We start from the raw sequence: 65,669 nt of genomic DNA, 5'->3' as shown, positions 1-65,669 counted from the left end.
ATGCCAGATGTAGGTGATGGGGAGGAAGGCAGCAAATCACACTGCCATGTGTGTTCCTATGCAACAATTTTGCATGTTCTTCACATGTACCCCAAAACGTAAAATGCAATAAAATAAATAAATGGGAAAAAAAAAAAAAAAAAAGAAACTCACTTGACAGATTAAGTGCAGCAATGTGTCCATGATCATGGAATTCCCTAGTTTTACCATGCTGCCCATCACCTCAAAGAAACTGGCTTTGAAAATTTAATTACAATCCAAATAGATGGCAATGACTTCAATAGCTGGGGAAAAGCTCCCAGGAAAGCTATATATACTTTGAATTAGTCTGCAGTATATTGTGTTGTTTTTGCCAAAGTCTGGATTTAGGAGTTTAGGAATGAAGAGATGGAAATGGGAGTGATACCACTCACTGTTAACCCTAGTGACCGACTCTCAAAATTTCTTCTTCCTGCTTCATTGCCTTTAAGCTTTGCTGGTCCATAGGTCTTAGTCACAGAAGAATAAATGCTTCCACCTAGAGATACAGCAATAATTCTATTGAATTGGAAGTTAAGACTTTCACCCAGCCATTTTCAGCTACTAATGCTACTGAATCATTAGACAAAGCAGGAAGTCGTCATAACTGATCTTGACTTTCCAGGGTAAATAGGGCTATTCCTTCACAATTCAAGGGAGAATAAGTCTGGAATATGGGACATCTCTTAGGGTATCTCCTATGCATGGAAAACTGTAATAGCCCAAACTAGCCAGAATGGCTAATGGCCCAAACTCTTCAGGAATCAAGGTTTGGGTCACTTCACAAGGAACAAAAACATGGTCAGCTAAGGTGCTTGCTAAAGACAAAGGGAATACATTATGGATAGAAGACAGTTATGAATACAAGCTATAATCATGTGGTCAGTTACAGAAATGAGGCCTGTAATTTTAATGAGAATTCCATAAAAATATGTGTATTTATTAAGTGAAGATCCTTTATTCCCTCTTTTATTCACTTATTATATCAATAAGATATACGGACTTTACATCAATGTTTAAATATCGTCAGTTTTACATTATAGAATTTTAGTCTGAGAAAATCAGGAGAAGAGTCAATATAACTCAGAGAGTATATTTCCTTTTTGGAATAAGGGATTAGTGAGTTTTAATTTAAATGCAGAATAGTTGTGTCATGTAAAGCACAACTATGACCTTGTTATTGTCTCTGTTTAGAGACTAAGTATGGTTTAACTACATGCTTATGCTTGCCAAGTTGACAAGGGGTGGAGAAATGATAGTTAAGGTGTTGATTTAACTGGGCTGTATGATGCCCTGATAGCTGATAAACATTATATCTGGATGTGGCGTCCCTGTGAGGATGTTCCTGAAAGAGGCTAGAATTGGTAGGCAGAGTAATGATCATCCTCATCAATATAGATGGGGATCAATGCAATCAACTGAGGCCTTGAATACAAAAAAGAACAGAGCAAGAGTGAGTTCGCTCCCTGCTTAAGCTAGGACCTCCTTCGTATCCTGCCATCAGACATTAACATCCAAGATTTTAGAGCCTTTGAATTCAGACCATCACCTACACCCTTGGCTCCCCAATATTTCAAGTTTTAACTGAATCTATATCACATGCTTTCTTGGAACTTGCAGACAGAAAACCACAGGAATCCTGTCTACTTAACTGCGTAAAGAAATTCCTCATAATAAATCTCTATCATCTACCTATCTATCTATCTATCTATCATCTGTCTATCTATCTGTCATCTAAATAGCTCCTCTTGTCTGTTTTTCTGGAGAACTCTGATACACTAGTGAATACAAATTGTCTTCTACAACTAATGGGCAGCCTGGAAACATTTTGTTCTGCTCTCACATGCTTTAGGGATTATCAACAAATTGCCTTCTGTCTCCTCAGGGAGAGTCTCAAAAGATTAAAAAAATTGATAAATTGTTCTCATTGCGCCATGTTAGAGACACATGAAAGAGTCAAGACAGAGGCTTAATTACAGGTAAAAACAAGTAAGAATGTTTCCTGTGGTGCCATATGTTACAGATGTCCACAATGCTTCAGTGACAATGGCAAACTGCCACTTTAATTTGATGACATAACAATAGTAAAGTATGACAATCTCTGATTCATTTCTCTAAGATTTCTTTTACTCAATATGCCTGAGTTGAAATAACAGTGATCCATTTATTCATATAATTTTGTAAGTATTTTACATGGTTTAACAGGCTGAATTCTCATAAGCATCTTTGAAGCACCATCATGTTGTTTCTAAATTATTCATTTTACATAAATTATTTTTCTCTAATTGAGGTAAAAGCTTGGAGAAAGTAAAGAACAACTACAATGAGATAAATATATTTTTAATCAAAGAATGAAGAAGCTGCAACTATTTAGTCACTCTTGTTCATGTCCTTCCAAATACTTGTTATTCAGATGCTATAGGCTCTTCGATCCCTTAACAATAATTTAACACTTGATGATTATTTAAATAAATGTGTAAATATTATTCTTTTCTCACTTCTTGATGAGACAAAAAGGGGGTTTCTACCTTACATTCAAATGTGAAAAGTATTATCAAAATTATTATGAGGCTCTTTGGGTAAGCAAAGGCATAGAAAAAATTATTTTAAAATATAAGAAAATAAAGTTAGGAGACTTTAAGTAACCAGTTTTATGGCACAATACAATTTTCAGAATGTACTTCAATTTCCACTGAGTTGAAAAAAGCAGGTAGGATTTTCTCAAAGATTGTAGCTTTAAAAATTATAACTGATATTCAAGAAAGATAGCAATATGTGAAAAAAAAAGCAATCTGGTTCTTTCCACAGAACTTCAAAGCTGGTGAGAGGAAGCTCATTTATATTTTCTTGACTAATAAGAAAATAGGTATTTATCAATGATGATATTTCTTTTTTGCCTTTCTAAATTGCCAAGCTGTACAAACCTAGCAAAAAAAATACAAGATTTATGTTACTTATCATTGTATTTGCTAAAGATATTTGTCTAACATTTCTATCTACTGGCACACATTACCAAATATCTAATATAAGAAAGATGTGTTCATTGAGTCAGGGTAAGATAGGAGGAGGCCATAATTCTTTTAAAAAATTAAATGATTTAAGTTCAAATAAAATGTAATCATCTTTATATTTAATGTGACAAAATGCATGTCTTTGTTTTTCATAGCTCACTCTGAGATTGCTGTTGCTATAATCTTCATTGTAAACACTATTTTCTTTCTTTATTGTTTTTTCAAGAAACATTGAGGCTTACAGTTTTTTTAACCAATAATAATTATCTTATATTATCATGCCCTCTATCTCCTACTGTAGTATATTTTAAATCTGTGAGTGTGTGTATGTATATGTAAATTTGGTACAGCACATAATGTAAATAAGCATATGTATAATCAAATAAATATGTATCTAAATATCACCAATAAAATTTTATTGGTGATATTTAGATACATATTTATTTGATTATACATATGCTTATTTACATTATGTGCTGTACCAAATTTCCCAGTTTCTGTGGTCTGCAAGTCCAGAAGGATTTTAAAACACACCAGAAATCCATGTATATCTCCTGTTTAATGTATTGATCGTCTCTATGTTATTGTACTACCAAGTAATTTTAATCATTTATTTTCTCTAATAAAATATATCCTTTAATTATAAGAAACCAATATGAAGAAAAACATTTTCTCCCAGTTTGTTCAGATTTCATCAACTCCCCTAAGATTTTGTATGATAAAATTAACATTCATGTTCACGTATTTCTCAATTATAAAGGTAATAAAACTATGGGAAGATTAATGTTTTAATAAAGTTTATGTCAAAATACTTTATTTGAAATGTTATTAAAATAGTGGTAAAAATTAGATAAGCAATCCAAAACAATAGCATACTGATTGCCTGTGTTTAGTCCCAAATTGAGGGAGAGAAGAAGAACTGGCTTAAGTTGCAAGTATTACATCCTACTTGACCTGTAACTCACATCATTATGGGCATCATATAGGCATCATTATGGTCCTAGCAAAGAAGTTAAGTCAGAATAATTTACATGTACATATGTAAAAAAAGCTTTTTCAAGTAAGGCACTCTCACAACTAAAACAAATAACAAGAAGAAGAAATCTCACAACGAACTTGATATTTTAGAATGACTTCTAGGAAGCACAGACACATTGAATCATTTAAACTTCACTCATCTTTTCCAACAGTTCTGCAATGACACGTTGGTTTTGGATATAAGGACAAATAGTTTTAGATAATTTAACACTATTTGCCTAAAACAAAGTTTCAAATATGTCATAAATTGAGATATAGCGTAGCATATATCTATATCCATATATTTCATGATTTTTTTGCTGTGTAAATACAAATATTGCCACTGTCATCTGTATGCTGCTCTTATTCATATGCCTAATATCTGTTAACTATGTTAAAATCTCAGCTGTACCATTGAAAGGGTTAAGGGTTTTCATGGGATGATATTTTGAAGCAGGTGGTTTTATGCATTTTTGGAATTTGTGACAGAAATTTTTTATATAACTAAAATTGTATTATGTCATGATAGTAACTGTAATCTATAAATATAACCAAACTCTAACAACATAGTACAATAATTGTTCATATATCAAATATCCACAATATTAACAATGCTTTTAACTTAAAAATTTTTCTTTATATATCTATACAGATATGAATATCTATATCTCTTTATCTCTCTCATATAAATCTATCTGTTCATTATCTATTTATCTATCCATCTCTATCATCTATCTATTCATGTATCTCATCAGAGTTTCTCAACCTCAACACTATTGATATTTGGGGCTGATTATTGGGATGGGCTCAATATTGATTATAGTAGAATGTTTATCAGCATACTGGCTTGTAACAGTAAGATGCAACAGTAGCCCACCTCCAAATTGTGATAAAGAAATTGTCTCTACACATTGGAAAATGTTGTTGATTGAGTAAAATCAAAACCAACTGAAGACTACTGATCTCTCTTATCTCTATCTTGAATTATATTTAAACATGTTTTTATTTGTGAGAGATATGTTTGTTTTTAAATGTCGAAAATTGTGACATTTAGATATATCTTACTTACATTAGCTTTACATACTAAAACATTTCTTAGGTGATAATAGAGAAAAGCTGCTGACTATGTTGATGTCTCTATCCAGAATAGGTTTTCTGCTGAACCTGGATGGAAAACCACAGTCTAACAGTGGTAAATGAATTCATTCTCATGGGAATCACAGATATTCCTGAGCTGCAGACACCATTATTTGCATTGTTCCTCATGATCTATGTGATCTCAGTGACGGGCAATTTGGGCATGATCATCCTCACCAAGTTGGACTCCAGGCTGCAAACCCCTATGTACTTTTTCCTCAGGCACCTGGCTGTCATGGATCTTGGTTATTCAACAACTGTGGGACCCAAAATGTTAGTAAATTTTATTGTGGATAAGAATACAATATCCTATTATTTTTGTGCAACACAGCTGGCTTTCTTTATTGTGTTCATTAGTAGTGAACTTTTTATTCTCTCAGTGATGTCCTATGACCGCTATGTGGCCGTCTGTAACCCTCTGCTATACATGGTAATCATGTCAAAAAGGGTATGTCAGGTGCTGGTGGCAATCTGCTATCTCTACTGCACATTCATTTCTCTCTTAGTCACCATAAAGCTTTTTACTCTATCCTTCTGTGGCTACAATGTCATTAGTCATTTCTACTGTGACGGTCTCCCTTTATTACCTTTACTTTGCTCAAATACTCATGAAATTGAATTGATAATTCTGATCTTCGCAGCTTTTGATTTGATTTCATCTCTTCTGATGGTTCTTGTGTCTTACCTGCTCATCCTTGTAGCCATTCTCAGGATGAATTCTGCTGAGGGCAGACACAAGGCTTTTTCCACCTGTGGAGCCCACCTGACGGTGGTCCTAGTGTTCTACGGGACTTTGCTTTTCATGTATGTGCAGCCCAAGTCTAGTCAATCCTCTGACATTGATAAAGTGGCTTCCATATTTTACACCCTGGTTATCCCCATGTTGAATCCCTTGATCTATAGTTTAAGGAACAAAGATGCAAAATATGCCATACAAAGGACATGGAATAACTTATGTAATATTATTATTTAAACTTTGTAAAATATGACGCCTATAAATAAGGTTATCAGCATCAATTTTTGCTCTGTATACTTCTAGAAAACATAATAAGCATAACTGATTCAACATATATTTATATATGTCTTAAACATGATAGTCTCTTCTAATTGCTATACATAGATTAATAAACAAAACAGTAGAAATATTTGACTTCCTTGATGATAGGTGAATTATATTCACAGTAAGCCCATCTTATATAACAGTAGAATGTGCAAGATGGATATAGACAAAGAAGACAGGGAGACAAGGAAAGCTATTATGCTTGGTTTGAGTAGGGAACAGTGGTAATTACAGGAGGGAGGGGCAAGGATACTAGTGTTTTTATCAGCTATTGTAATACATTTGCAGTGTGTGTGTTTCTGTATGTTTCTGTTTTGTGTGTTTGCATACATTAGCACTTTCCTTCTGTTTTAGTCTTCATATTTTTATTTGTATATTTTGACATCGCATTTAATACTGGTTTTTTACGTGATATGTATGTGATGATTTTAAGTCTTATGAATGTGCTTGTATAATAACTATTCCAAATATTAGGATCCCACTCATTCTTTATCAGTGCCTTTATTTACACATGGAAGTCTGTTAGTTGAACATCCTTTGTAACTCAATAATCTGTAAATTCTGATTAGCACCTCATTTTGTTTCAGTCAGTCCATTCTGTTTACATAACTAGATATATCAATTATGATTACATTTAGAAGACACTGATAGAAACTGTCAGGTTTATATCTTTCCTCTAGTTGCCCTTGTTTAATAAATGCCATTTTCATGAATTTTATCTTATTTATGTAAAAATGTAACAACCTGTGGTTAAAATTTGTTTTCAGGTTGTTTTCACGTCTTTGAATAAGAGCACTATTCTATGATGAATTAACTTTGTAGTCTCTTTCTCACTGAGTTGACAATTCATAACTTTTATCTATATGTACTATATCGAATGCAGTATATTTTCATTGATTTCACTGTTTGATCGCATCAGTTGATTGTTCTACTTGTACAAAGCAAACAAAAGTAATAAAACACACTGTACTATACTGTAGTTATCTGCTGGCTGTTACGGATGTCCTCTGACAATTATAGACCTTCACCATGCAAGTGAGGCCTGACCTGCATGCAATGATATCATTACCTTGCCTTTTGCACATGGTTGCTTTCCTTAACTTTCTTATGTATTTTGATTTCCTTTATTCTTTTTAATACACCTAAGATTTTATTGAAAGTATCAAAGTCTACAATATTGCCTTAGTTCACCATCATAAAGTAAACTCCCATGTGCAGCCAAAGAAACTTGAATGAATATATTTCATTGGAATACTTTAAACATTGCATAGTACATTGTCATGTGAGGTTAAATATTACTACTGTTGTTGATGTGCTAAAAATGAATCTTTAGGATGGTCATAGAAACTACCAGGCAATAATAATACCTCGCACTTACTGAGTACTATATTTTATGCAAATCAATAGTACAACTCATTCTGTGGATACTAGTCAGCCTTTTCCCTCAGGCACCCTGTCATTTCCCAATGGGCTCACAAAAAAGTGTACATGGTGGCAGGGACATAGGCTATGTGTGGTCTCACAGCAACATAGACTTCTGCTCATGAGGGCCATCTTGGCCATAGTCACTGCTGAGTGTCCAATCTGCCAGCAGCAGAGAAAAATGCATATTCACTAATGTGGCACCATTACCCAGTGGTAGCAGCAATCTACCTAGCAGGTGTTTAGTTACATTGGACTCTTTCCATCATTTAAGAGCAGCATTTTGTTCTTACTGCAATATATACTTATTCTGTATACAAATTGTCATTCTCTGCAAGCAATTCTTCCATAACTACTTTCCAAATTATAGAATGCCTTATGTGCCATCATGATATTCCACACAGCATTACATATAATCGAGAAACTCACTTCACAGATAAAGAAGTATAGCAATGCGTTTATGATCATGGAATTCACTAGTCTTGCCATGCTGCCCATCATCCCAAAGAAACTGGTTTTGAAAATTTAATTACAATCCAAATAGATGGCAATAACTTGAAAAGCTGGGAAAAGTTCCCAACAAAGGTATATATACTTCGAATTGCTCTCCAGTATATTGTTGTATTTTTGCCATAGTCTGAATTTAGGAGTCTAGGAATGAAGAGATGGAAATGGGAGTGACATCACTCACTGTTAACCCTAGTGACCCACTCTCAAAATTTCTGCTTCCGGCTCCATTGACTTTAAGCTTTGCAGCCTACAGGTCTTAGTCACAGAGGAATGAATGCTTCCAACTAGAGACGTAGTAATAATTCTATAGAATTGGAAGTTTAGACTTTTACCCAGCCATTTTGAGCTCCTCATGCTACTGAATCAATAGACAAAGCAGGAATTTATCATAATTGATCCTGAATTTCCAGGGAAAATTGGGTGATGACTTCACAATACAAGGAAGAATAAGTCTGGAATATGAGATGTCCCTTAGGGAATTTCTTATTAATGGAAAACAGTAATAGCCCAAACTAGCCAGAACTGCTAATTGCCTAAACTCTTCAGGAATAAATGTTTGGGTCACTTCACAAGGAAGAAACCCATGAGCAGCTAAGATGCTTGCTAAAGACAAAGGGAAAACAGTACGGATAGAAGATAGTTATAAATAGCAGTTATAATCATGTGGCCAGTTACAGAAATGAGGCCTGCGATTGTAATGAGAATTTCAACCTTATTTTTATTATAAATATGTGCACATATTTATTAAGTAAAGATACTTTATTCTCTCTTTTATTCCCTTACTATATAAATAGAATATGTGAACTTTATATCAATATTTAAATGTTGTTAATTTTACATTACAAAATTTTACTCTAAGAACATCAGGAGAAGAGTCAATATCACTTAAAAAATATATTTCCTCTTTGGAATAAGGGATTAGTGAGTTATTATTTACATGCAGGATAGTTGTGTCATGTAAAGCACAACTATGACCTTGTTATTGTCTATGTTTAGAGACTATGTGTGATTTAAGTACATGTTTATGTTTGCCAAGTTGACAAAGGATAGAGTATTGATGGTTAAGGTGCTGACTTAACTAGGCTATATGATGTCCTGATAGCTGGTAAACATTATTTCTGGGTGTCCCTGTGAGGATGCTCCTGGAAGAGGAAGAATTGGCAGGCAAAATAATGATCATCCTCACCAATATAGGTGGGCATCACTGCAGTCAATTGAGGCCTTGAATAGAACAAAAAGAGAAATGGTGAGTTCACTCCCTGCTTAAGCTAGGACATCCTTCCTTTCCTGCCATCAGACATTGACATCCCAGATTCTAGAGCCTTCTAAATCAGACTGTGATCTACACCCTTGGCTCCCCTAGCTCCCAATATTTCAAATTTTAACTGAAACGACACAACCAGCTTTCCTGGAGCTTAAAGACAGCAAATTACAGAAATCATCAGCCTACATAATTGCATAAAACCATTTCTCATAATAAATCTCTATCCATGTATCTATCTATCAATTATCTAAACAGCTCCTCTTCATTCTGTTTTTCTGGAGAACTCTGATATACTAGTGAATACAAATTGTCTTCTACAGCAAATGCACAGCCTCAAAACATTTTGCTATGCTCTTACATGCTTTAGAGATTATCAACAAATTGCCTTCCATCTCCTCAGGGAGAGTCTCAAAAGATTAAAAAATTGATAAATTGTTCTCACTGTGCCATGTTAGAGACACATGGAGGAGTCAAGAGAGAGGCTTCATTACAGGTAAAAAAAAAAAAAAAGTAAGAATGTTTCTTGTGGTGCCATATATTACAGATATATACAATGCTTTAGTGATATTGGCAAACTGCCACTTTAATTTGATGACATAACCATAGTAAAGTGTGACAATCTCTGATTCATTGCTCTAGGATTTCTTTTACTCAATAATGCCTGAGCTGAAATAACAGTGCTCCGTTTTTTCATATAATTTTGTAGGTATTTTACATGGTTTAACAGGCTGAATGCTCATAAGCATCTTTAAAGCACCATCATGATATTGTTTGTAAAGTATTTATTTTGCATAAAATATTTTTCTCTAATTGAGGCCAAAACTTGGAGGAAACAAAGCACAACTACAAGGAGATAAATATATTTTTAGTGAAAGAATGAAGAAACTGCAACTATTTAGTCACTCACGTTCATGTCCTTCCAAATATTTGTTATTCACATGCTCTAGGCTCTTAGATACCTTAACAGTAATTTAACACTCACTGATTATTTAAATACATGTGTAGATATGATTCATCACTTCTTGATGAGACAAAAAGGGGGTTTCTACCTTACATTAGAATATGAAAATAATTGTTAAACTTATGAGGCTTTTTGAGTAAATGTATGCACAGAAAAAAACATTCAAAACTGTAGAAAATAAAATTAGGAGACTGTTAAGTACCCAGTTTTATGGCACAATACAATTTTCAGAATGTACTTCAATTTCCACTAAGAGTTGACAAAAGCAGATATTATTTTCTCAAAGATTGTAGTTTTAAAAAATATAATAGAAGATCAAACACCGCATGTTCTCACTCATAGGCGGGTGTTGAACGATGAGAGCACATGGACACAGGGAGGGGAGCACTACACACTGGGGTCAGTTGGGGGGAAATAGGGGAGGGATGGTGGGGGGTGGGAAGCTGGGGAGAGATAGCAAGGGGAGAAATGCCAGATGTAGGTGATGGGGAGGAAGGCAGCAAATCACACTGCCACGTGTGTTCTTATGCAACAATTTTGCATGTTCTTCACATGTACCCCAAAACGTAAAATGCAATAAAATAAATAAATGGGAAAAAAAAAATATATATATATATATATATATAATTGATATTCAACAAAGATACCAAAATATAAAAAAAGCAATCTGGTTATTTCTAGAGAACTCCAAAGATGGTGAAAGGAAGCTCATTTATGTTTCCTTACATAACAAGAAAATAGGGACTTAAAAATGATGATATTATTTTTTTGCCTTTCTGGATTGCCAAACTGTACAAAACAAGCAAACAAAATACAAGATTTATGCTGCTTATCATCATATTTCCTAAAGATATTTACATAACATTTCTATCTACTGGCAAACATTAGCATGTATGTAATATAAGAAAAATATGTTCATTGAGTCAGGGTAGGATAGAAGGAGGTCACAATTTTATTTTAAAAAATCAATTTAAGTTCAAATTATATGTAATCTTCTTTATACTTAATGTGACAAAATTGTGTGTGTTTATTTTTCATAGCTAACTCTGAAAATTATGATTATTATGATTTTCATTGTAAACACTATTTTCTTTCTTCCTTTTTTTTTCAGGAAACATTGGGGCTTACAATTTTTTTAACCAATAATAATTATCTTACATTATCATGCCTTCCATCTCATGCTCTAGTATATTTTAAATCTGTGAGTTATTGGGGATATTTAGATATACATTTATTTGATTATATATATGTTTATTTGCATTATGTATTATGCTCTATTTTCTAGTTTCTGTAACCAGCATGTCCAGAAGGATTTCAAATCACAACTAGAAATCCATGTATATCTCATGTTTTGTGTATTTATTTTGTGTCTATGTAATTGCGTAATAAAGTGACTTTTAATCATTTCTTTTCACTAATCTATAGTATCCCTTTATCCAAAAAGAGCTTTTAGTAATTTTCATTATACAAAACCAATTTGAGGGCCATATTATCTCCCGATTTGTTCAGATGTCCTTAAAATCCCCTAAGATTTTGTATGATAAAATAAAATCGAAGTTTACATTCAAGAGAGTATTTCTCAATAATGAGAATAAAACTATGGGAAGATTAATGTTTAATAAAGTTTATGTCAAAATAATTTATTTAAAATGTTATTAAAATTCTGAAAAATAGAAAAGTAATCCACAAAAATAGCATACCAATTGCCCAAGTTCAGTCTTGAATTGGGGGAGTGGAGAAGAACTGACCAAAATTGCAAGTATTACATCCTACTTGACCTGTAACCCACCTAGGCATCATTATGATCCTAGCAAAGAAGTTAATTCGCAGTCATAATTTATATGTAAATATGCAAAGAAAACCTCTTTCAAGTAAAGCACTGTCACAATTAAATAACAAGAAGAAGAAAACTCATAATGTGCTTGATATTTTAGAACTACTTCTAGGCAGCACAGATACATTGAATCACTTAACCTTCACTCATCCTTTCTAACAATTCTGCAGGGACATGTTGGTTCTGGATATAAGAACAAATAGTTTTAGATAACTTACACTATTTGCCTAAAGTAAATTTTCAAACATGGCATATATTAAGATACAGTTGTAGAATATATCGATATCCATACATTTCCTGATATTTTTTGCTAGGTAAATACAAATAATTGCCACTGTTATCTGTTAAGCTGCTTTTATTCATATGCCTAAGATCTTTCAAATATATTAAAGTCTCAGCTGTACCACCCAAAGAGCTGTCACTGGATGACATTTTAAAGCCTATTGTTTTATGCACTTTTGAAATTTGTGACAGAAATGTTTTATATAACTAAAATTATATTATGTCATAATAGTAATTGTAATCTATAAATATGACCAATCTCTAAAAACATAGTACAAGAATTGTTCATATATCAAATATCCACAGTATTAACATTTTTAACTTTAAAAATTTTCTTTATATATCTATTCAGACATGAATATCTATCTGTATCTCTTTCTCTCTCTCTCATATGAATCTATATGATCATCCATAATCTATCTATCCATCTATCTATCTATCTATCTATCTATCATCTATTCATGTATATAATCAGAGTTTCTCAACATTAGCACTATTGATATTTGAGACTGATTATTCGGATGGGCTCAGTATTAATTATAGTAGAATGTTTAGCAGGTTACTGGCTTCTAACAATTAGATGCAACAGTAGCCCATCTCCAAATTGTTAAAAAGAAAATGTCTCTAGATATTACAAAATGTCATTGGATGAGTAAAATCAAAACCAAATGAAAACTGCTGACCTGTCTTATCTCTATCTTGAATTATATTGAAATGTGTTTTTATTTGTGAGAGATATGTTTGTTTTCAAATGACGCAAACAGTGAAATTTATATATATCTTATGTTAACTTTACATACTAAAACATTTCTCAGGAGATAATAAAGAAAAGATACTGATTATGTTGATGTCTCTATCCAGAATAGGTTTTCTGCTGAACCTGGATGGAAAACCACAATCTAACAGTGGTGAATGAATTCATTCTCATGGGAATCACAGATATTCCTGAGCTGCAGGCACCATTATTTGCATTGTTCCTCATGATCTATGTGATCTCAGTGATGGGCAATTTGGGGATGATCATCCTCACCAAGTTGGACTCCAGGCTGCAAACCCCTATGTACTTTTTTCTCAGGCACCTGTCACTCACTGATCTTGGTTATTCAACAGCTGTGGGACCCAAAATGTTAGTAAATTTTATTGTGGATAAGAATACAATATCCTATTATTTTTGTGCAACACAGCTGGCTTTCTTTTTTGTGTTCATTGGTAATGAACTTTTTATTCTCTCAGCAATGTCCTTTGACCGCTATGTGGCCATCTGTAACCCTCTCCCATACACAGTAATCATGTCAGAAAGGGTATGTCAGGTGCTGGTGGCAATCCCCTATCTCTACTGCACATTCATTTCTCTCCTAGTCACCTTAAAGATTTTTACTTTACCCTTCTGTGGCTACAATGTCATTAGTCATTTCTACTGTGACTGTCTCCCTTTGTTACGTTTACTCTGCTCCAATACTCACGAAGTTGAATTGATAATTTCAATCTTTGCAGCTTTTGATTTGATTTCATCTCTTCTGTTAGTTCTTGTGTCTTACCTGCTCATCCTTGTAGCCATTCTCAGGATGAATTCTGCTGAGGGCAGACACAAGGCCTTTTCCACCTGTGGAGCCCACCTGACGGTGGTCCTAGTGTTCTATGGGACTTTGCTTTTCATGTATGTGCAGCCCAAGTCTAGTCAATCCTCTGACACTGATAAAGTGGCTTCCATTTTTTACACCCTGGTTATCCCCATGTTGAATCCCTTGATCTACAGTTTAAGAAACAAAGATGTAAAATATGCTCTACAAAGTACATGGAAAAACTTACGTAATATTTTTCTTTAAATTTTGCACCATATGATTCCTATAAATTAGGTTATGGTCATCAATTTTTTCTCTTTATACCTCCAGAAGACATAACGAGCATAACTGATTCAATGTTTATTTACATATGTCTAAAGCATGATAGACAATTCTAATTGCTATATGTAGATTAGTGAAAAAAAAAACAATAGAAATCTTTGCCTTCCTTGATGGACCAATTAATTATATTCACACTAAGTCCATTTTATATAACAGTAAGATGTGCAAGATGGATACAGGCAAAGAAAAATGGAAGACAAGGAAAGCTAGTATGCTGGGTGGGAGTGGGAAATAGTAGTCATTACAGAAGGGAGTGGCAAGGATTCTAGTGTGTTTATTAAGTATTGAAATAAATTTGCAGTGTGTGTGTTTGTTTCTGTATGTTTCTTTTAATGTATTTTTTGTATATAATCATTTTCCATCTGTTTTAGCCTTTATACTTATTGCTTGTGTATTTTGACACTGCATTTAATACTGGTCTTTTATATGATGTGTGATGATTTTATGTCTTATAAATGTGCTTGAATAATAACTATACCAAACATTAGGATCCCCCTTTTCCTTATCAATGTCTTTATTTATACATATAAGTCTGTTAATTGAACAAACTTTGTAGCTCAATAATCTGTATTCTGCTGAGCACCTGATATTATTTCAGTCAGCCAATTCTGTGTACACGAGTAGATATATCATTTATAATAAAGTTTAGAAGACAGCTATAGAAACTCTCGGGTTTATACATTTCCTCTAGTTGTTCTTGCCTTTTTTCATGGATTTTCTCCTTTTTATCTAAAAAAAGCAATAATCTGTGGTCAAAATTTATGTTCCAGTTGTTCTTACATCTTTGGGTAAGAGAACCATTCTATGATGAATTAACTTTATAGTCTCTTTCCCACTGAGTTGACAATTCATAATTTTTATCAATATGCACTATATCGAATGCACTATATTTTCATTGACTTCAGTGTTTGATTCCATCAGTTGATTGTTCCACCTGCACAAAGCAAATAAAAGTAATAAAACACACTATACCATACTGTATTTATCTGCTGGCTGTTACAGATGTCCTTGGACAGCTACAGACCTTCAACATGCAAGCGAGGTGTGATCTGTATGTAATGATATCATTACCTTCCCTTTTGAACATGGTTGTTTTCATTAACTTTCTTATGTATTTTGATTTTCTTTACTCTTTTTAGGACTCCTAAGATTTTATTGAAAGTGTCAGTGTCTACAATATTTCCTTAGTTCACCCTCATAAAATAAAATCCCATGTGCAGCCAAAGAAACCTGAATCAATGCACGGTGTATTGTCATGTGATTATAAATACTACCACATTGTTGTTGTACTGAAAATGAATTTTCAGGATGGTCATATAAATTACCAGGTAATAATAATATCTCACACTTACTGAGTACTATATTTTAGGGATTCTTCATGTCTCAATTAATTTAGCCATCATAACAGCTCTGTGAGTTAGGTTCTACACCTCATGTTCTCACTCATAGGCAGGTGTTGAACAATGAGAACATATGGACACAGGGAGGGGAACATCACACACTGAGGTCTGTGGGGGGGAACTAGGGGAAGAACAGCAGGGGGTGGGGAGTTCGGGAGGGATAACATGGGGAGAAATGCCACATATAGATGATGGGGAGGAAGGCAGCAAACCACATTGCCATGTATGTACCTATGCAACAATCTTGCATGTTCTTCACATGTACCCCAAAACCTAAAATGCAATTATATATATATATATGTTCCTTATTTCAGATGATAAAGTAGAACCTAGATAAAGCAAGTAGGTTGTCAGAGATTACCAAGGTAATAAGTATTAGAATCAGGTATTGTATTTTTGTTTGTTTGCTTGCTTGTTTTAAGAGATAGAATCTCCCTTTGCTGGTCAGGCTGGAGTGCAGTAGAATAGCCATAACTCAGTGCAACCTCAAATTCCTGCACTCAAGCAGTCCTGTCATCTCAGCCTCCTAAATAACTGGGACAACAGCCACAAGCCACCAATGTCAAGCCTATTTTTTTATTTGTCATAGAGATGGTGTTTCACTATGTTGCCCAGGCTGGTATCAAACTCCTGAGCTCAAATTGATCCACCCACCTCAGCCTCCCAAAGTGCTGGGACTACAGGCTGAGCCACCATGCCTGTCTCTGTATTCTCTCTCTCTCTTTTTATTTTTATTTTTTAAGACAGTCTCCTGCTCTGTCTGGACCCAGGCTGGAGTACAGTGGTGTGATCTTGGCTCACTGCAACCTCCACCTCCCAGGCTTAAGCAATTTTTGTGCCTCAACTTCCCAAGTAGCTGGGACTACAGGCGTGTGTCACCAAGCCCAGCTAATTTTGTATTTTTAGAAAAGGCAGGGTTTCACCATGTTGACCAGCCTGTGCTTGAACTCCCTAGCCTCAAGTGATTCAAGTGCCTCAGACTCCAAATTGCTGGGATTAAGGGTGTGGGCCACTGTGTCCAGCGCTATTTTGTGTCTTAATGTCATTTGTATGCTTCATTAACGTCACCCTGAGCTGCAAGAGAGAAAAACTTCACTTGACAGGTATGGTATTAGAAGAGAAGAAGAGCAGAGGGGTTAATTATAGAAGGAGTACATGTTGGGGATCCAGTGTAACACATGGTGATTGCAGTTTATAATATCAAATTTTTTACTTGAAATTTGATGGAAGAGCAGATTCCAAGCGTCTTCACCACACACACACACACACACACACACACACACACACACACACACACACGCAGGGCAAACCGTGGGTGGTAACAGGTGTACTAATTAATGTTATTTTAGTACTCATTAAAGAATGTATACATATATAAAGTTATCACACTGTGCACCTCAAAAATATACATTTTTGTCAATGAAATATTTTCAAATATGAAAATAAATAAAAGTCACGGGCTATGTGACACATATAAAATTAATTTAGAAAATACATAATCAAAAAGAAAATTGACTCAGAAATGTAAACTTATCAGTCCATTTTGACATTTTCAAAGAGTGTCTATGCTCAAGTAGAAAGCCATCAAAAAGTAAAGTTTGAGTAGAGTTAATAAATTGCAGAGGAAGAGGATGGCAGAAATTAGCATTAAGTAGTCAGTAATATGCTGAAGAAAAAGAAATAATCAGACAGATTTTCTTTATTTGTATGCTAATAAGTTCACCTGTCTTTGAGAAAGAAAGATTGAGGTTGGTTTCTTAATAGGGAAAAGTACCTCCTGGGAAAAGATGAGGAAGGAAGATGACAATTTGGTAAATCCTTGGACTCCCTGAACACAGAGTAAACCACTAGAGAGCTGAGCACGCATGCCAAGGTAGAGAAGTTTCAGAAGTCATGAAATGGGAGAAACTATATTCTAATTTTCCAGTATATGTGATTGATGTATCTTGGAGTAATGAGGGCCATATCTTTCACAATGGCATATGGTGTTTTCCCATTTTCCAGTATGTCATATTTGAGCAGAGGTTTACATTGTGTTTAGTTAATTTTACCTTTATAAGTTCCCTGATGATAAGTATGAAACTATTCATATATTCTTTTGTTTGTTTGTTTTTTGCTTGTTTTTTGAGACAGACTTTTGCTCCTATTTCCCAGGCTGGAGCTGGAGTATAATGGCACAATCTCTGCTCACTGCAACCTCCACCTCCTTGGTTCAAGAAAATTCTCCTGCCTCAGCCTCCCAAGTAGCTGGGATTACTGGCATGTACCACCATGCCCAACTAATTTTTTTTTTTTTTTTGTAGAGATGGGGTCTCTCCATGTTAGTCAGGGTGGTCTCAAACTCTTGGTCTCAGGTGATCTGCTTGCCTCAGCCTCCAAAACTGCTAGGACTATAGGCATGAGTCACTGTGCCTGGCCTAATGGTATATTCTTTAAGTTGCAGCTAAGACACTAGGACACATGATATAATATATAAAATAATAATGTAGTAACATGTACTTGTGGCCTGTGGGGATCAGATCCAGATCTAAAACAAATTGCCTAACATTATTCCTTAAAAAACAACATTTTTTTAAAAAAGTAGAAAAAAATCCCAAAATTATCTGAAGGAAACAATTTAAAAAGTCAGAACAGAAATAAATCCCATAAAGAGTAGAAAAAAATTGAAAAATTAACAAAAATAAAAGTTGGCATTTTGAAAAATAAACAAAATTGACAAACTATCAGCATAACTAACTAAGAAAACAGAGGGAAGAGTAAAATAAAATCATGAATGAAAGTGGAGCCATTACAACTGACATCTTAGGAAAAGAATGGATCATGAGGGACTATTATGAATAGTTATATGCCAACAAATTCAATAACTGAGGAAATGAATAAATTCCTAGCAAAATACAATCTACAAAGATTAAATCAGACATAAATAAAAAGCCTGAAAAACAACAACAGCAAATAAAGAGATTGAAGTAGTGATATGGTTTGGTTCTGTGTCCCCACTCAAATCTCATCCTTAATTGTAATTCCTACATGTCAAGGGAGTAACCCGGTGGGAGGTGATTGGGTCATGGGGGTGGTTTCCCCCATCCTGTTCTTACGATAGTGATTGAGTTCTCAGGAGATAAGATGGTTTAAATAAAAGTGGGGCACTTCTCCTGCCCCCCAATGTCTCTCCTGCTGTCTTGTAAAAAAGGTGATTGCTTCTCCTGCCATGATTGTTTGCTGAGGCTTCCCCAGCAACATGAAACTGTGAGTCAATTAACTTCTTTATTTTATAAATTACTCAGTCTCAGGTAGTTATTTAAAGTAGTTTGAAAACAGACTAATACAGAAGATTGGTAGTGAGATAAGTGGAGCATTGCTATAAAGATACTTGAAGCTGTGGAAGCAACTTTGGAAGTGAGTAATGGAACAGTTTGGAAGATTCAGAAGGAGACAACAAGATGTGGGAAAATCTGGAACTTCCTAGAGACTTTTTGAATGATTTTGACCAAAATGGTGATGGAGATATAGACAATGAGGTCCAGTCTTAGGTGGTCTCAGATGGAGATGAGAAAGTTTTGGGGAACTGGAGCAAACATCACACTTGCTATGCTTTAGCAAAGAGACAGGTGGCATTTTACCCCTGCCCTGGAGATCTGTGGAACTTTGAACTTAAGAGAGATACTTTAGTCTATCCAATGGAAGACATTTCTAAACAGCAATGTGTTCAAGATGTGACCAGGCATTTTGTAAAATTGTATGCAAACATGTGTGAAGAAAGAAACAATCTCAAATTAAAAATTACATTTAAAAGTGTAGCAGAGGATAAAAGTTTGGAAAATTTTCAGCCTGACCTTGCTGTAGAAAAGAAAAATCCATTTTCTGAGGAGAAATTTAAGCCTGCTATGGAAATTTGCATAAGTGACAAGGAACCAAATGTTAATAGCCAAGACAATGGGGAAAGTATCTCCAGGGTATTTTACAGATCTTCATGGAAGCCCCTCCCATTACAGGCACAGAGGCCTAGTAGGAAAAAATCATTTCCTGTGCCAGGTCCAGAGCCCCACCACTGCTCTGTGCATCCTTGGGACTTGGCACCCCGCATCCCAGCCACTACAGCCTCAGCCATGGCTAAAAGGTGTTGGGGTACAGATCAGGCCATTGCTTCTGAGGGTGGAAATCCTAGGCCTTGGTGGCTTCCACCTGGTGTTGGGCCTATAGGTTTGCAGAGGTCAGAAATTGAGGCTTGGCAGCCTTCACCTAGATTTCAGAGGATGTACGGGAACGCCTAGATATCCAGGCAGAATTCTGTTGCAGAGGCAGAGCCCTCTTGGAAAACCTCTACTAGGGCAATGAAGAGGGGAAATGTGAAAACGTGGGGTCAGAGTCCCCACACAGAGTCCCCACTGGGGCACTGCCTAGTAGAGCTGAGAGAAGAGGGCTACCATCCTCTAGACCAGAAAGGTAGATCCACTGACAATTTGCACCATTAACCTGGAAAAGCTTCAGGCACTCAATGTCAGTCCATGAAAGCAGCTGTGGTGACTGTACCATTTGGAGCCACATGGGTGGAGCTGTCCAAGGCCTTGGGAGCCCATCCCGTGCATCAGCATTCCCAGGATATGAGATATTTAGTCAAAGTATATTATTGAAGCTTTAAGATGTAATGACTTCCCCACTGGATTTCATACATGTATGGAGCCTATAGCCCCTTTGTGTTGGCCAATTTTTCCTATTTAGAATGAGAACATTTACCCAATTCCTATACCCCCATTGTATCTTGGATGCAACTAATTTGTTTTTTATTTTCCAGGCTCATAGACAGAAGGGATTTTGTCTTGGATGAGACCCTGGACTGTTGGCTTTTCAGTTAATACTTTGGGAGACTATTGGGAAGGCATGATTGGTTTTAAAATCTGTGAAGGAAATGAACTTTGAAAGGGGTAGGGCAGAATGATCTCTTTTGGCTCTGTTTCCCTACCCTAATCTCATCTTGAATTGCAATCCCCATGTGTTAAGGGAGGAACCTGGTGGGAGGTGATTGGATCATGGGGAGGGTTTCCCCCATGCTGCTCTCTTGATAGTGAATGAGTTCTTAGGAGAACTGATGTTTTACAACATGCACTCCCCACCCCCTGCTGCCTTGTAAAGAAGTGCTTTCTTCTCTTTTGCCTTCCACTGTGATTGTAAGTTTCCTGAGGCCTTCCCAGTCATGCAGAACTATGAGTCAATTAAACCTTTCCTTTATAAATTATCCAGTCTCAGGTAAGGTTCTTTAGAGGAGTGTGAAAACAAACTAACATAAATAGTAATTAAAAATCTCCCAACATGGAAAGCTGTGGATCAGATGTCTTTATGGCTGAATTCTACCAAACATTTAAAAGTAAATCATTACCCATCATTCTAAAACTCTTTCAAAAAATACAAGTACAATAGTCCACTTTATCTACAGAGGATACCTTCCTAGACCCCCAGTGAATGCCTGAAACCACAGATAGTCCTGAACCTGATTGCCATGAATCAGCACGCTTCTGTTCCTGTCTACCACTCATACATTTAATGGCTCTTTCATCTCAAATAAACATTACTTATATGGTTTGGCTGTGTCCCCACCCAAATCTCATCTTGAATTGTAGCTTTCATAATTTCCATGTGTCATGGGAGGGACCTGGGGGGAAATAACTGAATAATGAGGGTGGTTTCCCCCACACTGTTTTCATGGTAGTTAATAAATCTCATGAGATCTGATGGTTTTATAAGGGAAACCACTTTTGCTTGGTTCTTATTCTCTCTCTTGTCTTCTGCCATGTAAGATGTACCTTTTGATTTCCACCATGATTGTGGGGCCTCCCAGCCATGTTGGACTGTGAGTCTATTAAACCTCTTTTTCTTTATAAATTACCCAATATTAGGAGCGTCATTATCAGCAATGTATAAATGAACTAATACAGTAAATTGGTACCAGTAGAGTGGGGCACTGCAATAAAGATACCCAAAAATGTGGAAGTGACTTTGAAACTTGGTAACTGGTAGAGGCTGAAACAGTTTGGAGGGCTTAGAAGAAGACGGGGAAAGTTGGGAAGGTTTGGAACTTCCTAAAGGCTTGTTGAATGGCTTTGATCAAGATACTAATAATGATATAGATAATGAAATCCAGGCTAAGATGGCCTCAGATGGAGATGAGGTACTTGTTGGGGACTGGAGTAAAGGTAACTCTTGCATATTTTAGCAAAGAGACTGGCAGCATTTTGCCCCTGCACTAGATTTGTGGAGCTTTAAACTTGAGGGAAATGATTTAGAGTAGGTGGCAGAAGAAATTTCTCAGCAGTAAAGCGTACAAGAGGTGACTTGGATGGTGTTAAAAGCATTCAGTTTTAAAAGGGAAACAGCATTAAAGCTCAGAAAATTTCCAGCATGAAAATGAAATAGAAAATAAAAATCAACTTTCTGAGAAGAAATTCAAGAAGGCTGCAGAAATTTGCATAAGCAATAAGGGGCCTAATGTTACTCACCAAGACAATGAGGAAATTGTTTCCAGAGTATGTCGGAGACCTTTGTGGGATACCTTCTCATCACAGGCCCAGAGGCTTAGGAAACAGTGGTTTCCTGGGTCAGGTCCAGGGTCCCCTGCTGTGTGAAGCCTAGGGACTTGGTGCCTTATGTACAAGCCATTGTAGCCATGGTTAAAAGGGTCCAAGTTACAGCTCAGGCTGTGGTTTTAGAGGGTGCAAACTCCAAGCCTTGGCAGCTTCAATGTGCATGTTGAGCATGCAGGTGTACAAGAGGTGAGGTTTTGAAGCTCTGCCTAGATTTCAGAGAATGTATGGAAATGTCTGGATATCCAGACAAATTTTTGCTGCAGGGGCAGTGCCCTCAGGGAGAACATCTGATTGGGCAATGTGGAAGGAATATGTAGGATTGAAGCCCCCGTCACAGAGTATCCACTAAGGCAATGCCTAGTGGAGCTGTGAGACGAGGGCCATCATCCTCCACCAGATCCCAGAATAGTAGATCCAATGACAGCTTGCACAGTCTGCTTGGAAAAGCCAAAAACACTCAATGACAGCCTTTGAAAGCAACCAAGAGGGAGGCTGTACCTTGCAAAGCCACAGCGGTGGAGCTGCCCAAGACAATGCGACCCCACCTCAGAGCGACCTGGGTGTGAGACATGGAGTCAAAGGTGATCACTTTGGTGCTTTAAAATTTTACTGCTCTGTTGGGTTTTGGACTTGCATGGGGCTATTAGCCCCTTCATTTTGGCCAATTTCTCCCCTTTGGAATGGGTATATTTATTTAGTGCCTCTATCTCCATTGTATCAAGGAATTAACTAACATGTTTTTGATTTTACAAGCTCATAGGCAGAAGTGACTTGTTTTGTCTCAGTTGAAACTTTGTATTGTGGACTTTTGAGTTAATCCTGAGATGAGTTAAGACTTTGGGAGACTGTTGGGAAGGCATGATTGCTTTTTAAATATGAGGACATGAGATTTGAGAGGGACCAGAGTGAAATGATATGATTTGGCTCTGTGTTCCCACTCAATCTCATCTTGAATCATAGATCCCATAATTCCCATGTGTTATGGGTGGGACCCAGTGGGAGATAACTGAATCATGGGGGCAGTTTTTCTCATATTGTACTGTGATAGTAAATAAGTCTCACATGATCTGATGGTTTTTTTTTTGGTCCCACCCTTTTTTTTTTTTTGTGAGACAGAGTTTCACTCTTGTTACCCAGACTGGAGTGCAATGGCGTGATCTCGGCTCACCGCAACCTCCGCCTCCTGGGTTCAGGCAATTCTCCTGCCTCAGCCTCCTGAGTAGCTGGGACTACAGGCACACGCCACCATGCTCAGCTGATTTTTTTGTATTTTTAGTAGAGACAGGGTTTCACCATGTTGACCAGGATGGTCTCGATCTCTTGACCTCATGATCCACCCGCCTCGGCCTCCCAAAGTGCTGGGATTACAGGCATGAGCCACCGTGCCCGGTGATCTGATGTTTTTAAAAGGGGAAACCCCTTTTGTTTGATTCTCGTTTCCTCTTTTGTCTGCTGCCATGTAAGACATGACTTTTGCCTTCTGCCATGATTATAAGGCCTCTCCAGCCATGTGGAACTGTGAGTTCATCAAATCTCTTTTTCTAATAAATACCCAGTCTCAGGTATGTTTGTATCAGTAGTGTTAAAACAAACTAATATGCTTATCAAATACTGTGTTGGTACCTTTTGCAGTTTGACATACAACAGCAAAACTAGCATGAATTTCTTTTTCCTTCTTCACAATTTCATAGATAGAAGATTTGTTTTTACCATCAATGTTAGCAAGCTCAGCATAAATATTGTTTTCTTTCTTTAAATTATGAACTTTTGTCTTTCATTTGGAGGAAATACTTTATGGCTTCTCTTTGGCATATCTGAACTGACAGCATAACTACTCTAGCAATTTGGGCCATTATTAAGTAAAATAAGGGTTACTTGGACATTGTGACAGCTGACCTGAAGTCTGAGAATGCTACTAAATGTCTAAATGGGCAGGTAAGGTAAACAGTTTACACATGTTTAACAAAAGAATGATTCTGTCCAGGGAAGGATGGCTTGGGACCCCACAATATGTCCTCTTGCTAATCACAATGGCTCTCAATTTATAATATATGAGTTTTATTTTGAAATTTTCCATTAGATATTTCAAAACCACAACTGAAATATCATAAAACAAAGCCTTAGATAAGGGGTGACTACTGTTATACTCTACAGAAAATATTTCAAACACATTTTACATGGCCAGAATCACTCTGGTACCAAAATCAAAGGTACTGCAAGAAAAGAAAACTACAGACCAATATCTCTGGTGAACATATACATAAAAATTTCCAAAGGATAAATACTGGCAAAGTAAATTCAACAACATACCAAAATATTATAAATCCTGACCAAGGAAATGTATCCCTGGCATGCAAGGATGGTTTAACATACACAAATCAATCAGGTGATGCATCACATTAACAGAATAAAAGATAAAATGACATGATGTGAAAAAAGCATTTGACAAAATTCCATCTTAATCAAAACTTCCAATAATTTAGGTTTGAAAGAAAATTTCCTCAATGTTATAAAGGTAACGTATGAAAAACTTACATCTAACATTTCAATCAACATGGGAAAACTAAAACCTTGTCTCTATGATCTAGTACAAGTCAGGGATGCCCACTCTGGCAACTTCTATTCAACATAGGAATGGAAGTACTAGAAAAAGCAATCAGACAAGAAAAAGAAATAAAATTTATGTAAATCAGAGAGAAATAAGTAAAATTATCTCTATTTGCAGATGGCATGATCCATTATGGAAATAATTTGAAAGACTTCACAATAAAACGCTGTTAGAATGAATAACTGTATTCAGTATATTCACAGGATAAAAAAATAGCATAAGGAAGAGGTATTTTCGTACATAAAGGAAAACCTAACTAAAAGAAGAAATCAAGAAAGTAAACCCATTGACAATAGCATAAAAAATACTTAGAAGTATATTTAGCCAAAAAGGTAAGAGATCTGTAATCCTATAACTATATATATTCTACGTGATGATGATAGTGTCATTTACAATTTCATCATTACTGTTATAACTTATTCAGATTTACTTAGCTAAAACTGATGTCGAAATGTTTTCAGCTGTTACTTGCAGTTGGCTCTGTGTGAGTGAGTGAGTGAGTGAGTGAATTTCTTTATGTCATGTGGTTCTCCACAGAACTGTGCAGACCATTTATGATTTTTTGTTGTTGTTGTTGTTGCTTTTCTTTGAGATATCTCTTATGTATCCTCACTGGAGAATATGTAGGGTGTCCTAGATAATTATCAGAGACTAAAAGACAACATTTTAAAATCTCTCAAATAATTTGAGCATAATCATTTGAAGAAATTACACACAACTTCAGAGAGTAACAAAAAGAGGAATAAAACTGAACCCTTATTTTACACCATACACATAAATAAATTCCCAAAAACAAAAAGTACTTTTAGAAGAAAACATAATGTCAAACCATTAATTCTTCCTACCCAGAGCACAAGTAAACTGGGAGAAGAAAATTCAACTCATTAAAGGTGAGAGGATAAGAATTGGCATATATTTTCATTACCACCCAGGGCTGATTATTTCATATGACTACTAATTTCTGACTATAGACACATATACAGTCACCGAGAGCTGATTCCTCCAAATACACTACAATACTTCAATATCATCTCTGCTAATTGGAGTTTTTTGGACTAATATTGTATTTAAGAACATTAAATCTTATTAATTGAACAGCTGTCATATGCCTATTTCATTTGTGAGAGTTGAATATGGTATTTAGATATTTCAAGTAAAAAGGAAGTTAAAATTACCTGAAAAATGTATAAGCCTCTCATCTGTTAGAATGTATTAAGGTTAGAATTCTAAAGAAAATACAGGTGATGATATCCAGGTTTGAAAAATAACAAACATTATATTAATGTGAATATATAATTCAATATTTTAAAAAGAATGGCAATAGTTTATAAACCAAAAATAATTTTAATTTAAGGATACCAAATGTAAAAACTTAAATATTTTTTAGTTCTTTCTTTTTTTCCCTGGGCTTCTTACGTCTGTTTTTGAGGGGTTTTGCTTTGGCTTGTTTTTTAACGATGGGCATTAGAAACATTTAGTAGACTGAAATCAATAGAGCGGTTTTTAAGACTTATGAAGTTACTGAGAAAACCCTGAACCTCAAAAAATTCTAACTGACATTACTGTGCCTGAAGACAGAAAAATCAGTCATTTATTTGCATATATTTTGTATTATTTCTGCCCTAATGTTTAGCCCTACATTGTGACATTTAAAATATAAACATTACAACATTTAAAATATAAACATTACAATATTAAAAGGAGACCAGAGATATCCTTTTCCACACAAGAATTATGTACAAAGTGAAAGAGTTCACAAGTCTTCAGAGAGAGATGATAACTGACACTGGAAATGAAGACAGACTTAAGAAACATAGGAACAATTATTGGCAACATTTAAACACTTCAAAGCAGTGACACTGGGGCTGCAATACTGAATTCCTTTGTTCAGTCCACTACCTCTCCTATTCTACAATGAAACCCTTTGAAGGTATATCCTGACATCTTTTAAGTTCAAATGAATGTTTTCAAAAATGCTATACTTATGGTTCTTACTTGTAAGAGAGGAAAGAGCCAAAAAGACAGAGTGGAATTCAATGAAGAAAGAAAAGACAGCTTCATCTGGGAAGAAAGGTTGCCAGCAGCACTCCAATCTCCGTCCTTGCTCTCCTCCCCTGTTCTTATTTCCTGAATCAGAACAGCAAAATCTAGACATAAATCTAATCAGTTGCTGCCAACTTCCACAAAGTGTGAGTGCTCTAACTCCTCTAAGCCACAGGTTTGGACCTTATGGTGGGCTCCCAGAAGATTCTACCTAATAGTTGTGTGGGTTAAAGCTGACATTCCATTAAATTATAACTAAATTCTGTATTTTACTTGACTAAACATTTTAAAAAGCAACTACTGCACCAATTAAAATTCGTGCTTGCAGAATTTCCTGTTTTCACTGAGGAGAAACTGAATGGTAGAAAAGAAGAGACAAATAGATTAGGCTAAAGCAGATTTTACTAACTTTAGTCAGACCTGTTCCACTTTCTTTTGTTCATGTCCCATATTAATTAGAGATGACCAGTACTTATCAGTGGAAATGTTTGAAAATTACAGTGTAATGATCTGTACTCTAATGGGTAATATTAGAAATAAATAGTAATTCATATGTGATGTAATAAATGTCCTATAAACCCTATGTATTTTCACATTGTTGCCATAAAAGAAAGAAAATATATAAAATTAAATACTCAAAATGCTTATGTGTTGACACAAAACAAATATTTTAGTAGGAATAGATGTATATGTTGGTTATCATTAAGCTTATAATTGTTTGGGAGTTTTTTCTTTAAAAAATTACACATTTAAGTTGAAATATATGCGAATATTTAGAAAGAAAAATAATAAAAATTTTAGTCATAAACTGATGGTCAAAAAGATCATAAAATCTATAAATATAATTTTATTAATAAAATTCCAGACAAATTTCTGCACATTTGGTGGTAAGAGTGTTCTTAGTGATCATTCCTACACCAAAAGAGATAGCATTATTTAATAATAAATATCATTGATTTTGAACCACATAATATACCCATTAAACATCAAAGTATCATTAACTCAATCCCTTGTTAACTGGATCCCACAAATGCCTGCAGACATGTTAAGGCACTATTTTCTCAGATAAAGTGTGATAAAGTGGAAATCAGAATATGAAGAGAAAGTGGGCTTAATTGGTTATGGTTAAAGTATCTTCGCTTTAGGGACTTTTATGAAGACACATGACTTGTGAATTTATTGCTAAATCCCTAACCAGGAAGTGCAAGTGAGGGAAACTAAAATTTAAACTGCTCTAGTTTCATGCTATCTCTATCTCACTCTTTAAGAATATCACAACTCCACAAGAATTCTTTGGCAAATATGGAAGCATACTAAAAAAAAAAAATGTCATGTCACTGTATAGATGAAATAAATGTCTAACATTTCTATATTATCACCTACATAATTTTGTTATCAATTGTTGTGTTCCAAACATTGATATTTAGAGTTTAATCTACATCATAATTATGTGTGTCTTTCATATGGGTTCCTTCTTTTGATACTAGAAGTTTGTTTTCTTTGTTTTTAGTTTTAGAATCAGATCTGGAAATAATGTTTATTTCCTATTATGGATAAAACCTTTTGTCTACAAATGTTATAATTTGTTTGGATGACACTACGTGAAAGCATGTAACAACCACTCTCTTTCTTCCTAGAAGAGATAACTGGACTAAATGGGCCAAAGGAATCTAACAGTGCTTACTAAATTCATCCTGACGGAAATCATGAGGTGGCTTTAGCTGCAGCTCCCCCTTTTTGGGGTCTTCCTCATCATGTACATGTTCACAGTGGTGAGCAAAGAGTGCATAATCATTTTGAGCAACGTGAACTTGGATCTACAGAACACTTAGTATTTTTAAAACCAGGTACCTGAGTTTTATTGATCTTGATAATTCTAAGGTCATTTATGCCAAGATACTGGTAAACCTTTATGTGGCTCAAAATGCCATTCCCTGTTATGCATGTACCACGCAGATGGCTTTCTTCATTACGTTCATTATCACTGAACTTTTCATCTCATCAGCCATGACCTATGACCACTATGTGCACCTCCATAGCCTTCTGTATAAAATGCCATAGCTCGGCCGGGAACAGTGGCTCATGCCTGTAATCCCAGCATTTTGGGAGGCCGAGGAGGGTGGATCACAAGGTTAAGAGATTGAGCCCATCCTGGCCAACATGGTGAAACCCCGTCTCTACTAAAAATACAAAACTTAGCTGGGCGTGGTGGTGTGCGCCTGTAGTCCCAGCTACTTGTGAGGCTGAGGCAGGAGAATTGCTTGAACCCGGGAGATGGAGGTCGCAGTGAGCCGAGATCGCGCCACTGCACTCCAGCCTGGCAACACAGTAAGACTGTCTCAAAAAAAAAAAAAGTTATAGTTCAGCGACTCTGTCATGTGCTCGTGGGTATTCCATGCCTTTATAGTACCTTTTAGGCTCTGATGGTCACTATGAAGATTTTTACATTGACCTTCTATGGTTCTAATGTCATAAGTTATTTCTACTGTTATGATGTTTCTTTGTTAGCCATGGTATGCTCACATGCATGAGAAATAGAAATGATCTCACCATTTTCAGTACTTAATTTGATATTCTTTCTCCTGGTACATGCTGATTCTATTAAGTATTTGTCAAATGCATTCTGTAGAGATCAGTAAAAAACCTTCTTCACATGTGTTTCTTGTCTGATAGTGGTGGTTGTGTTTTGTGGGTTTCTACACTTTATATGCTTGCAGCTCAAATGCACTCCCTTTTTTGATAATAATAAAATTACCTCTATGTTTTCCTCTTTAGTAATTACCATGCTTAACCATTTGATCTACAGTGTAGGGAGCAAAGAGGTAATAAAAATGCCTTCTTGTAGCTTTTTTATGAAGCTGCAAAAACTTTGTATTTTAATGATCAATATGAAATATTGTTCTAGGAAGCTATGATAAAGTTAAATGTCACTAATAAATATTTCTAGTCCATATAAATACATTATTTGGGCTCCACAGCAAAAACTGAGTATAACACAGACAAATAGGTTTCTCATTTTCTTTAGGCAAACTCATCTTCAAGTTTTATATCTCAATTGTCAAGTTCTTACCAACAGCCTTTGACTCTGATTCAATATTTCCTTTAGTTATGCCATAGAAGCTCATATTTCTTGCCATATAAACACTTATTAAACTCTACATCAATAAAATATGTGTTCATTTCTTTAGTTTTTTAGACAAGGTATGTTGTCAATATTATTTTTATTGTATTCTCTAAAACTAAAACAGCAATGTAAATTATGAGAATATTTTGCAGGCAGCATATATTTTGGGTGATGTTTCTTTATTAAATTCATTCGACAATTTTTGTCTCTTGAATGAATAATGTAACCCATTTATGCTTAAAGTAACGACAGGCATTGATTAGTCAGGAGAGGGGCAAAATGACTGACTAGACACAGCCAAGAAGTTCTGCTCCTATTGAGAGAGACCAAATTATGACTAAACCAAATAGTATGAACAGATTTTCAGAGAGAAAACAACAAGAGTTATGGAGAGGTAATGCAGACTCTGAAGTTGAAGACAGAGAAAGCTAGGAAGCTGGAGTGGAATACCTGAATGCTAGAGCTAGTTCCAAGTCCCCAAACGGCTTCTGGGGAATGGGTCAGAGAAAGGACTGTGGGGTGACTTACTCTCACTGAATCTCTGAGATCCTAGCTACAGGCAACCCCATGCCATGTATGAACATTTGAGCTGGCAGGAGAACTTATCCAAAGAGTAGACAGAGACAAGGCTTCATTGGAGCGGATCTGGGGGCCTTTGTGCATGGAAGAGCTCCACTGAAACATGGCCGTAAGTGCCCATCCCCTAGGGCTCTAAATCTCCTTTTGAGAAGCTCTATCCCCAGCTCACTGCTGGGCTTGGAGAAAGCAGGGCCAGCTTCCCCTTAGAATTGGGACATATCTGTTCTGCAGACTTTCCTACCTTCCAGCCCCTCCCATGGCCTCTGTCTGGCTACTCCACAGAAGTATATGCATAGTGCAGACTCTGTTGCCCAGCCTGGATGTTTTGCTCCACTTCGGTATGTAACTGGTGGGGTAGGAACATTTTGGATCCTCTAGCACACTCAGAACTCAACCCCAAGGGTAAAGAGAATTAATCTGTGAGCCAGTTCTGGTGCCCCAGGGCTGTGGCATGCAGGTTGGGAGAATCAATCCAAGATCTGTGGCTTGCACTTGCCTGGGAGAGTGCCCTACATTCTCAGAGGACTGCGAGGGGTGGAATGCACAAGTTAATAGTCTTACATTGGTATGAGTTGTGCTGTCTTCCGCAGAGTTGGTCTTAAAAGGAGGTGGCCTATCTCCCTGATGAAGCTTCTGCCCAATGAAGGCCTGTGGCCTGGAACACCTAACAAAATAAATGCAGGTGTGGTTGCAAGGATCAGAAGGGGCTCCTCTAAGGTCCAGGAGTGAAGCTAGTGAGAGGGGTTACTTACCTCCCCTTCAAACTGCAGACACACAGAAGACAATATAAAAGAGGCCATGCAGCCGAGTCAGAGCTTATCTACTACCCATTACTCCTAAGCATCGTCTACTGGATAGCAGCACCAAACTACAACACCCAAAGTATTTAAATATTTAAATAATTTCCTTTTCTACATGCTTTGCAGTCCACCTGCTACTTCCTACATAGACAATATCAATTCTAGGATACATTTATTTTTTTTAAAAAGTTGTTTTTCCTTTGTTAGATTGTTTCTCACTGGAAAAAGAAATTATTCCTGATGTTACGATAATTGAATTTATTTTTAAAATAGTTATTATTCTGTTTTAAGGAAATAATCCTTGTGACGTTTTAATAAAAAATATACATTCTATGGTAAAAAAAAAATGACACTTACTGCATTTAAGCAAAAATGCACTTAAACACACAGCCCACAGACACTACAAAGCAACTACACAATCAAGTCTGCATAACTACCAGCTAAGAGCACAAATGACAGGATTAAAATATCACATATAAATACTAACCCTAAATGTAAATGAGCTAAATGCTCCACTTAAAAGGCATGGAGTGGCAAGGTGAATAAAAAGACAGACTCAACAATTTGCTATTTTTAAGAGACCTGTCTCACATGTATTAACACCCACAGGCTCAGAGTAAAAGGATGAAGAAAGTTCTACCATGTGGCCGGGCGCGGTGGCTCAGGCCTGTAATCCCAGCACTTTGGGAGGCCGAGGCGGGTGGATCACGAGGTCAAGAGATCGAGACCATCCTGGTCAACATGGTGAAACCCCGTCTCTACTAAAACTACAAAAAATTAGCTGGGCATGGTGGCGCGTGCCTGTAATCCCAGCTACTCAGGAGGCTGAGGCAGGAGAATTGCCTGAACCCAGGAGGCGGAGGTTGCGGTGAGCCGAGATCGCGCCATTGCACTCCAGCCTGGGTAACAAGAGTGAAACTCTGTCTCAAAAAAAAAAAAAAAGAAAGTTCTACCATGCAAATGAAAAACAAAAAGAGAAGAAATCATTATTGTTGTGTTAGATAAAACAGACTTTAAACCAATAACAAGGACAGAGAAGGTCATTACATAATAATAAAGTATACAATCCAATAAGAAGACTTAACTATCCTAAACAAATATGCAGTCAACTTTGGAGAACCGAGATTCATATAACAGCTTGTACTTGACCTATGAAAATACTTAGCCACAGGATAATAGTGGGACTCTTCAACTCCTCATTGACAGCATTAGGCAGATCACTGACACAGAAACCTGACAAAGAAACACTGGACTCAAAGTTGACACTTGACCAATTAGATCTAATGAACATCTGTAGAACACTCCACCCGACAACCACAGAATAGACATTCTTCTCATTGACCATATATTTAGTAATAAAGCAAGTCTCTACAAATTCAAAAAATCAAAAGCACACTCTCACACTACAGTACAACATAAATAGAAACTAGCATCAACAAGATTTCTCAAAATGAAACAAATAAATAAAGATTAAACAACTTTATTCTGAATAACTCTTAGGTGAACATCAAAATTAAAATTAAGACATAAATCTAAAAAAATGCTTTTAAATGAATGAAAATAGGGAGACAACTTATCAAAATCTCTGGGGTATAGCTAAAGTAATGTTAAGAGGAAAGCTTATAGTGCTAGTTACTTTTTTTTTCCCATTTATTTATTTTATTGCATTTTAGGTTTTGGGGTACATGTGAAGAACATGCAAGACTGTTGCATAGGTACACACGTGGCAGTGTGATTTGCTGCCTTCAATAAGAAGTTAGAAAGATCTCAAAATAAAAATGGCACTTTGCACCTACAAGTACCAGAAAAAAAAAAAAAAACAAACAAAAAACAGAACAAATCAACTCTAAAGCTAGCAGGAGAAAACTTAGAGAAGAACTGAACAAAATTGAGACAGAAAAATTGACACAAAAGTTCAATGAAACCAAGTGTTGATTCTTTGAAAAAATTGAACAAGACTGATAGACCACTAGCTATATCAGAGATGAAAATGTGATGTTACATTGTTCTCATAAAAATACAAAACAGCCTCAGAACACTATGAACTCCTCAATGCACACAAATTGGAAAATCTAGATGAAATGGATAAATTCTTGGAAATACACAATATCCCAATATTAAATTAGGAATATATTAAAACACTGACTAAACCAATTTTGAGTTTTAAAACTGAATTAAAAAAAAAAGGCCCTGGATTAGAAAAATTCACAGCTTATTTCTACCAGATGCACAAAGATCTGGTATTTAACATGGCACTACAAGTTCTAGCCAGAGTAATCAGGCAAGAACAACAACAAAAAATGCATAAAAGTAGAAACAGAAAAAGTCGAACTATCTCTCTTCACTGATTATATGATTTTGTGCCTAGAAAACCTTAAAGCCTCCACCAAGAGGCTCCTAAATATCCAAGAGTCAAATCAAGAACACAATTTCATTTACAGTAGCCACAAAGAAAATGAAGTACCAAGGAATCAGCTAGTGAAGGAGGCAAAAGAGCTCTACAAAGAGAACTACAAAACACTCCTGAAATAAATCAGAGATGACATAAACAAGTGGAAATACATTGCATGCTCATAGACTAGAAGAATCAACATTGTTAACGTGACCATAGTGTCAAGGTAATTTATGGATTCAGTGTTATTCATATCAAACTACCAGCATCATTCATCATAGAATTAGAAAAAATATATATTCTAGAATTCATATGGAGTCAAAAAAAGAGCCAAAATAGCCAAAGCCATCCTAAGCAAAAAGAAAAAAGCCAGAGGCATCACTCAACCAAACTTCAAACTATAATATAAGGCTACAGTAATCTAAAAAACATAATACGGTTACAACAGAGATCACTGGAACAAAAGAGAAAATTCAGAAATAAAGCCATACAATTACAGCTATTTGATCTTTGACAAGGCTAACTAACCATATGCAGAATCTTGAAATTGTACTCACTACTTTCCACCACACACAGAAATTAACTTGAGATGGATGAAAGATTTCAATGTAAAATTTCATACTATAAAAATCCTAGAAGATAATCTGGGAAATACTCTTTCAACCTCAGCCTTGGCAAGGAATTTTTGGATAAGTCTACAAAACAATTGCAACAAAAACAAAAATTTGAAAAGTTAGACTTAATTAAACTGAATTGCTTGTGCATAGCAAAATAAACAGTGTAAACAGACACTTCAAAATTGGAGAAAATATTCACAAAGTATGCATCTGACCAAGGTTTAATATACAAAGTCTCTAAGAAACTTAAACAAACCATCAAGCAAAAAACAAACCCATTAAAATATCAGAAAAGGACATGAACAGGTACTTTTCAAAAGAAGACTTACATGTAACCAACAAACAAATAAAAATGCTAATGAGCAGTAATAATCAGAAATGCAAATCAAAATCACAATGAAATACTATCTGATCTCGTAAGAATGGCCATTATTAAAAAATAAAAAAATAAAAAAAAAAACAGATACTGGCAAGTCTGCCTAGAAAAGAAAATGCTTATATTGCTGATGGGAATACAAATTATTTCAGCCACTGTGGAAAGCAGTTTGGAGATTTCTCAAAAAACTTAAAGTAGAGCTATCATTTGATCCAGCAGTTCCATTACTGGCTATATATCCAAAAGGAAAATAAATCATTCCACCAAAAAGACACATGCACATGTATGTTCATCATCACACTATTCACAATAGCAAAGGCATGAAATTAACCTATGTGCCAATCAGTGATGGATTGGATAAAGAAAATAAGTTACATACATATCCTGGAGTACTATGAAGCCACAAAAGAGAACAAAATCTTGTTCTTTGACATCATGATGCAGCTAGAAGCCATCATTAAAGCAGGAACAGAAAACAAAATACTGCATGTTCTCACTTTTAAGTGAGAGCTAAACATTGAGCAAATATAGTTATAAACATGTAAACAAAAGACACTGTGGACTGCATAAGTGGGAGAAGGGTGTCTGTTGAAAAACTAATTATTGACTACTGTGCTTCCTTACATGAGTGAAGGGAACCGTATCTCAAACCCCAGTATCATGCAATATACCCATGTTTCAATCCTGCACATGTATCTCTGTGTCTAAAATAAAAGTTGAAACTTAAACATAATTACAGATGTTAGAAGACATACTTTCTACTTATTGCTATTTGTTTCTTACATGTATCGTTTTTGTGATTATTTTTCATCCTTTCCTCCATTTCAACATCCCTTTGAAATGAGTCTGAATTCTAAATTATGTATGGCTATATCAAATGTCCACAAGGCTTTTCAAAGAATGACCTAAGAAATTCAAGCTGAACAATTCTAAGGAATCACACTGGGAAGGAAGACATTCTAGTTCCAAAAAAGCTGGAATGTATCATCCTTGATCCATAACAGGGCACCCACTAGAGATTTCAGAAGCAAATGTTACTCCAAATGCTTTTGAGGGCTTCAAAACAAGTGTCAAATACTGCTGACTAATCTTTGTTTAAAACACTTAATATTCTTTCCGAAAACAATGCAAAAATATACAGCACTCATTAACACAAAATTCACAATATTCACCATCCAATCACAAATACTAGGCATTTGAGAAAGCAGGACTATGTGACCCTATCCTGGAGATAATTCAAGTAGAGATTGAAATGGTATAATGATAAAAATAGCAGGCAAGGGATTTAAGACAACTTTTATGAATATGTTCAGTATACTAAATGATTTAACAAAAACATTAGCATTGTGAGAAAAAAATGAAGATTTAAGAAGCAACAGATATGGGACTTCTAGACAAAAATAGAGCATTGGATATGAAAAATATCTATGGAATGAGAACAATGGCATATTATACACTGAACAAAAGATTACTTAAACAGTCAACAATGAAGACTACTGAAAATAAAGCCAGAGTAGAAAAATATTGAACAAAACCATGAAGTCTTAGTGACGTCTACAACAACAAGTTATTTTCAGTCATGTTTAATTTTAAGTCTAAGTGGAAAGAAGAGATTATATAGTGCAGAAAATACACAGGAAAAAAATGTGGCGAGAATTTTTTTCTAAATGTATTTTTTAAAAATCCTGGCCATATAAAAAGCTAAAATAATTCCAATTGGGGTAAATCAAAAGGAAATTATGCTAAAATGCGTTATAGTCAAATTTCTGAAAACCAATAACAAAGAAAAATTCTTAAAAACAGTCAGAGATAAATAATAAACAAATGAAGAAGTTATTTACCACTGATTTCTTGACATAAAAAATATAATAAATAAAATCTTATTTTATCTCAGCCTAATACAGTTTATAATAAATTGTTTTATATCAGTTTATAATTACATATTCAACAAAATATATTTGGTCAATGGATGTATTATCAAATATTGCATAACATTTTTTCTAGAAAGTCATTATTCCATTTACTTGGTACTTGTTGGGGATTATAGATGTAATATTTGCATGCAGTGATGAAACTGGCATTTGTGATTTCCAGTCTTTAGTGATGTTGCATAATTTATTTGTTCAGTTAGACAGAGGCATAAGTACTTATGACTTTTTCTAAATGGAACATTCAGAGAATAACCAACAGATATCCAAGGCACTTTCCCTCGGGTAATTATGGACGATTTGTTTAATGTTGAGTCAGATTAAAACATCAACACAATGAGTCTCAAAAGGGTAGAAAAAATTTAAATCCATTCTGTAGCCACCTACGAGATCTAAAGCAGTAGAAAGCAAAGCAGACTCTCCATTGAGGTGAGTAGAAACATTGGTCTTAGAAAATGTCTAAGGGTACATCCTTAAAGCAGGTTGTCACCCAAAATCTTGAAGGGTCTCATACTCTGCAAAACTATTTTTTCCCTTGCCATATACTGTTCTGTCATTAGTAGGACAGATGTGCAGACAGACCTGTTAATACAGTTCCCAATACTTGGTGCTATTCATTGTTTATGCCACCTTAGCTTTCAAATTACTTCATGCTTCAGTCATCTATTTTACAAAGATCTTTTTCTATCATTATTTACCTTGTGTCTTTCCTGTCTCATTCTCATTTCCTACCAATGAAGAGTGTCTGTAATGCAGAAGTGATGTATTACAGTGCTTATGAGAACATATTCTGAAGTCAGAATGACTTTATTTGAATCCTGACATTACAACTTATAATGTGAGTGATCTTTAAATAATCCAACTCTTTGTGCCTCAGAGTCTTTTTCTTTTAAATGGGGATGGTATTACTGACTACTTCCTAGTGTTACTGTGTAGATCATATGAGTTAATATCTGTAAGACACTTGCAAAATTGCCTAGCACACAATGGATTTCCTTAGGTTATTGATATTCATTTGTATTTCTCTATCCGCTGAACCCTTTTTTATGATTCTCTCTTAAATGTTCATGAATTGTAAGAATGACAAGGTCCTTTTTCTGCAGAAGAATGATATATAATTGGGGGATCAGTAGAAGGAGCAATTCAATAGGCAAAAAGTTCAGATGTGGCAAATGCAGACAAGATAGAGATTATTAACAAAATTCTCAAATTATGGCATAAATTTTGTTTTGGGTAAACAAGTTGAATTCATAGACAGAAGTATTGACATGTATAGAATGGTCAGAGATGTGTTACTTACTTCCTGATTCATTGCTCCATCAACAGTTTGGAAAATCTTGTCTTGTTCCTTTCAATGATCAGCAAAAATGTAAGATTTAATGGTTTAGGTATAGATATTTGTTTTACAAATTACTTGAAAATTGTGGTAAGCAGAAACAGAAGTGGTAGCTATTTTTACATACTAAAAATGACTTTGACTCAAAAAAAAGTAGGTCAGAGTAGCTACATCAAAACAACAACTTCAAAATATCTTGCCCCTTTAAATTCACACTTTATCAAAGTTTTAATGAATGTGAATGTAGCTTTGTGTGGTTTTTACCTGATGGAAAGAGGAGTCTCTATTAGAATTTGAAATAAAGGAAATACCTCTATGGCTCATATGTTATATTGTTAATTTTCTTTGATGATAGTGTTTCAAATACAATAAATACTGATTTTGTAGTTTGCACAGGTCACCAAGATGAACCATAAGGAGAAGCACAATCACACAGCAGTGACCAAGGTGACTGAATTTATTCTCATGGGGATTACAGACAACCCTGAGCTGCAGGCTCCACTGTTTGGACTCTTCCTTATCATATACTTGGCCACGGTGATGGGCAATCTGGGCATGGTTATCTTGACCTACTTGGACTCCAAGCTACAAACCCCCATGTACTTTTTCCTTAGACATTTGTCAGTTACTGATCTTGGTTACTCCACTGTTATTGCCCCGAAGATGTTGGTAAACTTCACAGTGAACAAAAATATAATTTCCTACAATTGGTGTGCCACTCAGCTAGCATTCTTTGAGATTTTCATCATCACTGAGCTCTTTATTCTATCAGTAATGGCCTGTGATCGCTACGTAGCCATCTGTAAACCTCTTCTGTATGTGATCATCATGGCAGAGAAAGTGTGTTGGGTGCTGGTACTCGTTCCCTATCTCTATAGCACATTTGTGTCACTATTTCTCACAATTAAGTTATTTAAACTGTCCTTCTGTGGCTCAAACATCATCAGTTACTTTTACTGTGACTCTATCCCTCTGATGTCCTTACTCTGTTCTGACACACATGAATTAGAATTAATAATTTTGATCTTCCCAGGCTGTAATTTGCTCTTCTCGCTCTCAATTGTTCTCATATCCTACATGTTTATTCTAGTGGCCATTCTCAGAATGAATTCAAAGGAAGGAAGGTACAAAGCCTTCTCCACCTGTAGCTCTCATCTGATAGTGGTGATTGTGTTCTACGGGACATTATTATTTATTTACTTGCAACCCAAGTCCAGTCATACTTTGGCTACTGATAAAATGGCCTCAGTGTTTTACACCCTGGTGATTCCTATTCTGAATCCATTGATCTATAGCCTAAGGAACAAAGAAGTAAAAGAGGCTCTAAAGAGAACTTTGACCAATTGATTCAAAATTCCCAGTTAATATCATAACATCCAGTTGCATAGTTGTGTACAATAGTCTTTGTTTAGTACCCTGTCCAACCAATTATAACATCAGAAAGTAGAAATATTCTATCTGCTTAGGTTTTCCTCTTCTACTGGACAAAACATGTCCTTTTAGAGCAACCCATACTCTTTGTCACCTCAATGGAATAAAGAAATACTATATTCAGGTAATATATGTCCTAAGCAATTTTCAAGGTCATATTGGAACCTCTGCTATTTATAAATAAGACAAATTATATCAAGCTTACAGTTGTAGAGTTAAAAAGAAAAGCTTCTATCGTTCAAAGGGAGTAAAAGTAACCAGAAAATAAGTAATAGATATTTCATAGCAGGCACTGGGTATTAAATAAGATTGAACCAGAAAGACTGTGTAGGCTAGATAGGAAGCAAGAAAGTAATTAGATTTTCCTCTGTCTTCTTAGTGCAACCTGTACTTTTTGCCAGAAAGTAAGTAAATATGTGATTATAACACAACATGAAAAGGCTATTTAGACTGACCAACATGGTGAAACCTTGTCTCCTAAAAATACAAAAATTAGCCAGGCACGGTGGTGTGCACCTGTAGTCTCAGCTACTTGGTAGGCTGAGACAGAAGAATTTCTTAAAACTGGGAGGTGGAGTTGCAGTGAGCTGAAATCACGCCACTACACTCCAGCCTGGGCGACAGAGCGAGGCTCCGTCTCAAAAGGGAAGGTAAAGGGAAAGGGAAAAGGGGGGAGGGGAGTAGAAGGGAGGGGAAGCTGTTTAAAAATTAAAGCTAAGTACACAATAAAGTAAAGCTACCTCAGAATGAGGTTTTCAATCAGATGAAGTTAATATTGTATATGTTAGAGATAAAGTAGGCTTTTGATTAGGAGTGATAAGAAAAATATTGGATATTCTAGATCTTCCTTGACAGATCCTATCACTATTGTAAACACTGGTTTCTGATAACTTCCTGATACACTGATTTAGAATTGACAACCTGAAGATAAATAAGTTATCTGGTCATCTATTGTAATGATATTAATACAGAATTGAGAAAAATATATGGAGATAATACTGATTAAAGAAAACCGATACACTCGAGAGTGAGTTGCGTTTCCATTCCTGTCTTCTTTGTCTCCCTCGTGAGCCTGTATACACAGTGGCATGGAATGTATACTAACATAATGCTGCATTTACATTGTGTACTCTCACTTAGCAAATAAATGGATTCCTTACATTTTAATATTCTCCCATTGTTTCAATGGGCCTCCTTTTTTAGATTGTAAAAATATATACACTTTTCTAATTGTGCCTGTTTCAATTTAATCTGGTGTTCAAAGTAAAATTGTGAGGAATTGAATCAGAAAATGAACCATGGAGTCTTTAGCCAGATCCATTTATTCTCTTCCTTTTTTCATCTTCTTTCATTCACTGTATTCTACTTCATCTAAACATAAATTGATCATAATAATAGAAACACAAAATTACATTAACCGATCATATCAAATTTGTTTACTTCTGACTTTGATAACATCTGATCCTGTTCATAAGCATATTAATTTTTATAATCAATTTTACTTTTCCAGAGTAACATTTTATTTTTTTTTTTTTGAGACAGAGTCTTGCTTTGTCACCCAGGCTGGAATACCATGGTACGATATCGGCTCACTACAACCTCCACCTCCTAGGTTCAAGCAATTCTCCTGCCTCAGCCTCCTGAGTGCTGGGATTACAGGCGCACACCACCGTGCCTGGCTAATTTTTTTTTTAGTAGAAATGGAGGTTTCATTGTGTTGCCCAGGATGGTTGAGAACTCGTGAGCTCAGGCAATTCGCCCACCTCTGCCTCCCAAAGTGCTGAGATTATGGACGTGAGCCACTGCACCCGGCCCAGCGTAACAATTTATATTACAATGAGTAAATATAACTCTTTGGTTTTGTATATTTTCCCTTCACAAATAATACAATTCTATCCCTTTCTAAAACCCAGAACTAAAATTAAATAATATTAATAGCATTAAAAAAATCATGCTATATTATGTTTAAATTGCCACCAAAAACATATGCTGTAACAAATATCTTGATTATAAAATAATATACTGGCAATTTTTATTTCTAGAATAAATGTATCTGGTTATTCTACATTCTAATAATGTGTTGTTGGGGGTAAATATTTTGCATAAATAAATTATAATTTAAAAATTTTTTGATGAGAATAAATGCTGTGAAATGTGAGTTTTTCCAAGTAGTGTTCCTTCTTTTGTCCATTTTTTATGAAATACTAACATTTACTAAAATATTATTTTCATTGTGTGATGACAAAAATGCAAAATGACAGTAATAAGTGTCTAAAGTCAGCTATTTGATACCATAGATAAAATATAGATGGTTTTCAAACATTACATTCTTCTTTACAAAAAGTTTATAATATTCCACTGCAGTTGGACACTGCTATTGTCCCTGATAGTCACAAAACACACATTCTGATTACGACTATAATCATGAGTAGTTGAAAAATAATGCTGCCAGACTATATAAAATTCCTTTAGTATTTATATATTCTCAAACTTCTTCCCATAGTTAAAATTTTTAGCTTTATTTGATTTATTTTTCACTCCATGTCTAATTAATGACTTGGTACACTAAAAGCTTTTACCAAATATATTTTAATACATCTGCATTACTAATGTTCACATGACAAAAGTTGAGAGGTTCTAATGACTAGATTGCATAAACTCAACTACCAATTATTTCTAAAGACCCTTGAGGCTTATTTCCTACATAAGCTCTGTAATGAATGTCTTCAATTCTCACTCCGTGGCTTCCTTATTCAGACAGCAAGACATTCTCCTCTTAAAGGAATTTTCTCAGACTTCATATTTTTTGCATCAAACATGAAGCCATTCTGGCTTAAAAATGTTGAAAGAGATAGCTCAATGGAGAATAATTATCTCCTTTACTGTCTTATCCTAAGCAACCAAATGGTTCATCCTTAATCTAACACCACAGGGTTGAGACCAAGGTACAAATTTCAGCTAGGCTCAATTTTAAGGTACCAAATTGTAGTATTAACTTTAATAACTGCCACGAAAGGTGACTGTTTTAAGAGTGGACAGGTGTTTCACATCTTTTGTTAGTTGAATTTCTAGGTATTTTATTCTCTTTGTAGCAATTGTGAATGGGATTGAACTAATGATCTGTCTCTCTGTTTGTCTGTTATTGGTGTATAGGAATGCTTGTGATTTCTGCACATTGAGTTTATATCCTGAGACTTTGCTGAAGTTGCTTATAGCTTAAGGAGATTTGGGGCTGAGACAATGGGTCTTCTAAATATGCAATCATGTTGTCAGCAAATAGAGTTTCCTAATTCAATACCATTTATTTCTTTTTCTTGCCTGATTGCTCTGGCTAGAACTTCCAATACTATATTGAATAGAAAAGGTGACAGAGGGCATCCTTGTCTAGTGCCAGTTTTCAAAGGGAATGCTTCCAATTTTTGCCCATTCAGTATGATATTCACTGCAGGTTTGTCATAAATACTTTTTATTATCAAGGAGAACTACAAACCACTGCTGAAGGAAATAAGAGAGGACACAACAGATGGAAAAACATTCCATGCTCATGGTTAGGAAGAATCAATATCATGAAAATGGCCATACTGCCCAAAGTAATTTATAGATTCAACACTACACCCATCAAGCTACTATTGACCATCTTCACAGAACTGGAAAATAACACTTTAAATTTCATATGGAACCAAAAGAGAGCCCACATAGCTAAGACAATCCTAAGCAAAAAGAACAAAGATGGAGGCATCATGTTACCTGACTTCAAACTATACTACAAGGCTACAATAATTAAAACAGCATGGTATTAGTATCAAAACAGAGACATAGACCAACGGAACAGAACAGAGGCCTCAGAAGTAACACTGCACATCTACAGCCATCTGATTTTTGACGAACCTGACAAAAACAAGCCATGGGGAAAGGATTCCCTGTTTAATAAATGGTATTGGAAAAACTGGCTAGCCATGTGCAGAAAGCTGAAATAGGATCCCTTCCTTATACCTTACACTAAAATTAACTCCAGATGGATTAAACATTTAAACATAAGATCTAACACCATAGAAACCCTAGAAAAAAACCTAGACAATACCATTCAGGACATAGGCATAGGCAAGGAATTCATAACTAAAACACCAAAAGCAATGGCAACAAAAGCCAAAATAGACAAATGGGATCTAATTAAACTTAAGAGTTTTTGCACAGCACAAGAAACTATCATTAGAGTGATAGGCAACCAACAGAATTGGAAAAAAAACTTTTGCAATCTACTCATATGACAAAGGGCTAATATCCATATCTACAAATAATTAAAACAGATTTATAAGAAAAAAACAAACCCATTCAAAAGTGGGCAAAGGATAAGAACAGACACTTTTCAAAAGAAGACATTTATGAGGCCAAAACACATGAAAAAATGCTCATCATCACTGGTCATTAGAGAAATGCAAATCAAAACCACATTGAGATACCATCTCATGCCAGTTAGAATGGCGATCATTAAAAAATATGGAGACAACAGCTGCTGGAGAGGATGTGGAGAAATAGGAACACTTTTACACTGTTGATGGGAGTGTAAATTAGTTCAACCATTTTGGAAGATAGTGTGGCAATTCCTCAAGGATCTAGAAATAGAAATACATTTGACCCAGCAATCCCATTACTGGGTATATGCCCAAAGGATTATAAACCATTTTATTATAAAGACACATGCATACATATATTCATTGCAACACTGTTTACAGTAGCAAAGACCTGGAACCAACCCAAATGTCCATCAATGATAGACAAGTTAAAGAAAATGTGGCACATATACACCATAGAATATCATGCAGCCATAAAAAGGATGAGCTCATGTCCTTTGCAGGAACATGGATGAAGCTGGAAACCAGCATTATCCGCAAACTGACACAAGAACAGAAAACCAAACACCGCATTTTCTCACTCGTAGGCAGGTGTTGAACGATGAGAACACATGGGCACAGGGAGGGGAATATCACACCCTGGGGTCTGTAGGGCGGTAGAGGGCTAGGGGAGGAACAGTGCGGGGTAGGAAGGTTGGAGAGGGATAACATTGGGAGAAATGCCTGATGTAGGTAACTGGGGGATGGAGGCAGCAAACTACCATGGGATGTGTGTACCTATGTAACAATCCTGCAAGATCTGCACATGTACCCCAGAACTTAAAGTACAATTACAAAAAAAAATCTTAACTTCTTAAAGTAGACATTTCTCTCAAGGCCAAGGAACCCACTTGATCAAATGCACTGTAATATGGGAAGAGCAGAAACATGTCCTGGTCTCTTCACCAAACTGATCTCCACATAACCACGTTGCTAGATTAACACAACCTGTTCATTTGTCTATAAAATGCACTGATGGATGCCCCAATGTGGTAGGCTAATATTACCATTACTACTCTCTCATCAGTTCAAGTATTTGCTAATTAAGCTTTATTTGTGTTTGTTCTCAAACCAATATATTCCATTTGTATTTTTATTGTAATTCTATGATATAATTAATATTATATAAACCAATGATACATGAATGCAAAATTAAAAATTATTTATTTGATTAAAATCACATTAAAAGGCTTGAAAGATTCAATAAAGTCAACTCTCAAAAAGAAAAAAAAAAAAAGAGTGGACAGTTGTAGACCTAGTCTCACGGCATAAAAGCAAGGTTCCCCATACCTGGCTTTTGATCTGCTTCTATATGCCACAGAAAAAATTTAGAATAGCCAAAATAACCTTGAAAAACAACAATGTTAGAAAACTCACAATACCTACTCGATGCCTGCCTATAAACCTACAGTACTGGGGTTAATGCAGCACTTTATAAAGATAGATAAATAGATTTGTGGTGCAGAATAGAGCACAAAACACATGTACACATGGACATTCAGTTGATTACCTACTAAAAAGCCCACGTAATTTATATGGGACCTTAGATACATATAAATATCACCTACAAGCTGTAACTAAAAGGCAATCAAACACAAATAGGATAAAAGATACTCCACATAGTAAATATTAATGGTCAATATGCACATGATAAAGAGGCCTAACATCCTCAGCTATCAGGGAAATGGAATTACAGTAACAGCAAGATACTATTTTCCATCAACTCATTTGAGTAAAATTTAAAATATTTCATTACCAAGTACCGAGTGTCAACATGATGAAGGGTATTAGCTCCTAAAATTATCATACTTGCTGATTACCATGTAAAATGGTACTTCGCTTTTTTGGAGAACAGTTTGGTGGTTATAAATAAGGTTAAATGCATTACTACCACATGTTCACAGAGTTCACCTTCTAAATGTTTTCCAAAGGGGAATGAAAACATGTCTAAAAAACATGTACATTCATGTTATTGATAACTGTATTCAAAGTAGTATAAAATGGAAATATATCAACTATTCATAAGCAAATGAAAATATAAATTATGCTGTATTCCTAAAATAGAATACTACTCAACAATAGAATGGAATGAGCTATTGCTATATGCAGCAGCACAAATGAATTTCAATAGCATTAACCAGACACAACCTACTATATTTTTCCTTTTACATGAAGTTCTAGAACAGATAAACTCATATGTGGTGATAGAAATCATGGCAATTTCAAGCATGTCATTTCCAATGAACTAAGGTTTTGCTACCAGTGTCAGCCATTTACTCTCCCACTAATTGGGATTATTTTTTAAAAGAGGTCTTTTCCCCTGACGTACATGTTTTAGAAAATCTTAGAAGAGGAGTAGTTGCATGACTTAATGGGAAGCAGCAATTTTGGGATGGAATTTACTGAAATTGATTAAAAATTTTGCATTGTTTCAGAGCTAGAAAAATTTTATGTATCAAAAATGATAATAGCCTTACATTGAGTATAAATAATATTTAAAAGCGTGTGAATATGTGACCATTTGTGATGTTATTTGTAAAAAAACAGAATATATACTTATCTTTTGAAGTGTTAAAACTAGTACTTTATATTCTTTATCATATCACTTTTTCTAAGTGTTGAATATATTGCAATTTGTTTTTCTGTGTTCTATTGTATAGCCTTAGGAAGTGTATTAAACATATCTGAATGTGTAAAATAGAAGTAAATGCCCCATATGGTGTAATGCTGCCTTATATATAAAACTGTGTAGGTATATTAAAAAGAAATCATAACAGTTGTATCCTGAGATATAGTATGGAGAAATTTACTGCAAAGAGACATTGGGGAACATTTGGGGATGATTTAAATACATTATTCAAATGTCAACTACGTTTAGTTGGCATTTTATTGTATGTAAGTTCTTGCTCTTTTAACAGAAACCAATACAATATGATCCTTTTATTTATTTTTCCAGGTTTATTGAGTTATAATAGGCAAATAAAAATTATATATATGTAAGGTGTACAACAGGACAATTTTTTATTTTGTTTTATTTATTTATTTATTTATTGTAGAGATGGGGCCTTGCCATGTTGACCAGGCTGGTCTTGAACAAGCAATCTTCCGCCTCAGGCTCCCAAAGTGCTGAGATTACAGGAGTGAGCCACCACATTCATCATCATGATGTCTTCATAAACGTATATATTGTGAAATAATTACCAAGGGATGAAACTAATTTACGTATCCATTATCTCATACAGTTTTGTGTGTGGGGGGGAAGGACATTTAAGATCTACTGTGTCAGCAATTGTCAAGTGTACAATACAGTCTTATTAACATTAATCACCATGCTGGCTGTCAGATACCCAGAACTTATTTATCCTCCATAATGTATATTTTATGCTTAACTTACATAATTTACATTACACACTTACATTTAACATACTCCATTACATAACTTACATTTTATACTCTTTGGTCGACATCTTCAAGTTGCTTCTACTCCTCAGCCCCAGCAACCACTTTTATTTTCTGTCTCTATTAGGTTGACTCTTTTAGATTTCACGTAAGAGTGTGATCATGAAGTAAAACGTTACCCTTTTAATACTATCTTTAACTTGCCTCTCAAAAGCTTTCCTCAAATTTCTATATAATACACATAAATGAATTTTTAAAAATATATAATTGTATACTAAACATATCCCATAATTAACAAATTTCTAAACTGTGTATTTCATTTTCAGTATTTTATCTCACTGAAAAAAATATCTGGTGAAGATTTTATTTATATATTTAAGTAACTTGTATTACTTATGTAGAAGAGATTTCCAGAAGCAGGTTTTATTCTAAATGAAGATTCCATCTTTTCAGCTGTTTTGGGCCTAACTTGAGAGGTTTAGAATAATTATGTTCCTCTGTTCATGACAAATAATTGGGTTTTAGTTTAGATTGTGAGGTCTGGCTCCAGCCAATGGAGATCAGACACAGCAGTAAGGACGACTCCAAATGCATAAGGGATAAATTTGTGTGTTTTTCTTTGTTCTTTGTACTCTCATGACACAATGGCTAGCAAGGGTATCCTTCCTGCAGTCCAAGAAGTAAAAATTGTGTTTCTGAAAGATCCTTTGTCTCAGTGCTAATTTTTCTTTGCCACACAGAGCATCTATTTCCGACATCTATTTCCAGTAGCTAGAAGCTGATGGTATCACAGTCAAATTAAAAAAAAAAAAAACTATATCTATAAATAATATATTTATTATATCACTGTCTCCGTTGTCTCTCTTTATCTCTTATTTCAAAGTATAAAACATAAATTCCCTGACGCATGAAGGCATTATTTAAAAACACTAAACATTTGGAATATATGCATTTTTCTGCATGTAATACACAGATCAAGGAACAACTCCGTGAGGACACAGTGAAAAGGAGGCCCCCTGCAAGCCCAGGTGAGCCACCCCAGAAGAATCCAGACCTGCTGAGACCTCGAACTTGAACTTCTATCTTTCAGTACTGTAAGGAAACAAATTTCCATTGTTAAAACTACTCAGGCTGTGGCATTTTGTTATGATAGTCTTCAGTACAACTTTCATCTTAATTTCTTTACCCAGTCCCAGTCACCACCATTGGGAAACCACCACAGAATGACTTAATGTGAATTTGTTTTCTTGTGTTCTTACAAAGCATACAACAGTTTTCTCTGTACATGGGTTTATATTGTACATAAATGTGATCATGCTATATATCTCCATTTTCTGCTTTAATTTGAGGCCTTGGGGGCAGATCTTTGTATATACAAAAGGACTTAATTCTTAAATAAGATAATTTCCCCAAGGCACATTTCTTTCTAAACAATTCCATTAGTCATTACATGCGTAAAAATGCATATGTTCTACATGTTAGGTGTCTTTAAAAATGCCTTTGTGCATCAGAGACTTTATGTTTTATACTTTGAAATAAAAGGTAGAGGGAGACAACAGAGTTAATGACTCAATAAATATATTATTTATAGATACAAGTTGTTTTTTTTTAAACTTTTCCTGTGATACCATCAGCTTCTAGCTCTTACATAGCTCATCTTGCAATAATGAGTCTCTGAATGGAAATGAGTTACTTGAAAAGACAGTTTAATCACCATGTCCCTTAGCTGTAATGAACTTGAACTCACTTCAATAATACAGAATAAACACAGACTACCAGAAGGACTCACAGAGTGTCTGATTGACTTTCTAGAGGGAGACCTTGTTAAGGAACCAGTCCCAGGTGGCATCTTCCCCAAAGACATAAAAGGCAATGTGTATGTACAAGAGTTGCCTGTGCTTCAGAGTTAAGGTCTCAAAGGTTTTTAAAGCCCCACATCTCTCATTGTCACAGCCATGTATAAACTCTAAGAACCTGAAGCAGATTCTCCTGTAGAGGTGGGTGGAAAATACTTTTTTTTTTTTGTATAATGATCTTTAAAAGATCCAAAACCATACCTTAAAATGAGCCACTTCACTTTGATTTGGGAAGGCTTGTTTCATTTATGTATAATCAAATAATACAATGCTTAAACTAAAGTTTGGTTTTAGGATTTATAACTATTTTTAGGAATACAGGGCTTGATCATAATTATAATCATAATTATATGATTATAATTATGATCAAGCTATTTATGTTTCCAAGTTAGAAATAGCATCATTATGTATAATCAAATAATACAATGATTAAGCAAATTATGTCACTACTGAATCTATGAATTTTTGCTCATGGAGGCTGTTTACATCATGGTTTAAGTTTGCAATATTATTTACAATGAAAATTGTATGTTGCACAGTATAACTTATGAAAGAAAAAACTGTATATACAACTACCGGAAGTCAAAATGATGCCTTTTATTTTTGAGAATGCAAGTATAGAATGCAAGTGTCCTCAGAAAAATTATCCTTTCAATGTGATAATATACAAGCAAATATGTATAGAAGTATAGTATGTAATCCAGTGCAATAATGGAAAATGTTTAAACCATCTATCTTGTCATGAAAGGAATCTGTCAGTATTTTAGTTCAGAAGAAATAGCAAGGAAGAACTTCCATTTGATATCAAAAAGTAGGACTTCCATTTGCGGGAAGACATTTCCAAAAGCAGAAGTAAGACTTTAAGAAAAACTGCACAACCCTAGATTCATGGTGTGATGGGACAAAACCTCTATAGCATTATCAAGAGGATTATAGAAAAAACTCATTGCCTGGGTTGTCCTTAGTTAAACTAACCCAAAATAGAATGTTCAAAAATAAGTTTACTTTCTTTTCATTCCCTCTCAGATGGTATAACAAAAAAAAAATCTTGAGTTCATGGAAAGTATTTTGAAAAAACACTTTTTAAAAGGCTATTATTGTTGACTAACACTAGTAATAGGGAATAAATAAGAATTATTTTGTTTAAAAGTTAAAGGCTATTATTGTTACACATTAGCCATAAAACATGGTACTAACTTAAAGACAACTAACTGGGGCCCAAGAATGGGAACAGTGGCTCACACCTGTAATCCTAGCACTTTGGGAGGCCAAGGCAGGTGGATCACCTGAGGTCAGGAATTCAAGACCAGCCTGGCCACCACCCCATTTCTACTAAAAATAAAAAAAAATCGGCAGGTATGGTGGTGTACGCCTTGTAGTCCTCGCTACCTGGGAGACTGAAGCTTACCTGGGAACAGAAGTTGCAGTGAGCAGAAATCACACCACCACGCTCCAGCTGACTGGGTGACCGCGTGAGACTCTGTCTCACAAGAAAAACACAACTCATCTTTCTACTCTTTCAATTCAATAGTAGTTTTGAAAAGATTGAACATGCCTAGAGAGTGATCACAAATGACATCTTTAAATATTACAAAATTAAAATTTATTAGCCTCATTTGATGCTACCCTCATTTCTGGTTTTTAAATATATGGACACACTACTACAAATGGTGGACAAACTTTTTTGAGAGAAGATTGTACCTCTCACACACACACACAACAACTAAAAAAAAAAAAAAAAAAAGAAAGAGAAAGAAAAAGAAACCAGTCTAAGAAGAATCAATACCAGTGAGGACATGAAGGGTCAGAAATAAAAATATGCCTTTAATGCATGTTTGTTAGGGTAAATGACCAGAAAAGTCAAGTGAATTTGATGGTAAATGAGGTAAAAGCATATTTCAATTATTGTAAAAAATAGCTTGGATAACATAACTTAATTGTATAAAATGCCTTAATGACTGTCATTCCTACCAGTCAATCTAAAAGAATCATAACATGGTGAACCAGAAAGGATACAGTAATTAATAAAAGTGCTTGCTCTAAGGAAGTGGAAAAGTGAGATGCATAGAATGGGAAAGTATTCACAGAAACTAGCACATAGTGTAATCTTGAGAGCTGAAAGAGAAAATTATAGGATGGATATGGTTTTTGTGATTTAAAATGATTACTTTTAAGAATTAATTATTGGATTTTTAAATAAATCATAAAGCCAGGAAAGCACTAGGTGTCACCAGAAACAGTAGCTAACACAGTCTACAAGCATTCATATTGGCTGGTATCTGGCATGTTTGCTAAGACAGACAACACAGTGGCTGAAGGCTGCAGAGGGAATACTAATATTGCAAACCCAGAGAAAGTCAGATAAGAAAGGGGCACTGGAGGGGACACAGAAGCCTGACTACCTGTTGTGTAGTGTTTGGAAATAAAAGGAAAACGAGAGTGTCAAAAATAAGATTGATCTTGAGTCAGAAAGCATGCAAACTGAATGAAGAACAAATTAGGAATTGGGGTTGTACATTTTTATAAAATCTTGAAATATAACAAAAAACGTTATCATTATCTAGATTGATGTTTCCCAAGCCTAATCACATCAATATCAGCCAGATTTAAATATTAGCTTACTTAAATGATTATTTAAATGTTTCCTAAGCAACTGAAACTGAATACATTCAAAATATCACTTTGTTTACTCCATCTTAAAACATATTGTCTCATACTCAAAAATGGCATGGCTGTTGCCCTAATCAAAATAAATCCCCCATCTATCATTCTGTCATATATAACTTATGTAACTTATTACATAAATTATGTTGAGGAGAGCATCTTGTTTCTGCTCCAGACTCTCAATGTCACCATTTTTTGATCCTGAGTTTCTCCATTTTAGCCGAAGCCCACATTATTTTATATCAGAAGTCCCATATCAACCTCTAAACTCATTTTTTATTGTTATTTTAAAATTTCTATTGCTGCCCTGCCTTGGGCTTTTTCAATCCTATAGTACATTATCTTTATAACAACAAGAGTAATCTTTTTAAATAAAGCTAATAATGTTATTCACCTATCTTAAGATGTTGTCATGGCTTACAGTTAAAGGTCTGCAGGTCTCTGTTGAGCTGCGGACATGGGCCTGTCTCCTGCAGAATGGGGTTTGTTAAAGTTGTGAAGAATAAGGCCTACCTTAAAAGACACCAAGTGAAATTTAGAAGACGATGAGACGGTAAAATGGATTACTACGCTCTGAAATGCTTGGTGATACAGGATAAAAATAAATACAACATGCCCAAATACAGGAAGATAGTTTGTATAACAAACAGAGATATCATTTGTCAGATTGCTTTTGCCTGTATAGAGGAGGATACGATATTCTGCACAGCATATGCACACAAACTGCCAAAATGTGCTGTGAAGGCTGGCCTGACAAATTCTGCTGCAGTGTATTGTACTGGCCTGCTGACGGACTGTAGGCTTCTCAATAGGTTTGGCATGGACAAGATCTATAAAGGTCAAGCGGTAGAGACTGGTGATGATTACCATGTGGAAAGCATTGATGGTCAGCCAGGTGCCTTTACCTGCTATTTGGATGCAGGCCTTGCCAGAACTACCACTGGCTATAAAGCTTTGGTGCCCCGAAGGGAGCTGTGGATGGAGGCTTGCCTATCCCACACAGTACCAAACGATTCCCTGGTCATGATTCTGAAAGCAAGGAATTTAATGTAGAAGTACACTGTAAGTGTATCATGGGCCAGAATTTTGCAGATGACATGTTCTACTTAATGAAGAAGATGAAGATGCTTACAAGAAGCAGTTCCCTCTATACATAAAGAACAGCCTAACTCCAGACATGATGGAGGAGATATATAAGAAAGCTTATGCAGCTATACGAGAGAATCTAGTCTATGAAACGAAGCCCAAGAAAGAAGTTCAAACGCAAAGGTGGAAACTGCTAAAATTAAAAAAGACCTTCCCTTAACATACCATGTGAAAATATTCCCCCAAGTTATCATAATGTATTTTCTTTTTAAATTTATTTATTATACTTATTGCAGTGTGCAATAATCTTGTTTATATGTTTGTTTACCAGGTTTTTGTATGTTTCCTGTCATTGGACTAGCAGGTCCATAAGAGGGATAAGCAATGTATCTGAAGTTTGCATGTTGCCCGAGTAAGGTATTCAATAAACAGGTGTAAATAAATAAATAAGGTGATTATTTTTAAAAACAAGAAAAAGTGTGATGTTTGGTTTCAGAATCAAACTGAGATTAGATATTAACAATGTTAGGAATTATTTTGGTTCATTTCATTCTTTTTTCACACTACAGCATAGTTTTCTACTTTTCTATTTATCTTTTTTTCAGGAGAAAATAATGTAAACAGCTCTGGGATTTTAAAATTCAGGCATTTTTAATAATATTGTGTTAACCCACTGAAATGTAACTCCACATTTTTAGATAAGGGACTATGATAGAATTTCTTTGGGTCAGGTGCCCACACCAGTGGAACTATAAATTATGGCAGAGAAGGCACTCTAATTGCCTCAGTTAGGGGTAGGTGATCATCCTAAATTTATAAAGAACTCAACGGGAATATTTAGACATGTTAAAATAGCACTTAAATTGTGTCAGTTATGAGCATTGTAGTTTTCACAGAAAATCTCTAAATAATAATACTCATGCTTATTACAGTAATGAAAATATTAAAAATATTAAGATGAATAAAAAATCAACTAAAAAGCAGTTATACTTTATGTTGTAAAAATTATATATAATTATATAATAATATAATTATAATTATATAATATATGCTCAACATAAATAATATATAAATAAAAATTGTGATTAAACATAAAATACAATGTGAAAACTATGAGGAGTGGTCCAAACTTATGAAAGAACGACCAAAAAAAAGAAATGAGAAAGAAGGAACAGAAAGTAGTACTCAGTAAAGCATAATGTCATGAAATTACAAAAACGAAATTTCCACCAATATGACGTTATTTATTTATTTATTTATTTTTTCCCCATTTATTTATTTTATTGCATTTTAGGTTTTGGGGTACATGTGAAGAACATGCAAAATTGTTGCATAGGAACACACGTGGCAGTGTGATTTGCTGCCTTCCTCCCCATCACCTACATCTGGCATTTCTCCCCTTGCTATCTCTCCTCAGCTTCCCACCCCCCACCCTCCCTCCCCTATTTCCCCCCAACTGACCCCAGTGTGTAGTGCTCCCCTTCCTGTGTCCATGTGTTCTCATTGTTTAACACCCGCCTATGAGTGAGAACATGCGGTGTTTGATCTTCTGCTCTTCTGTCAGTTTGCTGAGAATGATGGTTTCCAGGTTCATCCATGTCCCTACAAAGGACACAAACTCATCCTTTTTGATGGCTGCATAATATTCCATGGTGTATATGTGCCACATTTTCCCTATCCAGTCTATCGTCGATGGGCATTTGGGTTGGTTCCAGGTCTTTGCTATTGTAAACAGTGCTGCAATGAACATTCGTGTACACATGTCCTTATAGTAGAACGATTTGTAATCCTTTGGACATATACCCAGTAATGGGATTGCTGGGTCAAATGGAATTTCTATTTCTAGGTCCTTGAGGAATCGCCACACTGTCTTCCACAATGGTTGAACTAATTTACACTCCCACCAACAGTGCAAAAGTGTTCCTATTTCTCCACATCCTCTCCAGCATCTGTTGTCTCCAGATTTTTTAATGATCGCCATTCTAACCGGCGTGAGATGGTATCTCAGTGTAGTTTTGATTTGCATTTCTCTGATGACCAGTGATGATGAGCATTTTTTCATATGTTTGTTGGCCTCACGTATGTCTTCTTTTGAGAAGTGTCTGTTCATATCCTTTGCCCACTTTTGAATGGGCTTGTTAGTTTTTTTCTTGTAAATCTGCTTTAGTTCTTTGTAAATTTTGGATATCAGCCCTTTGTCAGATGTGTAAACTGCGAAAATTTTTTCCCAATCTGTTGGTTGCCGATTCACTCTAATGATTGTTTCTTTTGCTGTGCAGAAGCTGTGGAGTTTGATTAGGTCCCATTTGTCTATTTTGGCTTTTGTTGTCAATGCTTTTGGCGTTTTGGTCATGAAGTCCTTGCCTACACCTACGTCCTGAATGGTTTTGCCTAGATTTTCTTCTAGGGTTTTTATGGTGTTAGGTCTTATGTTTAAGTCTTTAATCCATCTGGAGTTAATTTTCGTGTAAGGTGTCAGGAAGGGGTCCAGTTTCTGCTTTCTGCACATGGCTAGCCAGCTTTCCCAACACCATTTATTGAACAGGGAATCCTTTCCCCATTGCTTGTTTTTGTCTGGTTTGTCAAAGATCAGATGGTTGTAGAAAGGTTGTGTTGCCTCCGAGACCTCTGTTCTGTTCCATTGGTCTATATCTCTGTTTTGGTACCAGTACCATGCTGTTTTGATTACTGTAGCCTTGCTAAAAAGAAAATGTGTCACCTGAAAAACAGACCTGAGGACATAGCTCTGTGTATTTTAGAGTTAATTTAAAAAAAAGAGAAAAAGCAAACAGATGTGGATGGTAAATATGAGTTACGTGTGCATAATCCACATTATACTCATGGAATAAAGAAAATGGGACAAAACAGTATCTAGAATCTTCCATTCTTAAGAAAAATCAAGACGTCTCAGATTAGAAATTGGATTATTTGCAGATATAAATGCCTCAAGCCTTTCTCATGCTCAACATAAATGATATAAAATATTAATTGTGGCTTCAAGTGTTTGCAAACTAAGAATACACTCATAATTCAATAAGGTTGTGAGGAAGTAAATCCTCAAAATGTTTCATGATCATCTGTTTAATTTATTATACTTTTCGATACTTGCTTTTACTCTCTCCCAAATTATACTGTTCACTTATTAGACTTAGAAGCTTGAGTTTAATAATTGAGTTAGATTAATACATAATTCACAGAAATGTTACCAAGGAATTGTCCTAGCCATATAATGGCAGTCCTACAAATAATTCTTTAAAGTTTTTAACCTCTCTTTTCCCCCAAACAGATGAATTTCCAAACTTTTACATGGCTCCTGAAAATGTCACCAGGGTCACTGAGTTTATTCTCACAGGTGTCTCTGACTCTCCAGAGCTCCAGTTTCCCCTCTTCCTGGTCTTCCTGGTGCTCTATGTGCTGACCATGGCAGGGAACCTGGGCATCATCACCCTCACCAGTGTTGACTCTCGACTTCTGACCCCCATGTACTTTTTCCTGCGACAACTGGCTATCATCAATCTTGGCAATTCTACTGTCATTGCCCCTAAAATGCTGATTAACTTTTTACTAAAGAAGAAAACTACCTCATTCTATGAATGTGCCACCCAACTGGGAGGGTTCTTGTTCTTCATTGTATCGGAGGTAATCATGCTGGCTTTGATGGCCTATGACCGCTATGTGGCCATTTGTAACCCTCTGCTCTACATGGTGGTGGTGTCTCAGCGGCTCTGTCTCCTGCTGGTCTCCCTCACGTACCTCTATGGCTTTTCTACAGCTATTGTGGTGTCATCTTGTGTATTTTCCATGTCTTATTGTTCTTCCAATGTAATCAATCATTTTTACTGTGATAATGTGCCTCTGTTAGCATTATCTTGCTCTGATACTTACTTACCAGAAACAGTGGTCTTTGTATCTGCAGCTACAAATGTGGTTGGTTCTTTGATTATAGTTCTAGTATCTTATTTCAACATTGCTTTGTCCATTCTAAAAATACGTTCATCAGAAGGAAGAAGGAAAGCCTTTTCTACCTGTGCTTCACATATGATGGCAGTCACAATTTTTTATGGGACATTGCTATTCATGTATGTGCAGCCTCGAAGTAACCATTCATTAGATACTGATAAGATGGCTTCTGTGTTTTACACACTGGTCATTCCTATGCTGAATCCCTTGATCTATAGCCTAAGGAATAAGGATGTGAAGTCTGCTCTACAGAAATTCATGACAAATCAGTGCTATCCTTTAAAACAATGTAATTTTAAATGGTACAGATAAATAAGGAGAGAGTTAATAGAAGCTGCCATTATGTGAGAGAAAATGTAGGAAAAAGAAAAGGTAGGTATCTGACTTACAGGTTCCTAAGCAATCGTAGGAATTACAAGATAGAATTTAGGAGCCTTAAATTAAAAAAGAAACTGAAACTCTTTGAGTTGTGAGGTTAATGTAGAAAAAAAAATGTTATTCACCAATTCTGCCTGGGATTAAGCAGGTAGAGAGTTTGAAATAAAAATGGTTTCCAGCAGTTAGAAAAAATATAAATTAAAAAATATAAATAAGTTTGAATGAAGCAAAATAATATGGTGAGAGAAGTAAAGTTGACTTTGTTATACTTTGGCTTCATTCACTGGCCTCCAGGTATAGCTGGGTATAATAAATTAATTCATCTTGAAAAATTGTAATTACAGATGATTAAGATCCTTTTCTTCAGCTAAGTTATTAAAATTGAACCAACAATCATATTTAAAATAAAATTTTCTAATGATTTCATAATTTTGCTTAAAGAATGAAATTCATACTATTAATGAATTTGTATTTTAAATGCTAATCAGAATAACATTAAAATAATTTTATTCCTCTTAATATAATTTATACAATTTTTAAATGATAGACACAAAGTATCATATTTAATATATTTTTCACGCTGGATTATTTATAAACTTTATGGATTCTGTAAAAATGTCTCCTTCTCCTTACTCTAAGTATTGTTCTTCTTTAGTGTACAAAATGAATGCCTTGTGTTGTGATATTATTAAGTGAAACGTGTTAATGAAAGGTTCTTACATAATTGGAATAAAATAAATTCATTTTATAAAAAATTTTGTTCTGCTTTCTGATAGCTCTTGTTCACTGAGTGTACATTTAAATCTCTGGTACTGCTTTGAATATAAGAGGGAACCCAGCTATATCTCAGAATTATCAAATCAGAATCATAAGATCAAGGTCAATAAATTTATATGTTCATAAGCTTCATGGGGGATTTTTGACATAGAGCCTTAAGAATGAATTTTGAGGTCGGATGCAGTGGCTCATGCCTGTAATCCCAGCACTTTGGGAGGCTGAGGCAGGTGGATCACTTGAGGTCAGGAGTTCAAGACCAGCCTTGGCAACATGGTGAAACCCCATCTCTACAAAAAATACAAAATTAGCAAGGCATGGTGATGCACGCCTGTAACCCTGGCTACTCAGGAGGCTGAGTCAGGAGAGTTGCCGGAACCCGAAAGGCAAAGGTTGCAGTGAGCTGGGATACTTCCACTGCACTGCATCCTGGGAGACAGAGTGAGACTCCATCTAAAGAAAAATGAATGAATATTGACAAAGAACCGTACTGAACAAGATATATTACATTCTATGTGTATGTTCACTTTATTTATAAGTGTGTTTCAGTGGAGAAGAGTTTCAAGTATAGGGAGTAAATCTTAAGTCCGGATAATTACAATACATCAAAAGAAATGTAAGAGGGTGGAGCTAGATGTTGGAATAGGAGTCTCCAAGGATCACTCTCCACAGAACCATCAATTTGAACAAAAATCCATGCACAAAAATATCTTCACAAGAGCTAAGGAAGCCAGGTGGAGTCTGCAGCACCTGATTAGAGCATAGTAATAAGAAAAGATGCATTGAAGAGAGTAAGAAGACAATTTTACATCACCTACATCATCTCTCCTCCAAACCCAGGAAGCACATCATAGACAGACACATCGTCTGCTTCGGAAAAAGAAAAGAAAGTGAGCATAGGATATGTTTTTGTCCCCAACACTGGGACTGCTATAGTTAAATCTAGCACCTGGCAGTCCCTCATGGATCCAGGCTGGTAACTCTTGACTGAGGTATTAGCATCCTGCAGACTGAATCTCCTGGCCTATCCTCATGCCAGTCATGAACCTGTAGCCGTGGAAAATGTACCTGATATCTTGCCTCTATCACAGATGGCTGACTACATTGATCTTGGGTTCTGGCCAAATCAGGCCTTAGTGGCAGTGGACTTTGATTGTACTCCAGTGCTGCATCAGGCTCAACAGTCACCAGGATTCCAGCCTCGAAATGCAGTGACCACAGCAGTCTTGGGTTTAGGGTACCACCTAGTACTGCAGCAGCTACTGTGGTTACAGGATTAAGGACAATGCCATACAACCTGCCCCAAATTTGTAAGCAATCCTACAGTTTAAGAGAGTCCTCAGAAAAGAATTTTCCCAAACTGTGAAAACCAAAATAAATAATAAGTCTCCCATCAAAACAAAGCCCAGGACTCGATGTCCTCGCTGCCTAATTTTAACAAACATTAAAAAGAAAACTAATACCAATTCTCAAACTCTTCCAAAAGTTTAAAGATGAGAGAATATTTCCAAACTCATTTTGCAAGGCCAGCATTATTACCCTGATACCAAAACCAGAAAAAAGACACAAGAAGAAAACAAAACTCCAGATCACTATCCTTGAGAAACATACATGCAAAAATCCTCAACAAAATACTAGTAAACTGAGTTCAATAGCATACTAAAAAGATCATCTACTAAGATCGAGTGGAATTCATCCCAGGAATGCAAAGATGGTTCTCCATATGCAACTCAATAAAAGTGATACATCATGTTACCTACCAGAAAGAAGAACAAAACCATATGATCAATTCAATATAAACAGAAAACACGTATGACAAAATTCAATATCACTTCATGATAAAACTCTAAACATATTAGTATAAAAGAAATGCAACAGAATACAATAAGAATCATAAGAATAAGAATCCACAGCTACTATCAAAGACCCAGAAAAAATGCTAGATCTTATTTATTCTTTCTATTTTTTGCACCTAGTAACTATCCTCACCTCCCCACTTGTCCCCCACTACCCTTCCCAGCCTTTGATAATCATCGTTCTACTCTGTACCTCAGTGAGTTCAATTATTTAATTTTTAGCTCCCACAATTAAGTGAGAACATGCAAAGTTTGTCTTTCTGTGCCTGGCTTATTTCACTTAGCATAATGATCTCCAGTTCCATTCATGTTGTTGCAAATGACAGGACCTCATTATTTTTTTAATGAAAAAATAGTACTTTCTTCGTTAAATACAATAACTATTTATCAATTTAAAAATTATTATTTAACCTAGTGTGAAGTTAAATTAATGGAATATCATTTTTATATGTTCATGTAACCACACTGGGCATTTCTAGTGAAGGAGAACAAGTATCCTTTGAAATTAATTTACAAAAAAATGTTTGGACCTCTGCACTAACTATGTACCCAGTGCTATAAAGAATGTCCTAGAAAATGCTTGATTTTATTTGGACCCTGAAGTAAAGAGTGAATGTTAAACCACTCTTTGTGTAATAATAAAGTTGTATCCATGTTCCTTTCAGACAAAATGTGTCGAACAAGCTAACAATAGTCTGAGTACAACTTTTTGGGAAGAAATTTCTGAATAGCTTTTACTATTTTATTGGAGACAGGATCTTGCTCTGTCACCCAGGCTTGAGTGCGATGGTGTGATCATAGCTCACCGAAACTTCAAATTCTTACACCCAAGAGATCCTGCCCCGCCTCCCAAATAGTTAAGACGGCAGATATGCATCACCTACTATGTTTTTTTTTTCTTGTTGTTTGTTTATTTATTTGCTTTTGTAGAAACGGGATCTCACCATGTTGCCCAGGCTGGTCTCAAACTCCTGATCTCAAGCAATCCTCCCACTTCAGTTTCCCAAACTGCTGGGATTACAGGCATTAGCTGCCATGCTCAGCCTGAGTATTTTTCTTAATCTTCAGAAGTTTCTTCATAAAAGCATTGAGTAGATACTTTCCAATTCTCTCTGTTTTATACCTCCTCTCTCTTGTGAAATAATTTGCATGGGTTTCATCTATTACTTTCCTTTATTGCTCACCTTAAAAAATATAAAAAATAATAAGATAATGCCTACAGCAATAAATCAGACACTGTGAATTTACCATAGTATCTGTGAATATTTAGACACCATAATAACTTTTTTAAATAGAAAAGGGTGACTATGTAAAATAATTATTTATTAAAAGAAATGAGAAGACTTGCTTGAAAGGAGGGATAAAAGGGCAGAGTTAAGTAGGTAAAACACATGGAATTATTTCCTGTAGTCAAACTATTCAGTATGATATAATACCATAATGGTGGATAAATGACACCATCCATTTTTCAAATACCCATAGAGTAGGTTTGAGGAATACTCATTTAGTATGTTTGAGGAACCTGAAAAGGAATGCAGAATGTGACAAAACAATATATTGTATTAAAAATGCACAAAACTTGCCAGGCGTAGTGGTTCATGTCTTTAATCCCAGCACTTTGGGAAGCCAAGGTGGACAGATCATTTGAAGCCAGGAATTCGAGTCCAGCCTTGTCCACATGGTAAAACCCTGCCTCTCCTAACAGTACAAAAATTAGTGGGAGTGGTGGCCTATGCCCATAATACCAGCTACTCAGGTGGCTGAGGCAGGAGAATAACTTGAACCCAGGAGGCAGAAGTTGTAGTGAGCCGAAATTGTGCCACTGCACTCCAGCCTGAAAGACAGAACAAGATTCTGTCAATAAAAAATCATGAAACTATTTCCCTGTAAATGATGGAGTAAATGTGCTAACCTAAGTAACATCTAAAAGAGTGTAAAAATTAAAGGCAGAATGAACTATACATTACTCTGTAATTATAAAGTTGTTTCTCATAAGGATCTGTTTCAACAATTCTGAAACCAATATGGTTGTATACTAGAACTGAACAGTTAAATAAATGAATGGCAGGTAGTTGATCCCACATTTCACATTATTGGAGTAGGAGGTTACAGATTAGCATGGAGAGTATTCTAGAGTGATCCATGTGATAACCAATTAGTGTTAACGATGAAATGAACTTATTCTCAGCTTAATATATATACCAGACAGAAATAGTTATAGGTAGGTATATACAACATATATGAGAGCATATCCACATTTCTACCTCCTTGATCTGTCAGCTGAGAAGGCCTAAAGACATGTGAACAATTCAGTGCAGCAAACAGACTTAGAACCCAAATAATAGTTTCTTTTTTTTTTTAAAGGAACATAAACTTTATTTATCTTCATGGTTATCTTATCTTAAAAGGTATAAAGACAGGAAATACTTTTCAATGGCCATGGTGGAATAACTAGAAACAGACTTTTCAACCCACAGTAACAGCTAGAACAGTGAACAAAAAGATATAAAAAACTTTTTAGATATTGGATAATAAGCAGTGCAGGGCTGTGATTTCTGAGATGCAAAAGAAATGAAGTGAGACCTAACACTGCTCTGGCTTTCTGCCTAGAAGCACTTTTCAGACTGTGGTAAAGGGAGGAAGAACTCAAGTAGAGCTTGGAACTATGCCAGAGAAGTGGAAGCTATGCATATAAAATTCCAGAAATCTGCCTAAGGATTCACTTGAATCTGTGGCCAACAACTAAGACCAGCACACAGTTTGAAGCTTTGACTAACTTCAAAAGATAAGGCAAAGAATAAATAGAGATCTACAGGTGGAACAATTCCCAGAGCTCATATGGTTCTGACTAGAAGTCTTCCATGCTGAAAAACTAGGAATTCACTAGAAACCTCAGAAAACTCATATCTTTTTTTGTTTGTTTGTTTTTAATTTAAGAAAGAAAGGAAGAAAGAGAAAGAACCAAATAATAGTGTCTAATAACATTATTCCAAAAAAAGAGCCAAGGAACCTCTGAGAGTTAACTAGGAAAGCGGGGAGTTGTGGGGGGGGGGGGGAATTTATGTGATGAACCCAGAGCATATTATAGTTCCAGAAGTTAAGGAAGCACTGAAAGAAAGTGAGAGAGAGAAAGGTAGGGAGGAAGGAAGGAAGGAAAGAAGCAAAAGAGAAATGCAATGATGGAGCTATGTCACAATAACACAGGAACAAAGTGAAAGGGTTTCCAGTGATTAAAGCCAGAATAATTGGTGTAAAAAAAATAAATAATGTAGAATGTTAGAATTATTATCTCAAGTATAAAATAATTTTTATAACATATTGGTAGAAATACATAATTGAACAAATTAGAAATGGAAGAAAAGAGACAAATGTCCCCTACAAAATTCTCACACATTTATGTAGCTATTCTGCCCTCAAGGAGGTAAAGCATAACTTCCCACTCCCTAAGTGTGAGTTGCACCTACTGACTTCCTTCTGAAAAGTGCAATATGAAAAACAGAGAAGAGGAACTTTTCGGTGAAGAAACCTGACAAGCACTATTTCAACTAGATGATCAAGGCTGACATTAGCAGTGATAAATCATATTGATAGTACACAGAAATAGATATATATGTATAATATATATTTTGATATACGCACAATATATATTTTATGTATATATATATATTTTATATCCAACTCTCTAACCTACCTACCTGCCTACTTCACTATTATATCTACCTAGATAAGCTTAAGCACTTAGTGATAACACAGCTTTTAATCCAGCATCACAGTGCTCATTCTAGTCATCTCCATTGATTATTTTCAACTTCTTTCCCTGAGAGTGGAATACGTGGCTTTCTTATCTTTAATCTAATTGTTTATTTAACTGTTCAAGCTTAGATAGTTTTAGAAATGTCAGCCAATGCTCATCTCCATATAATTCAAATACATCTCAAAAAGCTGTCTGAAGCTGTGACAATGTAATCCACACTCCCACCAAGTTCAGTAGTTTTCTAACATTAATCCTCCAGGATGCAACTGTAAGTTCTGCTTTGCCAATAAAGTTTTTATCACTAATATTGCCCTTTAACCATGAATGAGTCTCACCTTAAAACATTTAGAACCATTTATACTGCAAATGTAGAGCCATATTATTGACTACAGTATCACTCAAAGAAAACAAACAAACAAACAAACAAACAAAAAACCCAAGTTCACTAGGGTGTATTTGTCAATTATAAGTCATCTATTGGAAAAAGAAATTCTGTTCGCTGGCAAAATTCAAGATCTAGAAAGCGCATATTTCTTAGATAAATGTTTATTCTTCTTAGGTTAGAAAGACCTATTTTATCTTTAATAATTTTCCTAAAGGAAAATTAGATAGTGAGAGTCATTTTGTGTGCCTTAACTAAAATACGATTTCCTCAATTATTGAAATGACATTTCAATGACAGACTTGAGATTCTAGAAATTGCATATTTATTAGCAGTATTATGATTTTTCTTAAATATGAAAAAGTCTCTAAACTATGTAATGTTTTTCCTTTGTTTACACTGGCTCTATTGAGTTCTCACATCATAATCTCCCATGACTCAAGAGAAAAGATGAGATTAATAGCAACGTCCCAGTAGGGGCTTCTCTGAGGACATTAGAAGAAAAGTACACCTTGTTTTAAACCCTCTAGAGCCTGAAAATAAGGACTGAAACAAATAAACCTTCCGGTCTCCACCTACACAAGTCAAAGTGGAAAATAACGATGTTGAGAAAACACTGACTTTTCATTAGAGGAGTGGAGAGAACACTGGACTTTGCTTACAAGGATTAAAGAGAACTACAGTGTGGCGATGTGGGTACTCACATCCGTACATTAGGCAGAGCCATCTTCCATTTCCATCAACCAATGGCGCTGATGTAAACACAGGTATCTCTATTTGATTGCTTACTTTTTGTTTGATTGCTTATTGCAAGAGTCAAATCTATGTTACAGTTACTGGAAAAATATCCCATACTGTAAAAAAATTAGTTATAAGTTTAGCATATTGATAAAAAAAAAAACCCTAGAGTTTCACCTTTTCAAAAATAAAAACTTAATAGACAAAACAGAGGAAACAATTGAATTGAAACTACAAAAAAATATTTAGGGTTGGGCACTGTGGCTCATGCCTATAATCCCAGCACTTTGGGAGGCCGAAGTGGGCAGATCACTTGAGGTCAGGAGTTCGAGATCAGCCTTGCCAACATGGTGAAACCCCCTCTGTACTAATAATGCAAAAATTAGCTGGGTGTGGTGGCAGGTGCCTATAATCACAGTTACTCAGGAAGCTGGGGCAGGAGAATTGCCTGAACCCGGGAGGTAGATTTTGCAGTGAGCCACTGTACCCCAGTCTAGATGTCAGAGTAAGACTCTGTCTCAAAAGAAAAAAAGTTATTTAGTAGAAATTTCATAGATAATGAAATTTGACAGTTTTTGAAAGCATGTGGCATAATGCCGCACATATACAATGTGCCTACTGAATGAATATAGCTGCTACTGAATAATTACAAAAGTGATAATAATAATGAGGGTTAGTTTCTGATGGTAAAATTAAATTCAGCCATGAGAATTCATCTACTTTTGAATATTATTAAAAGTTCGAGGAATGACATTTTCAATAACTCCATCTAACATCAATCTGTAAGTGAACATTTGTT

The 65,669-nt window shown here is 35.3% G+C and overlaps 4 protein-coding genes and 1 pseudogene across 4 annotated transcripts; all 5 read left to right on the top strand.

The window, feature by feature from the left end:
• Positions 1 to 5,214: 5,214 nt before the first annotated feature.
• Positions 5,215 to 6,156, top strand: LOC116554432 (olfactory receptor 8K3). Its single transcript, XM_032282403.1, has one exon. It carries the CDS (start codon positions 5,215 to 5,217, stop codon positions 6,154 to 6,156), a length of 942 nt encoding a protein of 313 aa, XP_032138294.1.
• A 7,241-nt stretch (positions 6,157 to 13,397) lies between these two features.
• Positions 13,398 to 14,342, top strand: LOC116554431 (olfactory receptor 8K3-like). The gene has a single exon (XM_032282402.1). It carries the CDS (start codon positions 13,401 to 13,403, stop codon positions 14,340 to 14,342), a length of 942 nt encoding a protein of 313 aa, XP_032138293.1. The 5' UTR covers positions 13,398 to 13,400.
• Positions 14,343 to 38,606: 24,264 nt separating this feature from the next.
• Positions 38,607 to 39,548, top strand: LOC116554430 (olfactory receptor 8K1). Its single transcript, XM_032282401.1, has one exon. The coding sequence runs from the start codon at positions 38,607 to 38,609 to the stop codon at positions 39,546 to 39,548; it is 942 nt and encodes a 313-aa protein (XP_032138292.1).
• A 12,871-nt stretch (positions 39,549 to 52,419) lies between these two features.
• Positions 52,420 to 53,248, top strand: LOC116554546 (annotated as a pseudogene).
• Positions 53,249 to 56,308: 3,060 nt separating this feature from the next.
• LOC116554428 (olfactory receptor 8J1) lies at positions 56,309 to 57,366 on the top strand. Its single transcript, XM_032282400.1, has one exon. It carries the CDS (start codon positions 56,335 to 56,337, stop codon positions 57,298 to 57,300), a length of 966 nt encoding a protein of 321 aa, XP_032138291.1. The 5' UTR covers positions 56,309 to 56,334; the 3' UTR covers positions 57,301 to 57,366.
• The last annotated feature ends 8,303 nt before the right edge of the window (positions 57,367 to 65,669 follow it).

The sequence above is a fragment of the Sapajus apella genome, unplaced genomic scaffold (assembly GCF_009761245.1).
Source record: "Sapajus apella isolate SASKATOON/1434 unplaced genomic scaffold, GSC_monkey_1.0 scaffold14, whole genome shotgun sequence".
Taxonomy (NCBI): Eukaryota; Metazoa; Chordata; class Mammalia; order Primates; family Cebidae; genus Sapajus; species Sapajus apella.
The sequence above is the reverse complement of the archived record's forward strand: the minus strand, read 5'-3'. Positions and strand labels throughout refer to the sequence as shown.

Coding starts and splice junctions, on each gene's coding strand:
- LOC116554432 (XM_032282403.1), top strand. CDS start 5,215: ATGGAAAACCACAGTCTAACAGTGGTAAATGAATTCATTCTCATGGGA.
- LOC116554431 (XM_032282402.1), top strand. CDS start 13,401: ATGGAAAACCACAATCTAACAGTGGTGAATGAATTCATTCTCATGGGA.
- LOC116554430 (XM_032282401.1), top strand. CDS start 38,607: ATGAACCATAAGGAGAAGCACAATCACACAGCAGTGACCAAGGTGACT.
- LOC116554428 (XM_032282400.1), top strand. CDS start 56,335: ATGGCTCCTGAAAATGTCACCAGGGTCACTGAGTTTATTCTCACAGGT.